Source organism: Pararge aegeria, chromosome 16 (genome assembly GCF_905163445.1).
Source record: "Pararge aegeria chromosome 16, ilParAegt1.1, whole genome shotgun sequence".
In the NCBI taxonomy this organism is placed as follows: Eukaryota; Metazoa; Arthropoda; class Insecta; order Lepidoptera; family Nymphalidae; genus Pararge; species Pararge aegeria.
In genome coordinates, this window is record NC_053195.1 from 383,551 (window position 1) to 455,639 (window position 72,089).

At 37.4% G+C, this 72,089-nt stretch overlaps 2 protein-coding genes and 4 non-coding genes across 6 annotated transcripts; 3 read left to right on the forward strand and 3 right to left on the reverse strand.

Moving 5' to 3' along the window:
- Positions 1-13,875: 13,875 nt before the first annotated feature.
- LOC120630676 lies at positions 13,876-42,110 on the reverse strand. The gene is made up of 10 exons (XM_039899945.1): positions 41,588-42,110; positions 24,315-24,471; positions 23,862-24,024; positions 20,874-21,007; positions 19,798-19,957; positions 18,873-19,002; positions 17,627-17,704; positions 16,240-16,357; positions 15,046-15,209; positions 13,876-14,325 (listed from the first exon to the last, which is right to left on the reverse strand). Exons 1-10 carry the CDS (start codon positions 41,764-41,766, stop codon positions 14,151-14,153), a joined length of 1,458 nt encoding a protein of 485 aa, XP_039755879.1. The 5' UTR covers positions 41,767-42,110; the 3' UTR covers positions 13,876-14,150.
- LOC120630677 (probable small nuclear ribonucleoprotein E) lies at positions 22,719-23,221 on the reverse strand. The gene has a single exon (XM_039899946.1). The coding sequence runs from the start codon at positions 23,122-23,124 to the stop codon at positions 22,834-22,836; it is 291 nt and encodes a 96-aa protein (XP_039755880.1). The 5' UTR covers positions 23,125-23,221; the 3' UTR covers positions 22,719-22,833.
- Trnag-ucc lies at positions 23,736-23,807 on the reverse strand. The gene has a single exon. It is a non-coding gene; the product is annotated as a tRNA-Gly (tRNA).
- Positions 41,439-41,510, forward strand: Trnae-uuc. Its single transcript has one exon. It is a non-coding gene; the product is annotated as a tRNA-Glu (tRNA).
- Positions 42,111-42,369: 259 nt separating the features above from the next.
- On the forward strand, positions 42,370-42,443 carry Trnan-guu. The gene has a single exon. It is a non-coding gene; the product is annotated as a tRNA-Asn (tRNA).
- Positions 42,444-52,014: 9,571 nt separating this feature from the next.
- Trnag-ucc lies at positions 52,015-52,086 on the forward strand. Its single transcript has one exon. It is a non-coding gene; the product is annotated as a tRNA-Gly (tRNA).
- The last annotated feature ends 20,003 nt before the right edge of the window (positions 52,087-72,089 follow it).

Below are 72,089 nucleotides of genomic sequence, written 5' to 3' on the forward strand. Positions count from 1 at the left end.
TCAACCACAGGGTTGTCGCCCGACAGAATGCGCAATGAGGTCGCGGACCATGACTCCATCTGCGCACTGCGATCGTGCCGGAATCATGCTAAATATTCCATTGATGCATCACTTGCTCTAATATGTACTCCACGCGTGTGAGCACATTTTACAACTTATCGCTAAAATGATTGGCCACTAATGCCCGTTCTTGAAGGAGTGACCCTCTGTGGCTTGGACTTCAACTTCGCTCTCGGGGGGCCGAGTTCGAATCCCAGTACGCACCGCTAACTTTGCTAAGTTACGTGCGTTATAAGCAATTGAAATATAACTTGCTTCAACGGTGAAGGAAAACATCGTAAGGAAACCTGCATACCTTAGAGTTCTCCACAAAGTTCTCAAAGGAGTCCACCAATCCACACTGGGCTAGCGTGGTGAACTAAAATTTTAGCCACATCCCATTCTGGGAGGAGACCCGTGCCCTGTAGTGGGTCGATATGATGATGATGATGATGATGATGATGAATATTCGTTTTCATTAAACCGATTAGATTTAGGGGATCTCTATAGACAGAAACGTCGCACCATCTCTTAGGTGATAACTACTGTTGAAGGGCGTTACTAATTCAGGCACTGCCTTGCTCCTCGTTAGCGAAAACAGGCACACCTGTATCCATCAGTTTAACATGCTTCAATTTAGTTTTCTAGCGTAGTTAGTTTAAGAACCGCTTTCGTTTAGACGTAAACTTGCCACTCGACCCCTTGGATGCCTGTGGCTAAAGGCACTGATATCGATACTAGGGTTAGGTCTGACGTCACATATAAGCATCGGGTGAAGTGTTACGAGTTTAATCGCAAGGAATCAGTATCCGACTTCTGTACCAGTTAATTCTGCAATGTGCAATGAGATTTTGTTTTGTTGGACTGCCTGGCAAGTCAGACTTACGATAGTACTGCTACTGACCTGGATCTATGATAACTAAACCCCGTTAGATGGCTTAGTTATTTTTTTGTTGTCACCTAAGCTATTTATAAATCATAGCACTTATTCATGTTAGGCTAAGATGCGATAGTCAACCCATCATTGTGTTTTCGTACACATAGGTTATTGTTTGCCTTTAATCCTTGTGTTTGTATTATTTGTGTAATTGCTTGGACGTCATCATCAGTTTGACGTGACTAAATGGTAGGAACTTTTCGAAAGAAAATGCTCAAAATACATTTAAAAATACTCAAATCGCTTTGCACACTATTAATTTAGTTGAATGTCGCTGGCCGTGTATGAAAAATGTCAATAGGTATCCCTTCTGGCAAATAAATAGTTATTTATTTATACGCTTTTGCGTGCGGACAGATCCTACCCCGCATGACAATTCAATCATAAAAATGCATTAAAACACATCAACACTACCTCGAAGGATTCTAGAGCACCTTTTCACAATCCATTCAAGTAGATATTATCTACACTTAATCGATGCAAAGCAAAGTGGTGTTAATTTTTCAAATGAAACTAATTGCTCTTCTTTTTGCATCTTGTCATATAGAGCCCCGTCCTTCACAAAACGGATTTCAGCAACGCATGGCTATATTATCACTAGCGGTCCGTCCGAGACCTGGTCCGGGTATGAGTCAACATTCAAAGATATATGTGCTGTTCCAGACTTTTTTTGGAAATTTTAAAGAATAACAATTCCGTCATGCATTATTTCGGCGTAATTTAAACCATTTACAACGTGTAAATTATCACTAGCAGTCACCCCGCAACTTTTAATGTTTACTTCGGGTATAAGTAAACATTAAAGGCTATACACATACTGTTCCAAACTTCTTTTAGAAATTTTAAAACAGGAAAACTCCGTCATAATTTAGGGAAATTAAATATCAAGCTTGAATTGACGTAATATTTATTTACCCTTTTCACATGTGTTTTTGTCACAGACAGGTTTTTGTTTTCATTCTTATTACACAAAATTGCTCGATGGCTCGGGCACGAATTGTAGACGTTGGGGTCTCGAGAGGCCGGAATGTCTTGCAACGGAAATCCGTTGCGAGCCAGTCTAGTTCCATTACAGTTTGGCATTGCCATTTTGTGTTTCACAAAACGGCAATCCAACATCAAGCGAGTCGCAGAGGCGTTGACACACACGGCACAAGTTGTTGTTAAGATAAAAACATTGTTTTACTGAATGAAATCAGATACAGACCTAACATCATATTTCAAATTAAAATCATGTGACTTCTGTGACTTTATTAGGTACTCGGTACTATAGTGGTCTTTTATCTTCAATAGGGTTGTCATAAGTAAACAGTAAGATTGTTTTTAATCCGTTTGTTTGGAAAAATATATATGCTATATAGGTGCCGTGTATAAGTTATTTAGGTGCCGTGTGGTGACGGCAGATCTGAACACAGTTGTTACCACCCCTCCACTTCCCGCGGGTGTCGTACGAGGTGACTAAGGGAATATAACGGAGAGCGGGCAGCAGCGTCCTCTGTGCTACTACTAGCATCTACTGCGATCAACAACCCAACATTTGTTGTTATCTTAACAAGAGAACTATGTTCTAGCATATTCGAGAAATATATATATAGAGTTCATACACAGATTTTAAAAGTATATGTATGTTTTTCACTGCCGTCATCATCATCCTCGTCCTATTAGAATGAGAAGGGTTTGGACCGTAGACCATCACGCTGACCAAGTGCGGTTTTGTAGACTGCACACACCTTTTTAGAACATTATGGAGAATTTTTAGGCATGCAGGATTCATCATGATGCAAGTGATATACGAGTATATACCGATAGAGCAAGTGATATAGATTTAAAAAACACACATAACTCTGAAATGTTAGAGGTGCTTGCCGGGGATCGAACTCGGTACCCCCAAAAGCAAGGCTGAAGCTCTAACAACTAGGCTATCAGCGTCTACCGGCTATATAGGTATACCGGCGATTTTGAAGACATGTTTGTATCAGTTTCTGGTCACGTATAATATTACAATGCGATGCAATGTGATCGAATTCACGTCGCGCGGTGTGTCATCAAGTGGCGTGTAGTAAGTGTGCCGAAGTCTTTACAGTTTTTATGGCCAAGAGTAATTAATGAGGGCTGACATATAGCGGTGACACTGCAATTAACACAGCAGACGCACTTATTAAACCTCAGCGCCAGAGCGTCGCCTGTCGCGAGCGGTCGACAGTCGCCCGATCTGGTTGTTCCGGGATTTCGCATGAGTCAGGGGGAGGCTTTTTACTCCCGCCTCCCGGCTCCAGCTTCGCTATAAATGATTCATACCCTAATGGGCCTCGTCTACGGCGGGCTAGATGTGCGCAGTGTCGTTAAGTCGGCCACCCACCATTTCTGTGCGTCGATGCGTTGCTCTGGATGTGTGTGAAACCAACCAATGCTATAAATGCATGACTGAGAATTAGTTACTTCTTTTACGAGGTTAAACATTGTTTACAGTTGAGCTAAGGTTTCGAATCGACATTTCGTCGTTAGATTCATCTTTAGAAGCTAGATCTCGTGACATGGGGTAGAAGAATGATATAAAGTAGAGGGAAGTAGTAAATACATTTACACATTTTTGTTTTTTTTATTTATGGGTTCTAAGGTGACTGATGAATATTTTTATGAATAACATACATAAATACTTATAATATACATGTAAAACACCCAGACGATGTTCATCACGCAAACATTTGCAATTGTGGGAATCGAACCCACGGCCTTTGACTCAGAAAGCAGGGTCGCTGCCCACTGCGCCAATCGGCCGTCAAAATTAGATACCAATAACGAAGTGCTATGTGATTTAAGAACATTAAGAATTAAAGTTTATTGATCAAATTTTTCTCCATCACACCTTTTTTCTTAATTTTGGGTGCGTTCCCAACTAGTGAAGTTTGGTCGCCAGCATTTGATTTTTCTTAAAAGCTGGGTGGCACTTGCGATCTCAGTCCACAGGTGATGCGGAACCAAGACTTTTTGTTGCGACCGATGCGCCTCTTTCCAGCAGCTCTGTCATTATTATAATATATTAAGGGAGCCCAAAGCAAACGCCCATACATGCGCCAGATAAGCATTTCAATTATTTTTGACGGTTTTGAAAAATTCTGAAAATCAATTAAGTACTCGCGGAAATACCTTGGTTTTGGAATCATCAAACGTCATCATCATCACCATCACCATGCTACTATTGCAAAGCTATGAATGGCACCGTTTAGTTTTGGTTTAAAGCTTAGCTCGTCATCTTCGCAAAGGTGCAGTGGACTGGCGACCTTTTTTGTGAGCTAGATAACGCCGTGTTTTGCACCTTTACCTACAGTACTTGCATTTATGAGTTGCTATGATAGCAGTATCCCTGAAGTATAGAAAAAGAAGCGAAGAAATCCGCAGGAAAACCAAAATCAAAAAAAATAAATTCAAAAATGTTTTATTCATGTAGACCTTATTACAGGCACTTATGAAGAGTTCATTCATTTAACATGTTACACTAATGTTAGTGATGGTGATACCTAACTGCATTCGTTAACTTAAAGCTAAGCTAGGAGGGTTCCAAACGCGCCCTGGCCTAAGAAGAACCCACAACAAACTGAGTCAGGTTTTTTTTTTGTTATCACCATCTCACAGTTTAGTTAATGTTGAGCTATGAAGTAAGTGCAATTCATACCCAAGCTTTTTTTATCATACATGTAATCCTTAATATTATAATAGGACTTTTCTATAAGCTTACGTTTTATATAAACTTTGAACTTATTAAGAGAATAAGTAATTTTATGCAGCCTAGTACACTGCACTACAAGTTTATTTTTACTTCTAATAGCATGTGACATAAAGAAAGTAACGGGGAGTGGGTGGACGAGGAAGCCTGAGGTTTGGATGTGGTGACGCTTTTAAGAAAGGCCTATGTTCAGCAGGGGACCTCAGCAGGCTGAAATGATGTTTACGACGATGACTATATTTACCTATTCCATTACCCATTGCTCCGTCCACACACTCGGGTTTCCTTGAGTTAGCCAAACTTCGAACATGTGCACACGTTGATTCCTGGCGTCAGTCTTAAAAAGCCTTACACCACACAATATAATTTTTTATTAGCAAGTATGCTCGGCTCATCCCGGATTAGTTTTTAATCAGTAGTGAAAAAATTGGATTTTTACGTAGATTAGTGTAATATGACAATGGCAAGTATTTCTATTGTGCACAATACCCGACTGAGTTTGTCGTACGCTTAGTCTTAAGTAGTTTTAAGTTCTTGAATGTCATGTCGCCATTGCACACAGCTGTTCTTAATTATGTTATGGTCGTTTTACAAAAATTGAGGATAATTATTTGCATATACATAGTTTATAATGTGACTTTTAAAAAACCAGGACTGACGGCTTTATACTCCACGCCTGGGCACATGTCTCCTCTTTTACAGGAAAGAAAGTTTTAGAGCATAGACCCACCACGTTGCTACAATCCGGGTTGGAGAGCTTTAACGATTATTATCTCATGTTAGTTATGATGTATGCTCCCATGCCAATGTTGCTGGCACTTGAACCCTGAGAACTATTGCATATATATACAGTTTATTAGGTTATTATTTTAACTTTCTATCAGCTGGTGAGCCATGCTTTGTCCGTCAATTCTTACTAAGGTACTTACGGCAAACAAGGGCCACCTCAATTTAAAGCTTATAAAATGGTATAAATTAAAAAATAAAACTAAATTTGAAATCACGAGACAAATATTCAAAGAAATATTCATCTAAAACCGAACTAACCGAAAATATTAGTGTTTTTATCACATTTTCGATGAAAAATTACGTTATTTTAAAACCTTAGATTTGGTCCTTATTGAACTTAGGTAGTATAATAAAGACCATTAATTATTACAGTATTTAAAATACTAAGGTTAATTCTCATTGAGCCTTCTAGCTTATTATATCTTACATTATTATTTTGGCATTGAATAACAATATAGCTACAAAAAATAATGGGAAAAAAACCATCGTGGATCTTAATAAACTTAAGTAACAAACTTATAACAATATAAAAGTTTTTCAAAGAAGTATCCAGAAAAATAGTATACTTTAGAATAAATAATTCTTTACTCTTTCACAACTAGGGTCAGGAAATACGAATCGAATATAATTAAATTACAAAAAAAGTGGCCCTTATTCGACACATGAAGACGTTTTATATATAATAATAACGATATAAAACTTTTATTAAGTGTTTGACTTTGGTAGCATATGATATATTTACTTAAATCTTAGTCACTGATCATCACACCATTTTCGGCAGAGTGGGCATTGACGTATATCTTTACAACGTCCTGTATCACATGCTTGGCAGTATCTTATGTAATAATAATCTATTTATTTTGGTTTCTCGCCTGAAGTTTTCTTTCTAGAGTCTGTCTTTTTAGTTCTTTTTCAGTTTCTTGAGATTTGTTTTATGTTATTTTCATTTTGATTTGGATTTCTTTATTCTTTCCTTCTGTTTAAGTAAATCCTTTGAAAACATAACAAAGAAATAATCCAATTATATGCACTAAGTATGTAAAAATATTTACGTAGGCCAGCGGCCTGGAATGTGGCTGAGTTAGACTCCTTAGGCTTGTTTTATAAAATTTATTAAAAAATTTACATAAAAAGTGAATAAATGGTGAACTTAACTTGATTTGTCTGTAATAATGATTTTCTTGAAGTCCTTAATTAGAGATTACGTGAAATTTGTATATTTTAAGCTTTAAAGTTCTTCACTTCTAATCTAAATAAATGTGTTACAAATGTGTTTTTGTGGCAATGGACCTTGATAGACATCGGCTCTTTCTACCCGCAGGTACCTTATAAAAGATAAGGAGGTCTTACTATCTCGTTCCTGCTAGGCACAGAAGGTACAGTAGTATAAGGAATGATGTCAGCGTGAACCTAACTGGCATTAACCAATATGTGGAGATGCCGTTCACGTGTAAAGCGTGACATCGGCGTGTCCAAGAGGCCGTGTCTCGGGCCGCATTCGATACGCCTCGCTACGTGCGTCGACGCGCGTGGGCCCTTCTACGTGACGGGGCACAGGTAGCCCTCTCCCAACCTGTTCCCTACTCCTACACATGGGCATTTGCTCTGGGAGGGATGGCAACTTGTAAAGTAACTGCATACCGAGTTGGCGACTTGTTTGGCGCAACAGGTTCGTTAAAAATACAGAAATAACAACACTGCGCCACGAGTGTGGCACATTGAATTTTAGAGTCGAGGCGGTATAAGGAAGCTGAGGAAGGCGGTATACGAACATTTTCATCATATTTACGGAGAAAAGCAGGCTAATTTTAAAATTAAACTAACTCTTTTTGTTGTTTTTCTTCTGTATGAAAGTTTCGTAGACCGCTCTCTATATTCAGAAGCGTTTCGTCCTTAATTATATTATTCTCGGCGGAGTGAAATCTACTACTGCTCTGCATCCCAAGTGCAACTAGACATTTTAAATTAATAATAATAATCAACTACAAATACGCGCAACTCGGTTTTTTTTTTGTTCACCAACAGCCAGCATCATTTGCTGTATATTCGTAATTAAAACATAACTCAACTATTAAAAAATAATCTCTATTACACGGATAAATAAAAAAAGGTCCATCTTCATGTATCGCGTACAATGAGCTGTAGACGGTGGGGTACAAACTTTACTTAATCGGGACATCATAATTAAAACTCAAGTGCGGTAGTGTTATAAGCCTTAAGAGGCTTAACATTCGCATCGAGCGTGTACGCATCGAGCATGTTACGCTGTGTTTTAAAATCGGCGAAACATGCTCGTCAAAACTCTGTGCTCCGCTTTCGCCGTCAGTTCACTCAAGATGACGCGTTGGTATCTTTGATTCTACTTAATTATTGTTTCATCCAAATTAAGAAGAATGGTAGCAATTTTAAAAAACCAAATGATTACTGGACAGTATAAAAACTTTGTACGCATGTCTCCGATGATGCCAGTAAATTTTTCATTTTCTTTTTACATGTTTGCCTCTCGCTGTCGAATAACGAAGCCAATCTATTCCAAGCGTCTTCTTTCTTGAGTTTGTTATAATGCTCTAGTTGACCTGGGTTCCACAACACTTCCTCTTCTCTGTATTTTTCTATGAAATACAGATTTTTTTCTTTTGCCACTCCATGTTTTAAGAAATAAATACGAGAGGAACGACGTGTGATTACTCGCGACGCGCGTGCGCTCGGGACGACTTGTACTGTAACGATCGACTCGTTGCTCGCTGGTTTCCCCGTGACACGACGTACTGACTGCACGAATGCTCGCGATGTAACACGTTACATTACGCCCCGTAACGCCGGTCAGTACCCACCTTTATATGAGTGTGCAAGTGTGATGAAAAGATCTTAGAGTCCTGTTTGTGGAAAAGGAGTTCATTTGTCAATTTATTTCCACATCTTTATCTTTTTATTAAGATCAAAATCTGGTGTAAATTTTGATATTGGAGTCGCCTTTTTAATCTTAATTTTAGGAGACCTCAGAAATTCTACGCAAAATTGCTGGCACGGCTCAGAAGTAAAATGAAGCAGAAGCCGACTATTTAGACGGCTAGGTTATGCGAAAAGACAAACGGACTCACAAACACTGTCATACATGTCTTCGTTTTGTTTTAGCTAAAAGGGATATACGTGTTATAATCTTAATTTTTATGTGATTATGTGATATTCTGCTATGGCTGGAAATGCGAGCATGCGCGATTTCTATTAAATAAACCATGGATAGGTAGTTTTCCTTTTATCTGCGATATATATTTCGTGTATCAAAATATGTCTAAACTTGACCTTAAAATTTCCCGCAAATTCAAATTTAAAAATTCTTTATATAGGTAGGCTTTATATGTGTAGGCCTATCACAGGCAGGATGTTAATTCATATGTACTAATATGAATTTACATTATTGTGAGGTGATAACTACATACGTAAACTTATTACTAAAGCTAGGAGAGTGCCAAACGCGGCTGGTCTAAGAGGCCACAACAAACTAAGCCTGAGCTAACTCATAATTTTGAAATGTTTACAAACATCTAACGGGGTGAAGGAACCCGGTGTCATCACCACCGAGTGTCATACGGCATGCGAAAGCTAAGATCATGCGCACATCGGTCTGTGTTGTTTTATTGGTGTTTGAAGGCGGCGCGGACGGGCCGGCATGCGGCATGCGACCGCCTTCCGGTGCGTCACGTGCACTCCCACGGTGCCAGGGCAACCTTCGATTGCAGCCACGGTGGCCAGGCATCCGAGCAGGGTGGGATTTTACCGGTACAATTCGCAGTAACACATTCAGACATTTCCACCACGGCAGAAGACAAAAATTATATCCTCCAACTATATTCGGAACAAGGGCCAAAAGGGTAAAAAGAATAAAATAAGTTATTATTTCCATAAAATTTTATTAATTCCCCAGGGAGAAAAATGTCCCCTATCTATGTCAACGTCATTGTTATCGGAAAATAAGTCGGTACCACATATAAATCGTATCGAAAGTACTATAGTTACGAAGTCTTTAGGAAAAAACCTTAACGGAGCAGCCTTACGCCGTGATCTGCCTATAAGTAAAGATGTCGATGTAGTAGAGTTAACGGATAAATACTATCATATTATGCGAGAATAAGACGCAAGATGCGTAAGATTACTCGAGAGACCTCGGAAATTGTCAGACAATTCGATTTTACTGTAGACGATTTGACGTCGCTGGCTTTAAAAAGGCGACCTCGGGCGACATCAACAATCGTCAGTTTAGTTTGGAAGCAAATACAGTGGAGATCAAAAAGAACTACCTAAAAGTGGAAGAGAAGAAGCTCGTTGAAAGTATTTAAACTGAATCGTTTAGAGACAGTATGAGACGCGGAATTTCTGTACTATAATAAAATACCCTATGCACTCGTATGGTTATTCCAACACCCTAGCTCGCAACAGTATATTAGTTGTTAAATTATAAAGTGTTGGATAAAGACCAATTGTTAAAATATTTACCAACATTCTCGGTAGAATCTGCCTGCTGAACCGGCGCGCGGCGCCTAACAATATGAAGTATAATATATACTAGAAATAGTTTGTATTGACCTTAAAGTATTTAATAGGCAATAGTCCTAACAATCTGAATTAGGCTGTTGCCTTAAAAAGCTTGCAGAAGCGTCCTGGGAAAGAATTATAATGGTGGCTCTACTTACGAACTGTCGACAACCATACATTACCGTTTTGAACCCAACGAACGTATCCTTCCACGAATAAAAAAGGTAATGTATTGTAAGGGCCGATCCAGTTCATCTATGTATGGAATGTCCGGAGAGGCATTTTGGAACCTTTTACGAAATGTCTCGTATGAAATATAATTTTGAGAATTGCATTGTCCGTTAAACACGTTCCGTTGTAAAGCTAAGTGTGTAAAGCAGGCAATGTATATTACAGGAGATCGATTTACGCCGCTACGCTGTGTCTAGGCGTAGAATGGTTATAGTAGAAATGAACGATTGCATCTCGACCCCGATTCACAACTCCATGTGTAGTGGCTAACCGCAGGGCGCAGCGATTCTTGATAAATGCTTAACCTTAGGTAGCTACAGTTGGGTTTGTTAATCAGATTTTCTCGGAAATAATGAAAAATTTAAGAGCAGATAATAAATGTTGCAAAAGTTTAAGTGTTTGATAAGATTTTTATTTGATTTAACAACTATTATTTGACTTGATTTGTAGGTGTCAAAATAAAAATTTATTTATTTTAAGTAGGCCTAGTTTATAAGCACTTTTGAATCGTGAAATCAGTCTGTTTGTTTGACCCTACCACCGGTTCGGAAGGCAGATTCCACTGAGAAGAGCCGGCAAGAAACATAATTTTAAAGTTTAACAATCTTTAGAATTTTTCTGTTTTGTGAGATATGAGAGTGGAGTGGCCTGCTTCCAAGTAGCCTTGTCGTTAAGGAATTCATCAATCGTGTAGTGATTTGTTTAATGTGTTTTAATATAATGTTTAAACTTAGGTAAAGGTAGATCTAATAATACCTTCGGTATCATGTTAAAAAAGCATATAGCCATCCCCACAAAGGATTTCTGTACTTCAGGTTTCAGACTTGCATTGATAAGACTAATCTAACAAAAATAACGCACTTGCTGACGCGAGGATTGGAATACTACAAAGGCTACGTAATGCTACAATCATTTAGATACTTATTATACTCCTTGATAATTGACTAACCAAGCCCGCTTCTTATGACAAGTGGACTTCGACTACAAACAGAGCGTCACTTCACAGGGCATACACAGTGGCGTTCCTAGGGTCTTGACTTGAGAAAGCCCAGTTACCTAAGGGTCTAATTTAATTCGTCATGACCTCTAAAAGTCACCGTGCTAAATGACAAACAACATCAACTTATCTTTGTAAAACACTACGATTAAGGCCAACACGCGAATTATGATAGGTTATAAAAAGATATTTAAAAATATCATTAGTGTTAAAAATAGGGTTTTTTCTCAACATTTGTCTATTTATATTCACTTATAAAAGCAACAAAAAAAAAAAATGACATTTTAAGTTTGAGAATCACTCGGTGTGCGTAAACTGACAGTAATACCCACCTCAACGCTTCGCTTATGAGGCATGCAATATGCCATGGGAGCATCAAACAGAGGTTTAAAGATCTGATAACCATTGGCCTAAATAATATAAAGCTGAGTTTAAAGAAACAGAAATTTCATGAATGGAGTTTGAACTAGAATATATGGCAGCATATAATAATATCATCAACATACTGTAAAATGTTACAGAATCTGTTGACAGACAATTCGAGGCCAAATGTGTAAATGTTATAGGGGGTTTAAGGGGGCTAAGGACAGAGCCCTGAGGAAGGCCTTTCCAGATAATTCTTGGGGGAAGGCTGGTTGGACGTAGGTACTTAGTTTTTATAGCCACCATACCGGTAAACGCAGCGTAAGCCTGACAGACGACATCGGGCGAGTCGCTAGGAGTTGCTGAAGGCTACCAGCCAAGGACTGTGGATTGTGTAACTCCGTATAAAATACCTATGTCCAGCAGTGGACGTCAATTAGTTGAATAGATGATGAACATGATGAGACCATACCTATTCCTCATAGGGCGACAAAAAGTACCTTCAGGAAAGACTTTATGGGCCTGTCCAATATTACAAAGTAATTAGACAATATTATGAAAGACAAATTACTATTATGAATTGTTATCTACCAATTATGTACCGGCTAAGTATGCTACCGGCATGCGGGCTCGACGCGCGGTTTATACCTTCGGAAACCATGCATATTGTAGGTCACAGATTACTGCGATTGTTATCTAGCCGCGATGGAAATGCCCAGAAAGTCCGGGGATTCCGTCGCTCCGCTTTCCATGGGAAAGCCGGCAGTTAGACTGGGTGGCATGACAAGTATTAGTATCCACTCGTTGCGGTTTTACGACCTAGACGCGATAAACCGAACCACACCATTACATCCTGTCAACATACGTATAAATAAGTGTGTAAGTGAGGTCCCGAGGCCCGAGGTTCAGTCGAACTTGTTTATTTTTCTAATATAATTACCTACCCTCTGGTTTTACCAAAATATTTGCCTAAGGTCGGCGGCTTTTATTATTAATAATTGTGCTGAAGAGGGTGTTTTAAGCTATTGCATAGCTTTTATCGCGGCGACCGAATCAAGAAATTCCGTAACGAAAATAAAACGGAAAACCTCATACTCCGCCTACCATGTAGCTCAGCCGTGCGTTCGCTAATAATATTTTCTTGACTAAATCTATTCGCGCCATTTTGCGCGATGCCCGTTAGCGAGCCAATGGCCGCTTGCGTCGTAAGACGTATCACTGACCCGCGCAATATCAAAATATTATGACGTGTTAGGACAAAAAAATGATTGATGTATTTATTTAGAAAAAAGTCGGTGCTGTTTTGTTATATTCAATTAAATAATATCTCCTGATTTAGTATTGTAAATTTTAATAAATAAATTCAATTATAAACTGATTCACGATCGATTACATATTGATGAACATGAACATGCCAAGAATAATGATGAACTTCGTACCACCTAGGTATAAAACTAATTGTATCTTCAATTAGTAAGAGCTAGAAATTCCCAAGCAGAATAGTTTTTTTCGATTGTTTGGTTGTTGCTATGGGTTTCTCAAATTTGGTAAAATTCTTTTCTTAATTGTAGTACAACCCTGCAATGCAATCTATGATTTTAGGACGATGCCGTTTAATTAAATCACATTATCACAAACTGGAATTAATATCATAGAAAAAAAATAATGATTTTAAATTTAAAAAAAAAATGTATTTTATTACTTATACGGGATAAACAGTATCCTATGTCCGTCTCCTGGCTCTAAGCTACCCACCCACAAATTTTCAGCCATATGGGTACAGCCGTTCTCGAGTTATAAATGGTGTAACTAACACAACTTTCTTTTATATATATAGATTTCAAAACGGGTAACGACTAGTGAATTACATGCCGCGACATCTAGTGTGTTGCGTGGTAACAACTAAGGAGCTATAGGTGCGATGTTCTTACACTAATACTCTTTTCGTACAGCGCCATCTTGTATCAGGGGTGAAAATCACTGCACGGTTTTTTACAGCAAGAACACATGGGGCTCGCTTATCTAGTGAAACATGCTTATTCACTATTATTCTAACGAAAATTGGTCTTACTGACTAAGGATTACCTTATCTTATTACAGTACACACTTTGCATCGACCACCGATATGTGGTCGCTGCGAACTTGCGACGACGAACGATGCCTATATGGTAGGTGTAAGAAAGACACATTTCTGGAATTTTATATTCATTTGTATCTTTTGTATGCATGATGGAGATGAAATCGCAAATGATACAGCCGACATATTTTTTTTAAATCATTTTATTATTTAAAATAATACTATTGATACATAGATGTTACATTGTTAAAGCGATGGTTTCCCACTTACAATAAGGTAGGTCATCTGCTTCTATTTTTTTTTTTAAATTGGATGACTTTAATCCACTATATAATTAGTTCCAGAGACACTCGTTTGTCACATGTGGCGCTTCCAATGGGGACTAAAAAGATGTAATTTGTATAGGGACAGGCAGTCAGCCGCTCCAGTGTGAATAAGGGGACGGGTCCACCGGCGCGCGCTAGTGGTCGAGGGTGAACAGCTCGTAGTCGCGCACGGTGAAGTTGTAGTCGTGCGCCAGCGAGGCGGGCGCGGCCGCGTCGCCGTACGAGTGCAGGTTGCTGTAGCTGTCGCAGTTGGCGTGGCAGTGGTGCGCCAGCAGCAGGTCTGCGCCGGCGCCGAACACCGGCCCGCAGCTGCAAGCAACGGCTCCTCGTTATATTCCTATTTGCTTGTTATAGTGCAGTTTACTAGGCTACATTAAATTGCTAATTCATTCAAGGGCAATTGTATATTATTTTATAACAATGCACCGAATGTAATCTATGAGATGTGTCTCAATGAGTTCAAAGTTTATATAAAACGTTAGCTTACAGAAAAATATAAAATAATAATTTTTTAATAATCAGGCACATAGATGGCACTTTTGATGCGTTGATTACATACAAAATGTGTACGTATCAGTGAGTAGTGATGCCGATAACTACATTCGTAAACTTCAAACTAAAACTACGTAAGTTCCAAACGCGGCCTGGTCTAAGAAGAAGCCCACAACAAACTTAGCCGTTTGTTAGCCGGCTTAAGTAACCCCAACGTCCATCGGTTCTTCGAGTCATGTGCCCGCCCGGACTCAGCAGCGCGAGAGGGTGTAGGTTGTTAAGCTAGTAGGAGTTAGCCTCCCAAATTGCCAACCTCACCTCCCCGTCGCGGCTCTGGCGATCGACAGGAGGCGGAATGAATTTCAGACTGGAGTCGGTCTGTGAAATTGGTTCTTGTTTCTTATGTGTTCTGGTCTAAGGAGTTTGATTGCCAATGAGGCATAATATCTACACCTTGATAAGAAATTAATCGGTGAGTGGCCGATGGCTTTCTCTAAGCATCGGCCGGCCGCAAGCCCGGTCGGCTAGCACACTCACTCGGGGTGGTAGCACAGCGCGAAGGCCTTCTTGACGAGCGGGTGCCGCTGCGGCGACTCGCCCAGCGAGAACAGGAAGCCGCGCTCCGCCGGCACGTAGCCGCCCGCGCCGCCGGCCGCCCACGCCGCCGAGCAAAAGCCGCCGATCACGGCGCCGCGCGACAGCTGCCGATAGGCGAGAGGTCAAATATAAATATACTACGGCATACGACTTACACATCGCCATCTAGCCCCAAAATAAACGTAGCTTGCGTAATGGGTACTAAGATGACTGATGAGAGTAAGATGACTGATGAAAATTTTTAGGAATAATATACATTATACACAAGTACTTATAATATACAGATAAACACCCAGACACTGAAAAGCACACAGGTTCATCAAACAAACATTTTCCAGGTGTGGGAAAACAGAAGATGGAGACTGCATTAATCTTGCGTTGAATACTTTATTTTGCACACCTCGCGACCAATAAAATAAAAGTCTAAATAAGACCAAAAATCATTTGAGTCTTTTTAAATAATTTCTAGAGTAAACTTACTGCTAAATAAGTACTGACTTCCTACACGATATTTCATATTTTAACTTTAAATTAAATAAACTATTAATTTCAATACACATCACTACTCTATGGTTCGCGCTACACGGGCTGTGACGAGTGAGAAATTGACGCCATTTTGCGAAAAACAATATTGGAATGATTCTTTGAACCTTGTTATGTTTTGGATTCTGGATATATCTCAATAAAGACAAAAGAACACAACAACAAGATAAAAGAATTGAATGACGAACTTTACCTTAACATTGGTAATGTAAACTTAAACTTTACATTTATAATGTAAACTTCAGCTTTAATGAAGAAATTCATCTTTACTTACTTATAATTGTAAAGGTTAATTTCTTCATTAAATTCAAGGCCAAACAGTTAAAGTAGCTCACTCTTTCACTCACTAGAACTATTTTTTCGGTCGTGTCTCATGGGACTGTAGCGGAATAGAAAATTCACCTGGCGGAGGAGAAAATCCCTGAAGATTGACCACCGTGGCCGAAATCGGTTAGGGGTACTACTGTTTTGTTTAGTTTTATTTTCTCTAGAATTGGGACCATATAGTTGAAAAAGTTATCTAGAAGCTTGGGACCGTGCAGTGCAGTAGTGTAGTAGTACTGTAGTAGTGCGGTGAGCCCTCGGTCGCACCTGCACGAGTAGCAGCACGGGCGCGACGCCGTCGCAGTGCGAGTGGAAGGCCGGCGCCGCGAAGCCGTGCGCCGACGCGCGGAACACCAGGCGCCAGCTCTGCTTGGGCGTGCCGCACCTGCAACACGGCAGGGCACACGTCACTATCACCATCAGAATTCATAATTTGAGAAATGTATTCTTATCTGCCGTTACCACATAGCAAATTGTATTGACATCCACTGCTGGTCTTTTGTTCCAAAGTCCACAGCCTTGTGCCGCCCGCTTCCAGCTCCAGTTCATATCTCCCCGCGACTCTTTCGATGTCGTCAATTCATGCTCACCAAGTTGGGGGCCGACCAACGCTGCGCTCACCGATAGCTTTAGTTTTAAGTCAACGAATGTAGTTATCACCATCACTAACATCAGTGTTTATGGATGTCAAATGTATGAACGCTTCATAAGTGCTTGTGATAAGGTCCATCATTGAAATTGTGCGTTCTAAAGTAATTAATCTTGTAAGGATGCTTTTATGTGTAGAAAGCGTATTACGAAATATATTTATGAAAATGAGGATGCGATAGGTATGATACATTTGGATTATGTAATTGTATGTTATCAGTATTGGCCTCCTCTCAGAATTAAAATGATTTAGGCTTGATATTGGTAGACGGGTGGCCAAGCCGTAGATTATTAGACTATTTTGAGTTTTGTACGTGAATGTGTTTTGTTTGCATTGAAAAGGATCTCTGGGATTTACTGTGTATGATTACTTTTTTATCTCATTACTATAAATGTATAACTGTGACCGACTCTTGCACGCCTCATAAGCGAAGCGTTAAGGTGATGCTCTAACACCGATATGTCAAGGACTTTTCGAAACTAAAAATGACTGTATTTTTCTCATTGCACTTATATGATAATAGTATCATATATATATATATCATGAAAAAACATTCGTTTAAACAGCTTTTACAGCTTTTTACAGCTTGTTACAGCTTCATAATTGCAGCGCGCTGTTTTCTATTGAATATCTGGGTAATTCGTTGTCGTTTAATTACTATTAATAAAAAAGAAAAATGATTAGTCTTCTTATGAAATTTGGGTTCGTTCACAATGCTTGTGTTGCTTTTCATCGAGAATGGTGCGAAATGTTGAAAGTATTTATTTTTATTCCATTTACGTCATTGACTAATGACGAAAATGATAAATGATAATAATATTAAAAATAAAATAAAAAAGAACAGATGACTTGGAGCGCCCACATGCGGTGAAAAGTTTGAGGCATTTTTTTTTGTGAAAAACGAGGCGTGCACTTTTGGATTTTCCAAACTTTTTTATTGTTTTTACTTGGGAATACCTTTACTTTTTACAAAGAGTTCCGGTGACATTGTTAATAACTACTTACCAGCTATTGATGAGTGCCTGGAATGCACTCTTGTCTTGCTGCAGGATTGTGGAGCCCGAAAACATATTCACGGCTAACCTGAAAAAATGTTTTGAGTTTTAAAGTAAAGCAGAGAAATATTCGTATCGCGAGTTTAAACTAGCTATGGCCTATGGATTACGTAGTTAATATAAAAGTCACTAAACGAAGCTCTTTGCTTCTTCCATTCTATTGCGCTCCGTAATAATCCAAAACGCCCTGCCGACTTCTGTATTGCTCAACAATAAGAGTATCTTCAATAGCGTTATCTACAGTTTACGTTGTATCATCACCTACCATAAGGTTTTATGGAAGCAAAGCATGCGTTTATAATAATATAATATATAAACCGCAATACATATATGAAATGGGCAAAGAGATTAAATTTAATCTTAAATTAAAGGATAAATTTAAATTAAAGTAGTTAAAATAATGACGGTGCATAGTCGGTAGATATTTGAAAATTTAATTTATGCCCATAAAATAGGACAAAATTTATAAAGAAAATGGACTGTAACAATTTTAATATTCCAATCAAAAATTAACTCGTTGTGCAGTTTGCTAGGCTACATAAAAATTGCTAATTCATTTATTCAAGGGAAATTGATTATTATTTAATTATTGAACCGAATTTTTCAGATGTCACTCAATAAGTTTAAAATTTAATCAGAATTTGAATTTGAATAGAGAAAAATCCTATTATTATATTAATGATTACTTAAACGATAAAAAAGCTTGAGTATAAATGGCGAATTTCATAGCTGAATATTAATAGACTGTGAGATGGTGATAACAAAAAAAATACCCCGCTAAGTTTTTTGTGGGCGCTTCTTAGACCGGTGCGCGTTTGGAACCCTCGTAGCTTTAGGTTTAAGTTGGGGAACGTAGTTATCAACATCACCTTACAATTATTTAATATATATGTATGAACGCTTCATAAGTGCCTGTGAGAGGCCTACATGAATAAAGAAATAATGGATTAGAAAATTTTAAATACATATAGTTTCGTCAACAGAACTACTGGGACTTTTTTCTACTTAAATAAAACAGGAGAACTTTGCAAGGAACCAATGGGAATTGTTACTTCACTATTTCTGTTATATTTTTTCATGAGTTCGATGAAAAAATATGAGAACTGAGAATAATTTTTTGAATAGTTTTGCAACACAACAAGCATAATTTAAATACCTAAAAACTATAAGCTGTAGTTAAACAGTTTGGTAGGTACCGAGGTTGGGTCCGCTTGTCGGGGTCGGGTCGCGGCGCGGCGTGCAGGGCGGCTCTTCGATAGCGTTCCAGCGACAGTTCCATGGGCACCGCTCCCGTCGGCTCCACCTCCTCAGCGAACACTGAGCTATCTGCGAAGCGGTCAGTTTTGTGCTTAGGTTGCTGGCCCCAGAATCTAGTGCTCATGGCTCAGACTAGAATAGGTAATATCCAGTTGATTCTGACGGCTGCCTGCGAATGAGAGCGACGTTGGAATCGAGAGTGTAAGTGAACGCCTCGATTACTAACGGTTACGAATTATGGCCTTCCTTAGTCTCTCTTGTCGTTTGCTGAGTATTCAAATAGAATGTTCAAAAAACAAATTTTATCTATCAAATGAAGTCCTGGAAGGCAAGAAAAAAATGATTTTCTTGAGAATATTACACCTGTCTAATTGTTAATGCATGAGTATCAAAGTTTTAACAAAAGTCAAAGTCAAATATTCCTTTATTCAAATAGGCACATAGATGGCACTTTTGATGCGTTGCGTTATAACTACAATCGTAAACTTAAAACTAAAGCTACGAAAAAAGGTTTCTTAGTTATTTATTAATGGGATAAAATAAGTAATGGGATAGAATAACTGTATGAATGAGTGAATGAATGAATACACTTTTATTGTACACCAAAGAAAAAAAAGTAGTTACAGAGATATAAATACATATCAAGTGAGTACAATTTGGTGATAGATATGTAGGGGTCTGTATATGTAGGGATTAATGAATATTTTGTTTGTATTTATTTAGGCAACTATTGAACATAGGTACATCATGAAATCGACTCCCGTCATACACGCACCGCGCGTTGGTCCTGCGGATGTTACGGGCTTCTGAGGATGAGCACTACAGTTGGCAGCTCGGTCCCGCCGGCGAGCCGAGCCCACTCACCGATGAGCAGCAGGCGGACGTGCTGCATGAGCGGCGCCAGGTGGTGGCACACGCGCGCCCGCTCCTCCTCCGTCCAGTGCGCGGTGGGCTGCGTCACCCCCGCGCGCTGCTTGGCCCACGCCAGCGCGCAGCGCCACACCTCCTCCTCCTCCAGGCTCAGCTGGAACCCGCAGTACACCGCCTCATATTATACACGCGATATGTTCGTTGCTCCTTCCTTCACGCCCTGACTGAGCGACCAATTTGATTCTTGGCATAGAGTTAGTTGAAAGGTTTGGAAGGTATAACATAGGCTACTTTTTATCCAAGTATGAAATGCGTAATAAACGCCGACGAAGAACGAAAGCTACAGCGAGCAAAACATACAAATACTAGATCAACTACGTCTAAGTAGCACCCACTGATGTCTATTATTAAATTAATAATAAGAGCTTAGGGAACTAAAATTTTAAAATATTAGTTCCACACTACGAATGTGTCATATTTGGCGCTTCAAATCGAGGCTTTGAGCTGTCATTTTTGGATAGCCAGTCCAGTGTTATTAGAGATCTGCGGTAGGCTAAATTATAAGTATCGTACGCCATCTAGTGAAAATAATCTGAAATGGAGTTAATACAAATCAATTACATACTTCATATTCGAAATTCGCACAATATTACAATCTTAAACTTTGCCCAGCAGATTTTCAATAGGTAGTTCGTAAAATATTAAACATATATCTATACATTTCTCTAAATTAAAAATGTACCTATTGGAATCTGTTTGTATGCTTGTCAGTTATACAAGTATAAAAACTGTCCGAGTGCCTAATGCCACATTTTATACCTACACCTACTTATTCGGCGCTACGATTTATATGATATCAATGGAGTGCCATCTAGTTAAAATACTGGAAAACTGCCCGCAAAAAATACCAAACAATTTTTGCCCAAATCTGGGAATCAAACCCAGAAACTTGTGACACACTACCCACTTGACATACAATGACAAATGTATTTTTTTTTAAGTAGTTAACTCCTCCACATTTCTTGCTGGTTTCACTGTAGGTTTGTACATATGTAAAAGATAATACTAACAAAATCTGATGATATCAGCTTGATGAGAGCTTCCTTGGGCAGGTTGAGGAAGGCGTTGGTCTTAATGCAGTCCGCTGCATTGTCTCCAACAAAGGCTATGCAGCGCTCCATGAAAGATGAGGCACTCTTACCACCTGCAACATTTGTGAAATAATCAACACTTATTGAGTGTCAGCTTGGCAGGAGCAGTTCTGGAATTTATAATTTCTGAATTTTGTCTAGTCTGCCATGGTGAGACGATTCGGTCGTGGCTAGTTACCACCCTATCGACAAAGATGTGCCGCTGATCGATTTAGCGGTCCTGTACGATGTCGCGTAGAAGGCGAGTAGGGATATGGTTTAAAATAACTGCCATGCCTGTTATCCCGCTACCATCTTAAGACTGCATCAGCACTTACCACCAGGTAAGATTGCAGTCAAGGGCTTACTTGTTTTTTTTACTTTTAGTTTGGTAACTACACGACCAAAGGCTCTCACCAGAACAGGCCAGAGAAAATACAGAAATTATATTTTCTAAATCGCCCCAACACCACAAACCACAGAGCTCAACAATGCGCCAGGGAGGTCTTCATATTAGATTATGTTAACAAGAATAAAACCCTGGCTAAGTTGCTTGTCCATGATGAGAAAAACTGTCTGAAAAGGGCAATCTAAATCCTAGTAAGTTGTTATAACTGTCACCAGCCTATTAAAATCCCATTGCTGAGTAAAGCCAAACTCTCTTATAGCAGGCAGATTTCTAACATAGGCCCAGAACACAGCCCCAATATGTGCTGGTAGTTTCCAAACTCCAGGTTAACAGACAAATCAACCCGAGGATCTTATGTTCCATAATATAACATACCCTGAGGACACTAAACAACTCCCAGCTAAGAAATAGCTGCTGTTGTTTCTGGTGGCAACTGTTATTGGTAGGATACCGTTAATAGTAGTAAGATCACAGTAGATCAGAAATGGTTCAGGTGTATTGCAACTTCAAACCCAGCATTGCCACTGACCCAAGAATACTTAAATTTTTGTTACTGGACCGAAATTAGTATCCTAATAACATCCCACTTTAGGGCACAGGACTGCTTTTCCATAGGATGCTGCTTTAGATCTGTTACAATTACTTATGCATGTTACCAATAATAATCTAAAATTAGTAGTTCTCACAAAATAAGTGGTTCAATCTTTAATTGCACATGGCTGTTACAGCTTACAACACCCATAGCCCAGTTTTATTTATTTAATCAAAGAGTACAAAAAGTTTAAAAGTTCAATTTAAAGAGTTTTATTGTTACACCCTGTGCTAGTTGAGATAATTGATTGCACACTGCAGTATTACGCCTCATTTTTGGATAAGATTGCATTAATTGTACAATTAACAACTTAGCTGTTGAAAATACTACTGCCCTTTAGCTAAATGTTATCCAAGATGAATATGATTTTGACTAGTGATCTATATTTTATTATTTCATACATTCATACGCTGACCCACATTAATAATTTATTTCTTGCTGTTTTCACACAATTCATATTTGGTGGATAGCAGCATTATAGCATAACTGCAGCAGTATATTTCATTAGAAACTGGTTGCATGTTAAGCTTAAATAACTTACCATTCTCTGCAAATATAAGTTAGAAGTGTGAAAAATTGTCCAAATGTTTACTTAAGATAATTCTTAGTAAAAATGAATACATAAACAAACTGAAATGTAATAGTTTTAGTAATTTTGTGTAACTTCTCATCATACAGGGCATTAATTACTGTATATTTTACAATGACTTGAGTATTTTCTCATTGTTTGGGCAAGCAATTTGATATGAAACCTAATTTGGAGGTTATAAATAAAAGCCAATTATTTAATCTTAAGTTTTAATGAAAAAATGTAGTAGATCGCTGATGCACACTTTCACAAGTCACAAACGATGACCACACACTTATCAGCTAGGAATGTTCAGCTTTTTAACCTAATTTCACACAGTCGTCGCGTTAGGGTTGACATTTTGGATGAGCGTTATATTGTCCCCTTTCATCATAATACGTCCGATTTGCTTGCGGTTTTTCGTTTTCATATGCACTTCTTCTGCCTCATCCAACACAATGTTCATGTATTCGTCAAATCCTACGATGTGACCCTCAATCCTCAAATTCACGTTCTCGTACAGCCAAATTTGCACACGACTCCTGTTCTGCAGATATCTGAAGATAAGGTTGATGGGTTGTACCATCACCTTTTGTACTTTCGGTGGGCCTTTGTACGCCATTTTTGAGTTTTATTCTTGTACGCAAAAACGAATAATTCACTAAAACAAAAGACCGCCAAGCCGGCGTCGTTTTACCCGTCAAAAGAAATGAGTCATAGACAAACCAAAACCAACAATTTGTAGAACAACATGGCGGACATGGACATTATAGATTAAAAGACTAAGAAAGTTATTTGGATCCATAGACAAAAGGACTATTGAGTTTGGACCTTTGTTTCGCCTTGTTTTATTTATTTAAAAAAATTAAGAACATAAAATATTCCGTATTAAAATTAATAAACAAAACTGAGTACTAAAGTAAAGCTTTAATTTTTTATTTTTATTATTATATAACTAACGAAAAATTTATTTTTGTAGGGAAATAAATTATTATCATTATTATTTTGTTTCCAAATAAAGTTTTACAGAATTATTTAAGTTTTTTAAACGATTATTTCAAACTCTCCAGTTTATTAAAGCACAAGCAATTTATTAAACTCCGTATGTTATTAATCTCATGTAAGTTTAATTTCGTATGTTTAATTTTATTACTGTATTCTAATTAACCTGTTCAAAAAAAGCTGCCAGAAGATAATAGAGAAAATAAAATTATTTCAAAATTACAAAAAGTGTGCGATGGCCGGGAATCGAACCCGGATCAACTGCTTGGAAGGCAACTATGCTGACCATTACACCACCATCGCAGATGTAAGTTTTTGTGAAATTATCCATATGGTTAGTTTACAATAAATACATACCTGGTCTATCTTGAATTTCCATAGCGGCAGCAAGCAATGTGCAGGCACTTTCAACGCTCAACGTAGACGTAACATGGTCTTCGCAAGCGGCACGTAGATCTTCTACTCCTAAATCTGCTGCTAGTGTCATCATTTCGAATACTCCCGAATCATGGAGTAAAAGCTGTAAAATATGAATTGTTACATTTGTACATCTTTCTTTCTTTTGTAAAATTAATGAATTTATCAAAAGGAAGAAAGAACATTCTCCATGAAGAACTAACTAGATGTATCGTAACTATTTAACAATAGATGGCGCTCGTAGTTCAACTATTATAAAATTTGCCTATTTGACACTAGATGGCGTAACTGGTATCATAATTGTGAATCTTTAAAAATTTGTGAAATTACAATAAATTGTATTATTTGTATAAAATAATATTAGTTTTTTGAATAAATATTAATTATATTTACCTTTCCCGTGTATACGTATTGTATAAAAAGTCGGAAGGTTTCGGGCTGAACATGAGGCATTCTTATTGGTGTGGGCTGGGTGCCCACAGATGGCGTTATTGTGCATCCTGGGATTCGGCACACTTCACCGCGTTTCGTATTTTGAAAACTTTTGCACCTATGGAATAAAAAATATAGTATATTTTAACTGTCTTCAAGTGTCGTATTAGTAATACACATTCCACCATCATCATCAAAAACCGGACCCAACTGCTTGGCCATATGCCAACTGTTAATTCAGTAGTTTATTAAAGTTCAATTCATCAAATTATTATTATTAATAATGACGAACGGTAAAGCAACGGCTCAGCTATGTTGTCTGTGGCACGGAAGAAAGGAAAAGGTCTCAACCAAACCTCAAATCTTGTACAACCATGCAGTTTACAACTTGAGTATCCGTTGCTTAACCTACACATTCGTTTGTTTACGCTGTAGTATGGAGACCAAACCACCTTCAGTCCCGTCCTCTATATCCTCTATCTTCGTGAGATCCTCATAAAATTAAAATTCGACCAGTAGGTACTCATATTTCACTGGGTAAAAATTATGGGACTTAATAAAGTGTATTTAGGTAAATAAACTATGTTGGTAGTTAACTAAGATTTCGTCATCATCATCATATCAACCCATTACCGACCCAATACAGGGCACGGGTCACCTCCCACAATGGGAAGGGGTTAAGGCCGTAGTCCACCACGCTAGCCCAGTGCGGATTAGTGGACTCCTCACACCTTTGAGAACATTATGTTGAACTCTCAGGCATGCAGGTTTCTTCACGATGTTTTCCTTCACCTTAAAAAACGCATATTTGAAAAGTTCGAGGTGCGTGCTGGGATTTGAACCCTTCCCCCCGAGAGTGTAGTCGAAGTCCTACCCACTGAGCACACACCCACTAAGTAAGATATAAAATATTGTAGTTTATTTTATTTTGTTTAAATACGGGCGATTTCCTAATCGAAAAAATTTCACAAGATTCGCAACTTGGTCACTCTTGGTTGTATCAGAAAATATCTTGACATTATTAATTACTTTGCGGGATAGACGCTGTCCATGATTAATGACGCTGTGGCGGAGTGTTGGTCGGGAGGTTAATTGATTGCCCAAACCTATGCCTCGGTCCATTAGTCATGTCTTTCCTGGCCGGTACCTCCCCCCCTCACTCGATAACAGCCTATTCCGGGATTACAAAGTTCAACAAGCTATTACTACAATTCGCTAGTTAATCTTTACAAACTAATTTTCCTTCCTTTTTAAATAGTCTTTACGCTGTTTTCTACAAAGCGACGAAACGCCGCTTAGTAGTTTTTCCCCAGCCGCTGTTAGTCGCCTTCAGTAAAGGGGAGTCTTACCATATCGCACTTACTACCTACCGTCTCTGTCCCATATAGTACATAGCTATGTTATATTGAGTACCAACTTATTGAGCCAGCTAATACTTGTGAGGCCACCCGCCACAATAATCACTCGGCTGGGCGCCCTCGTCGTCAAAATCTGGTCTTTAAAATCAAATAAAGCGTGATCTCGCTGGAAAGCTCTGGGATAAGAAAATTGGTTGATGGTGCCGGAGTTATAAAACGCGACGGAATCAAGCCGGCGCGGCACGGCGTAAACTTTTCTCCTTGTCGTCACTTTAGACAACTTCAAGTTACAAAGACTTCCCTTCTGTGCTGAAAGGTCAACGGTTTTTAATTACCGATTGAAAATCTTAAGAGTCTGGATTACTTCAGTTGCATAAAATGTTGTTCTTTCTCGACTAAATACACCGTACAGTACCTTTGAAGTAATTAATTCAATATTACTAAGAGAAGATAGTCGTATTCACTTTTGTGTATCATAAAAGAGATGTAAAGAATGCAAGGCCTGTGTGGGAAACACGTAGGTAAAACAATTAAACCTTTTTGAGAGATTTTAGTATTCTTGATTTATATGAAATAGGCAATATTCTGAAAAACTAGCGGCAGATAGTGTATATTGAAGCTAATTGAAAAAACCAATCATGTTTTTATACATCTCCTTTACCAGGGCTAGAACTCAGTGGTGCCAAAAATGCAGAATTACAATGTTGGTATTATTATGAATAAAAATAAGTTCCTCTTTTCGTCACTTCACTTTGCAGATTATTAGCTGACACTGTAGGTAGGTACTGAGGCACTGTTGGCAACAGTTTTTAAGTGGCAGCCGTAGTATAAAACACCTAGTTTGCATTCGCGCGGATAAAGTTTACAGATACCTGCATCGTTAGCGAGTGGCGCCGAGCGTTGCTTGGATGAAGTTAGCAGACTTTTATCAGCTACAAACAAGTAGTGAGACTCGCTTTACTTATTTGCGTCTTTGTACGTGCTTTGGACTGCACAATTCGCAACGCAAGATCTTGAGAAATATAAATATTACAGTTAGGTATAACTATTAACTACTAAAACTATTATAACTACTAAAAATTATATCCCCCGATTACATCCCCTGCCAGGGGATTTAATTAACGTGTTAACCTGCTATAGCACGGGAGCACGGAATAGGAGAAGTTTACCCCCGTTTATTACACGTATATAACACTTATACTTGTGCTGGAATGGCAGCCCCGTACTGGTAAGCGCAGCGTTGGTCGACCCCCAACGAGGTGGACAGACGACATTAAGCGCGTCGCAGGTAGCCGCTGGTTCCAAGCGGCTCAGAATCGTGGAACTTGGAACTCCCTACAAAAGACCTATGTCCAGCAGTGGACGTCTATCGGTTGATGTGATGATGATGATGATGAACACTTATATTATTTGGATATTATTTCCACTTGTGCGCCAGTGCTCTGAGAGTTTGTAAAGCTGTGGGAGAAGATAAATTTTTATTCTTTCTCCGGTGAGAAAATGCCTAGCCTTGCTGAAGCAACTTGGGAATGTATAACTTTATTTGGTGGAAGGCTCTTAGGCCGCTAAGCAGATGAGCGTTCCGGTACGATTAGGGCAATGGCTTATAACTGCTATATCCCTAAGAGTGTAAACCGCTGTTAAGACATTTTATATCGGTAAAGCGGAAATCGATTTTTTTTAAAGCGCGGTTTCTTAATGTTCCTAGTTCTATGGTGGACCATAGAATTAAGAATATACAGAAACCGCATACACGACTAATATTGAGCCATCAAAAACCACTCCACTTACAATTTCTAAAACAATCGGTCTGTCACTTTATACTTATTTATTTAGTAGTTGATAGTAATTATTTTACCTATAATGTTTTAAACGTTTACCATAAAATGGTATAATGAGAAAAAGTTTTTGAGCTAGCAACATTCCGCGGGTGTAAAGTGAGTTTTCACTGTTGTAGAAAGATAATTGTTAGGGCGCCATGAGAGTAAAAATTAAAGTAGTCGATTCGCGTGTTCCACGTAAAATACGAAGTACATTAACGTACTTTAAACAATAAGTGCTTCAGGTAGCTAACACTCATTACTCCGGAAACCGCAACTCGCCTCATGAGTTATGACGTAAACAGCACTCCTCTCACTCCGCCTCAAGATGATTAATTTCAAAACTTTTCACTCCGACATAATTCTGTTTCAGCTAAATATACCAGCGCAATATGCAATTTCACAACAAGGCTGTTTTAAATTGATGTGTTCTAATAGAACAATGAGAAAATATTTGTTGGCTTGTATGCTATGGATAAAATCTAAAAATATGTCACCGATTATTTTTGTATATTCTTTTAAATTTTTTTAGCTGTTTACAGCAGCCTTATGTACCCAGCGGATTTGTATGCTATGTTCGCATCGAGAAGGCACAATTGTATACACATGCCGAATAGTGCTATAGTTTATATTAGAGTAAGCAGTTGATTGTCAGTTTTGCGAAATATAAAAAAAAATCTTTCTTCTATAGAAAGCTAAATCCTCAGCCAGTAACAAAGGCTGTTTATTTAATTTATAATAAGATTTCAGCCTGTAATAATATGATAGTTGTTAAGTAAAAAATGTATCACCAAAATACTTTATGTGCGCCTACTAAATGATGAGGTAGGTACGTAAATACTATGCTGTGCAAAAATATTGGTATTTAGGAAAAATAAAGATGATCGGTTTAATCATCAAGAAACTTTGTACGCATATTCCTAAAGGTATTAGAAGTAATATAGGATTATTTTTATCCTGAAATTAAGCTCAGTTCTCTTGGGAGAGGGGACGAAAAAGTTTGACGATTTTACAGCAGGCTTTGCTATCCTAAATACATACAGTGCTGCCACATTTATGAGGCACTTGTCTTTCCAAAATAAAAACAAAAGCGGATGAAGTCGCGGGCAATAGCTAGTTAAACAAAATATAATTCCTTACAAAAAAAAACATTTGATTATGAAGAGAATGCCTTTCGTAGACAAACCTTGTCCGTTACAGCATGTCATATAGAACTTCGATGCATCTTTAGGAGTTAACAAAAAAATTAAGTATCTGTCGCGCTCGCGTAATTTGCACTAGAAATCGCTGGAGGACGAGTGGTTAGATAACCTATGTGTAGTTTTGGGTAATAGCCGCTCAATCAAAACATAGAGATTGCGTTTTGGTTTTCCTACGAGTACTTCAATCCCAACCAGATAGTCACTTATACATTCCATATCTAACGAAAACATGTCGGTCGACCTAATTCGAAACTTTCGAAAATCGAACACCTATGTGATCTCTTTCCAGTCTTGCCCTACATGTCCGACCTCTTTCGTTCTTTACAAGTGTACTGATATATAAAGTTATAATAAATGTTCTACAATATTGCTAATTTAGTAATTTATAAATAATTACCCATTAGTATTGAGTAGATACACGGTTCTTAAACTATAAGTCCAAAGCACACTAGGTCTCGGCAGAACATCTCTGCCTGCCGTTCCAACAATTTAAGAGCACACCAAAGAATCGAAGTCTGGACCTCTTAAGCATGCTAACCACCAGACGAGACTGGAAGTTGCGCAGCTTACTAACGTTTAAAACTAAAACTGACTAACTTATTTGCATACCCATTTCGAGCGAATCAACTGTTTTCGGAAATTGAATTAAAGTTTGTATTGCGTGTTGTAATAGTGAACGTGGTTTTGTTTCCTCTATTAATATTTTTGAAGCTTTTTGTGCCATTTTCCTTAAAGAAGTTTTAAAGTACCTAGTATTATAAAGTACCAGGTAAGAATTACTTATTGAGGATTATAGAGCGCGCGGAGATAATATTAAAACGTGTGAAACTTTTTACCTGTTTGTTGTTTGTTTTTTTATGATGTCCTTCATAGGTAATTAAGTTTTATGTTAATTCCTACATATTAAGATATTTATTTTTTAACATTCTCTGTCCCCTTTTTTATTGTTTAGTTGCGAGAACTAAGCGATGATGAAGATAAGGAGGCTGGCTGAAAACCAGGTCTGCACCTCTTTAATGTGCTGCTATACTGTGACAGATATGATTGCAAACCTACCCAGTAAAAAGGATAAAAAAGAAAGTTTTTTGGGAAAACAGAACCGACCTTGTTGTACAACTAAAAAGCAAGAAATAAATAATTTCAACAATTTTAAGTCGGTGCCAAGTAAAATGTAGAAAATTACAGGCACTTTCCGTTCTTCGATATAAAAAGGAATGCGAAGTATATGATTTGTACATAGTAACTTTCTAAATGAAGCACTTCAATACACATTTTTATCCCGTATTTCACCTGTTTAGTTGTATTTTCAAACCCACTAAAACATTTTTTTATAGCTAAAAGCGAATGAATGTGAAGATAATAGTTTGTACACATATGTACAGTCCGCTCACTGCAATAAAGATGTAGGGTATGAGGTGGTTTCATCTCCGGGGCGCAAACTGCAAATAAAGAAATCCAGACGGACCGCAATATCGCCTCCGTGTCAACTTGCACGTATTCCGGCTCCGACGACGTCGTTCACACATTTGATAGAATTGTCTCCCAAAATACGTTTATTTTTACGAAAATTTCGGGCTAGTCATCTAAGAAGCAGTTGTTAAAATGTATGACTAACCATTTAGTCAGCGCACTCTTGTTAGCATTGTTGTGGTTTGCTTTACACATAACATTATTTCAGGCGGTTTTCTTGTTATTATGCAATAAACGAATATAAGTCAGTCAGTCAAAACTTTTAATAGACGATTAACAAAGGCAGAAGGTTTGCTTTTGTAAATGTTACAGTATCTGGCCGACAATGTCTCCAGCACCAGAAGTTTATTTCCAAAAAGTTTTGAGTATAAATGAAATAAAAAAAAATTAACCATAAATTGATACCTTTAAATCACCAACCATTTGCTCCGCCAAATTTAAGCCAAGTTGGCTATGGAAATTAGTAACCATTAAAGTCGAAGATTCATTACCTACATAAAACTTTACGAGTACACAAGAAATGAAATATTTTCTGTCTTAAATAATATGTTTGAATAGAGACTAACCACATTATTTAAACTCTTAATCATTTTAAATCTAGTCTATTTTAAGTTTAGTCCAGCTAGCAAAGTATTACGTTTAATTGTTAAATCCCACAACATTTCCGCTTTACAGGCGCAATGGCCGGAAAAGCATCTAAGGTATACAACGTGTATTGTCGGCAACCGCAAAATGTATTTCGCGTGCTCGTGACGTCTCATTAGCTAACTGAGCGTCGGGCGTCGCGTCGCTCTATTATATTTATAAGACTTTTAAAATACATAAAAGGTTGAGTTTAATATCAAAGTTTAGCTCGTTAGGTGAGGTTTAAGACCTTAACGTTAGTTACGAAGAAATTCGCCAGGTTGGTAACTGGATGGGCGGCCGAATTCTTATTTTACTTCTGTGCCTTGGAGTGCATCATCATGTTACAGTAATTTTAAAAAGTGGGTAAATAATTAAACATTGGATAACTATAAATTCATGTTTTCCAGATATTTCCATAAATTGATTGGGATTTTTACAAATACGCAAATAATTATTTATTAGTTCATAGTTAGTTTTGCAAGAAACAATTAAAATTATATTTGATTAATAACCAATGTACATGACATGGAATTGGTGGGTATTTTGATATAAATAGGACTGCATTATCGATAGACCTCAGTCCTACATGGACTCGAACGATGCAAAGATACCTCCCGGTGTGTTAGTCGTTTATCAATCATCAACAAATAGCATATATAACAATCCACTGCTGCACTAAAGGCGAGAGGCCAACAGAAGTTTGCTCATTAATGTAATCTTTGCTCATTGATGTATTATTTGCTCGGCAGACGGGTTGGTAATGGCAGTAGATGGTAGTAGTAGTACAGACACGCTGTTTCATGTTCTCCGTTATATTCCCTTAGTAGCCTCTATGACACCCGCGGGAAGAGGGTGGTGATAGTTGATACCTAACTATAATCTAATCTGACGTTACCACACGGTACAACTTCGACGTCAGCAGTGGGCAGCGACCCTGCTTTCTGAGTCCAAGGCCGTGGGTCCGATTCCCACAACTGGACAATGTTTGTGTGATGAACATGAATGTTTTCCAGTGTCTGAGTGTTTAACAATATATTATAAGTATTTGTGTATATTATTCATAAAATTATTGCAGTTATCTTATTACCCATAACACAAGCTACGCTTACTTTAGAGCTAGATGGCGATGTGTGTATTGTCGTAGTATATTTATTTATTTATTAAACTCGCAAACCTTGGTACACACAACACTGCTGTATTGAAGCTCAGGCTCAGGCTGTAAAGTCTAGCCAAGCTCTACGATAAGTAGGTTTGTACCCAGCACTTCAGCTGACGAAAGATGATGATGCCGGTACATAGGTACCATTCCCAAATGAAACTGTAATTTCCATTACATAAAGGCCTTCAATTGAAAGACGCTGAATATAGAGCGTTGATTAGACAACAGGCAGTAATTTGAAGCGCCAGCATAGCTGAATGGACCAAATTAGAATGCTGCCAGTCTCACCGAGATACCCCCCTTTATACCACACTGAACTTACTTTGAGGAAATGATTTAACGAGATAAAATTACAAGCAATCGACAGACAATTTTCAGTACGGTATATCGTAACTAATATTTTAAATGGGAAAGTGTGTATGTTTGTTTGTCCTTCCTTCGCGCTCTAATAAGCAACCAATCAACTTGATTTTTAGCATTAGTAGAGTTAGTTGGACGGACGGAGAGTAAGGCTAAGGGTAAATGCTACTACTACTATTTTATCCCAAACAAACGACTCTAACCGGTTTTTTAAAACCAATAATAAACGCGGGCGAAGAAAGCGGGCAACAGCAGTGGCGTGCACTGGGTTTCTTACCAGGGTATGCATACAGTAGGAAAACTGCACAAAATGGAAAAAAATCTTACTCCTATACGAGCTATATTTCAATTTTAGGGTATGCAATCCTTTTGTGCATATTTGAAGTGCACGCCACTGGGCAACAACTAATAATCTTTAATAAAGATATGCATTTGTAAAGTATGCAGCACTACGTATTTTTACCTAGATACATGAAGCTGAACATTTTGGAATTTATCTTAGACTAAGATTCATTCTGGTTTTTATAAATGTAGCGTTCCATAGTGTTCAATAAAGGTAAATTAATTTAAATAAATTGAGCCTGAAATTATTTAGGGTTGCACCAACAAATACCTACCTACCTAGGTAGCTTTTCAAATGTGTGTTTTTGTTTTTTTTCACAGTTAAACTGCCAAAACGATCTGAACCAATCAGGGATAGGTACTAGGTAGGTACTTCTTACGTTACATCACTGAGATGATCAACGGCTTCTTTTTACTACGTAAAACTATCATGTTGTGTCGCAAGCAAGCAAAAAGATTGAAATAAAATCTAGGTAAATACTTCTTTTTTAAGATACAATAACTCCCTCAAATCCATTAAACGAGAAAACAATTTCCAAACGCAAACATGGCTTAAATATCGGCAATTCCGAGTCTGAGGACAATTAATTAACGTCGCGCCGTCAAGCGACACCACAGACGCGCGACGTGGCGCGATTAATCGCGATAATGCAGATTGCGTCGCGACACCCCCGCCCGGTGTCGCGTCCGCCATCAATCATGGCCGCCACTCGCCTGCCGATACAAATTATGTTTAGCATCCTCGAGTGATCAATGATTCTCTGTTAGTTGATCTAATCCATAAATGCGGTTCATTCGATACATACCTACACAGAAAATTGGCTTTCCTAACTATAATTTTTTGATTTGCTTTGATTTTGAATGATTGACTACTGCCTACCCGGGTCCAAATCGGTTAAATAACTATTAAATTCTCTGAAAAACTCGTTGAAATCCTGTGGTCAATAATATGTACATGTAATGTAACAATCATCATCATCATATCAACCCATTACATGGTCTCCTCTGACATTGAGAGGGGGTGAAGGCTGTAGTCCACCACGCTAGCCCAGTTCAGATTGGTGGACTCCACACACGTTTGAGAACATTATGGAGAACTCTTAGACATCTAGGTTTCCGCACGGTGTTTCACCGTTGAAGCAATTGATATTTTAATTGCTTAAAACGTACATAACTTAGACAAGTTAGAGGTCCGTACTGGGATTTGAGCTCGGCCTCCCGAAAGTGAAGTCGAAGTCCTATCCACTAGGCTATCTTCTTCGTGGCTTAGATATCACGTCCAATTCAAGGATGTGATTAATGTTGCACCGTCAGATTCCACTGCAGACGCACGACGCGACGCGGCGCGATTAATCGGCCTCTGCATGTTGTAACGCCCGTTCATAACTATGTTTACCATCCTTGAGTGATCAAAGAACTGTCTTACTACATTGTAACCAGTGGCGTCTACTCCACAGTTGCAAAATGCAACACAGTGTCACCATAATAGCGTAAAGACAAAAAATAACTAACGTCTTCGAAAAGTACGGAAAACTTTTGTGGCGTGTAGGATTAGCCTCGCCTGGTCTTTATATTGTGAAAGCCACTGCGTTCCTTCAGCTGAACCAAAGTAATTGCGGCCATATTGGAAATATTTAAAATGTTGCGGACATTCAGCGTGTATGAATTTCTTAAGTGCTGACGGAGTGTCACATACATAAGGATACCACTGTACATGGCGTCTTCTTATCTGTATTGCAATGGTGTCGGAGGAATAAGATTATAAAGTTCCTGAGCACACTCTCCAAAGGATGTCCTATAAAAACCGTAATAATATCTTAGATATTATAATAAGTTATAATATAATAGTTTTTTGCGACCGAGCTCGTTACGGTACGTACCACGGTTATTTTTACTGCTAAACGGCATTGTTACAATGCTGTGTTCAGTTCTCTGGTCTGAAGGGCGGGGTTGTCGTTATAATTACAGGCATATGAGGCTTAAAACTTACGCCTCGGGCTTCCTTGCACTTGTTTTTTGATCCGTCAATTATTACTATAAAAATTATATGTACAGGGTCATCTTTCTTTTAGTAAAATAGACGCTTATGCCCCCAAGAAGCGGGTTCCGTGCGGGTGTCGTTTGCACCATCAATCATAACGCCTCCCGACGCTGTCTCGCTGATACAAATTACCCGCGTTTACCATCCTGGATATTACCGGTTGACTAAGTTACATCATTTTGTAATATTACTAAGTTGCTAATAACTTGTTGGTTCTTCTCGGAACGAGCAATAGGCACATCGAAGTAATAGCAGGCACTCCTTAATTATTCAGAGTTTGTATCTCAATATTATCAAGGTTTACTTATACTCAGATTAGACTTCTAATGAAAGTGAATCGCTCTCAACTAACTTTACGTTGTAATGTTTTTTTTTTTTTAAATCAGCAAAGGAAATAATATTATTATTGACTAGATACCCGGTATCTTGTATAAGTATTCTTTATTTTCTTATATCTTATTCTAATATATATAGCTGAAGAGTTTGTTTGAGTATTTGTAAACTTGAACGCGATGATTTCTAGAAGCCCATTTATCGCGGAAGTCCTGGTAAGTAGATAACATGTCCTATGTCCAGTATAGTAAGCTCTCTGACGACCGACCAGCGCAGTAAATCAGTCTTTAAAATTGTCTGCCATTGCAGAAATTAATTTAAATTTATAAAGCTTATTTTAAAATAACATAGCAAATTAATTTTATTTATAAAAAACAAAACATACATTTCAATTTCGAATTTCGAATCGAATCGAATATTTTTGCTCCTTTAAAAAAATTGAGGAACTAATTATCAAAATTGTGTCTTCATTTTGAAAATAAGTACCTAATCAAATCAAAAGTTCTCTTATTTACTATGATAAACAAATCATTTTGGTTTACCCAGGTGTCATTGGGCACTGATATATTAATATTGTTTTTATGTATTGTTCACGTAATCAAATATAATAGCTATCGTACACTTTAAAAAAAATTAAGACATATTTTTACTGACTTCGATACCTTGCTACCGGACCGTTCATTGATCATTGGCGTACTGAACCAATCGCCATTATTGTTTAACTTCGGTCAAATACAGTACAGTCAAGTAAGTACAGTTTGCCTAAGTGTTACATCTTTGGCGCTAAAATGGGTATGTGCTTTTAGTAAATTAGTAGGTATTACATATAAGTTATTTTGTGCTTTATAATGCCATGTGCTTACCTTGGGTCCAAGGTCTATGCACGCTACTGACTCAGTAGCTAATATTTATCCGCAAAGATTTATATATTCCGAGATTTAAAAACGTGTTTTACAAGAGGTATCATTAAAAGAACAATAATTACAAATTAAATAATCAAGCTTCTTACTTACTATTTCTTCAGAGAATTTTGTGATCATTTCAACACCAGCAACTAGCCTCTGTCAATCATTTTTCAAGTAAAGCTGCACTAGAGATTATTATGAGGTATTTGTTTAGTTAAGTATTTATTATAGTCGCGGTGGTAAACTGGCAACAGCATTAAAGCTCACCGCAGCACGTCAGTTGCAGTGGCGGGAAGCCACGTCGCTTTAATATTTGCGTTTCAAAGTTTCAACTAATACAACTTTGTGGCTTGATGTCATTTCAAGTTTCACATACAAACTTTAATTATCTACTCGAATATTACACGTGTCATTACTTGAGATAATAGGTAGACTGTATAAGCGTACGATAAACTTCCTAAGTATTAAGTTTATAATATTAGTTAGTAATACATTTTAATAGAAACCAATGTTTTAATCTAATTCAGATTGCTTTCAGTTATGAATTGTGGGCGACCTCCATGGCGCAGAGGTGAGCGCTGTGAATTTAAGTAGGAGGTCCCGGGTAGATTCCCGGCAGGAGTTTATAATTTCTGAATTTTCTCTGGTCTGGTCTGGTGGGAGGCTTTGGCCGTGGCTAGTTGACAAAGACATGCCGCTAAGCGATTTCGTGTTCCGGTGTGATGTCGCGTGGAAACTTATTAGGGGTACGACTACCATACTCCCTAACAGGTTAGCCCGCTACCATCTTACTGCAGCATCACTTATCACCAGGTGAAATTGCAGTCAAGGGCTAACTTGTAGTCAAATAAAAAAAAGATAAACTTAAATTTTTAAGATAAACTTGGTTTAGTTTCTGGCTTGGGCTTGAAGTTATAAGTTATTTTTCTGTCAATAAATTATCAGTTCTAGTCCAGAGTTAGAAATAAATTGACGTATTTGCCTTACCTCTGAAAATACTACTCAAATGCGATTATAGCAGTATTAGGCTAATAATGTTGATTGCGATTATTTTATCGTAACTGCGAATAAAATTACCTACAATAAGAATGGTAGTCCACCAATCCGCAATATGCTAGCGAGGTGGTCTACGGCCTTAACCCCTTCTCACAGTGGGAGCGGACCCGTGCCTTGTAGAGGGCCGGTAATAAGTTGATAATGATGACGAAGAATGGTACAGTCTGATGGACATTTCCTAGGATAAGAATAGTCTAGTTTACCGAACCAAATTCTAATATTATTTCTACAAGCTTGCATTTGACAACTCTCATGCCTGATGAAGAGCGATGATCAGGTTAAGATTGGGGAACGATTGCTTCGATAACGGCTTATCACACTTGCCTTGATCATGTTGTAGGTGGAAGGAAGCACAGATGCCGGAAGAGCGTACCACACCATGTCAGAACAAGGGTAAATTTTATACCTACGTTTATGAAAAGAAAGAGCGCCATCTAGTTTCAAGCCTGTTTCCTAGTATTGTAATTAGATACCATACATATCGTGATTCACTTTCACGCCATCGAATAAGTAGAAAAATTTACTGACATATACATAATTACTTATAAACTCGTATAAACACAAAGACACAGATTCAAATTCATGTTCATCACATCAACATTTTCCAGTTGTTGGAAACGAACCCACGGACTTGGACTTAGGAAGCAGAGTCGCTGCCCAATGCTCCAATCGGCCGTCGAAATTACTTCAATGCGCTTACCGTTGCGCCAGGGGAGGTCGAAGGCTCAAACACAATAGTAATGAGTTATGATATCAAACCTAATAAAAGGAAATTTAGTATAAGTAATAAGATAGTACTTACTAGTATAGATAACAGGTTTATTTTGAACGACAGTTTCAAAGCTCAACAACTTTTTGCACTGTGAAAGTTTCGTACAGTTAATTAAAGGAAACGTTAAATCGGATTCAGTTTTGAGCATGCAACGGTTTTAAGGGGTTTTAAGGCGCCTTTCCACGGTTGTTCCGCGTTGATGTGGAAACTGTCCAAATCTCTTCATTTTGTTAACTTTTAGCTTCAATGTTTTTTATTAAATTATTAAAATTCTGGGCTAACTTCTATGTCCGCCTACCAGATGAAATTCCCTTAAGATTGGTGTCATAGAGCATAAATATACACATACAAACAGACATACTTTCGAATTTACAATGTTAGATTACCTACTTATTTTATTGACTCGACACAGATCGTCCAAACTACGTACTCTTCTCACGTTTCGCCCCGTTATTGGGCTATCCTCAGGAAACGCAATTGTAAAACAATAGGCAGATTTGTTTGGTTGGGTGGTAGCTTACAGGCTGGCTAAGGGAAGTTTCGCCAGTCGCGTCGCGCGTTTTAACCGGCGACGCGACTAATGTCGTAATGAGTGATACCAATGTATGGAAACGTTTCAAGCATACCACGCGGCGAGGCGCGCTACGCGTCTGCCCTGGATTCATTTATTCAAACCGTGCGACGCAATTTTTTTTCGTGGCCGTTTCGAAATTTCGAAAAAAACGTTTCGAATCTTCACAACGCACATATCCCGCACCGTTTTAGTGGTAAGAGGGCTTTAAGGTAGCTTTAAATACATTTCTGGAGCAGCTGGTGCAAGTCGCGGGCTCGGCATGCAAATGTTTCGTTTTCTTTGCTCATCAAAAATTATCTATTTATGGAAACCGTTAAGTTTATTTTGTAATTTTTTACTATTTGTGATTTCTGACTTGAATAATTAGGCTAGCTACTACAAGGGATTAACGAAACGACGCAATTTAGTAAGATACAATAGGTAACTAATCTGGTGGGGCATTACAGTTTTCAGTAGTAGTAGAACTTTTTGTGACAGAACTCGTCAGAGGATTTACTACCGTCATATCGCTAAGCAGCATTACTGTGTTCAGTCTGAGCGGCGTGGTTGTGGGTGTATTTAAAGGCACATGAATGAGTCTTACACCTACGCCTGCTTTAAATTTAATAAAGGTAACTCGGCTAAGCTGCAAACATAGTTAAGTTCAGAAACCGACGGGTTTGGGGACGTTTTCCTTTTTTATTTAGGTTCGTCAGAGTAGGTACCTATCTGCTGTACAAAATACTTATACTTAGGTATGTTTCGGAGCTAAGATAAGCTCACAGCCTGTGCGATTCCCAGCCGATTCAAAGAGATGCGACGATGATTATCCTGATTATCGAGTAATTAGCAACTTCATAATGTAGCCTGTAATCCGTCAGCTGTACGGATCGCTCCAGACTTAATTACGGGGGGCGGGCGCGCGGGAGGGGCTGATTGATGGCGCCGCGATGTGTACACGTCGCTTGACAAATTTGTAACTTCGTTTTCAAGTTTGGAAACGAAATTACGTACCTAAGTATGTAATCTCAGATTCATAGGGATTTAAACGCACCCAAATAAGATTTTCATAATAAAACATATGTACATATGTTATATAGAAGAAGCCTACTTCATGTGTTTTAATTATGAAAATCTAATATAATATTACTTTTCCTTGTTCTAAATGATCAGTAGGTATATATGAAGAAAAAACTTTGTACCCCGTTTTACGCCTTTTTAACCCTTTTTACTAAAACTTCCGCATATAAGTATCAAATTTCCCAGTCTTATAGTTACAAGAAGGAGTGCAGAATGCTATTTTTATTAAAAAAAACATGAAACACATTACCATGTACCTATTTGACATACACACGCATAAATACTCGTTTGTAATAATTATTTGTTTTGTTATTGGTTTGAAGAAAAAAACAGGTAAATTAACAGTGTAGTCTTGGCAAATGATTATGCCGATTGAAACCAGTAGTTCCAAAGATAAGCGCGTTTAACCAAACAAACTCTTCAGGTGTGTAATATTATTTGAGAAGTAGTTATATTAATATATGTTTTTACTATTTAGGTAGGTATGTAGCCTTTGTTATTCATTAAGAATGTAAGTAGGACTGAGAAGCTATGTAATATAAATGAATACAACTGCTATAAATCGCAGAGGAAAAAAATACTTTAACAAAAGCTACCAACATATTCCAAACTCTTATCGTATATCAATCGGCACACAAAAGTGTGGTAAAACTTGGGTAACGGTAGAAGCTGGTTATTTTTCCGATATTCTCATAATTCTTAAATAGATAACTATACCTACTAGTTAGGAAGCTGGTGGAAATTCCGGAAAAGGTTGAGAGCAACGCCAAATTTTCAGGTCGTGTCTGTATACTCATTGTCATTCACTATCATCACACGCTGCTCCAATGAATGTTGGCAGATTTTCGACATCAGGAAAAGAAGAACGTGCGATAAAGTTGTCTAACACGTTAATAATATAGAAATTAAAACAAGGTCTAATTTTTAGTGGCATAAAATGTTTAAATCATCAATAGCCTATAATCTACGTGGTTGACATACCGCGGACGCGTACGAAACGCTTTGCATCTTCGTTTCTGATTCGCACCGCAAGTATCTGGAAAGCCCTTCCAGCTTCCATTTCCCCAGTTTCTACAATATGAGTACCCTCACATCAATAGTGAATAGACATCTTCTAGGCAAGCGCGCTCCACCTTAGGCTGCATCATCACTTACTATCAGGTGTGATTGCAGTCAAGCGCTCGTCTTAAAACATTAAAAAAAAAGATTCACTATTTTCACCGACTGCTAAGTTTCTACCACTAGCTCTACAACTATCATATTATGTATAAGTTCGGGATAACTTTAGTTAGTAGGCAGTTGTGTTATAAGCAGATATAAGTAGTCGAAAGTCGATTTTCCGCCCTTCATTGGAATGAACACAATATGTTTTTGGCGAAGCGAAGCGGCAACATTTATGTAAATATTGGATCAAACTTTCGGTGGTTTCTTAAGTGCTTATCTGAGTATTTTTTGTTGCTGACAGTTAATTTATGGCTTTTTGTTATTACCATTCTTAACGGACAGCTAGGTATATATATAAATACCATGTGTTATGTATACATAGGAAATTAAAAGCTTTTCGGCAAATGAAATCGACGATTGGCATAATAACTATCAATAATTCATAATATACCTAATACAAGTACAAATTATGCCTTACACGTATTATGCCTTGGATTTGTAAATATATATTTTATGTACCTTTTTACCTTCCCTTTGATATGTTATATATGTAAGTACATGAGTTTTTTTAGGTAAGAGTTTAAAGTTTGTCGTAAGCGCCATCTAGTGGTGGTATGCCAATGACTATACGGTTTCTTATCGGCATAAGAGATGGCGCTACTAGGCAAGTTTGACGCAAAGCGTTCTGTATTTACTTATTGTGGTAATTTTATTTGCGAGGTCAATTATGTTATTACAATATAATATGCATTATCCAATTACTGTGTATATTGACTTACGTAATGTTTTAAGTAAGAATAGAACATTTTAAACAAATACGATATTTTCACAATCAAACGTATCTCCCGTATGGTCTAGTGGCTAGGATACCTGGCTTTCACCCAGGAGGCTCGGGTTCGATTCCCGGTACGGGAATACTGTTTTTATACCTTGCATGCATGGAAATATTCTTTTTTTTGTCTTGTATGCACGGGAATTATTTTATTTTTTACCTTGCAAATAATATTATTTTGTGGGCGTAGACTTTTTCCTCCGCCGTGCCAAGAATGAACACTATATCAGCGGAATCCTGGTCCTCAGAAAGTCTTTGCAGATCACGTAATAGTCCGGGCAAACCCGCGCGTTCAGCGGACCCAGCACTACAACAGTTGTTACTCACGCGATTAGCCATAGTGATATCAAAATATCATAAAAAAGTTCACTAAAATTTGTGCTTTTAATATTAATGCCTTTAGGAAGTAAAAGTTTCTCAATATTTCATTCCGAGAGTTAATTGATACCTAATCCACACACACACACTTCACTACTATTTATATATAAGCAAAGGAAAACATCTCTTTGATCAAGATAAACACAAAATCCACACAATTTTTTCCAAATTCAGTACATTAGTTATTTCCTTTACGTTCATTTAACTATATGTCAGTGTCCCAGCAACATTTAGCCAGGGTTTTATTCATAATTCACTCAAAACTAATAAAGAAGCAAACAAAGTTAAAGTTATCAACATAACCTCAAATAAACTTAGCCTGAGCTTCGTACGAGACTTCAATTTATCCCACGTTTTCCAAGTACAAACTGTGTCTTAGATATTCTATGCGGTTTACTGTCACTGTGTCTACCTTTTTGGGCCGTGCTTCGAGTTCGAGAACGGTCACAAAGGTTTAAAACTGGTTTATGTTTTGCTCAGGTAAAATGCTTCTATGAATATAGCTGTCTTTGTCTTTTATACGGCTGTAAGTAGTATCCGTTATTTTTGACCGATTTCACAAGTGCCTCCGTGGCGCAATTGGCTAGCGCGTTCGGCTGTTAACCGAAAGGTTGGTGGTTCGAGCCCACCCGGGGGCGTAGTTTTTTTATTTTTACAGCTTTGTTTATTGTTTGCCAAATCCGAAGACCGGCCGGTATTGTCAATTAGTGTGATATTCGAAACGATGTTTTTTCTCTTCATTACTCGTTGCTTGGCGCTTGGAAATCTTAGGTGATCTTGATAGAATCTTAGGTGGCCAAGATAGGAGGAGATGTACACTCTTGTATCCATAAAAGTACTTTTGCTATCAGATTTGTAAGCTCGCAAGTGTGGAGTCGTTCTGGATTATGGAAACACTGTAACGTCAAACAAAATGGACCAAATGTAGTTCATTTTAAGTCTCAAATTCAAAATCCTATTTGGAACGTATAGGTTGTACCTACCTGGTGTGTACCTATTGGGAAGTATTCTGCATTATGAAATACAGATATGGAAAGTGCGTTCCAAACCAATTGCCATGAAATTTATGCGTGTTTTTGAGATATTATTAAAAACTAGTGCTGGAAACTCACCCTGAGCCTTGCGGTGCGATGGTAATTGCTGAAGGGGGGACAGGATCGAATGCCTCAAACATCATGCTAATAACTAAATTTCTTACAATTTATAAAGTATATTTAAATTGTCAGAAATTGAGACAATTTAAAATTGTCGATGTATGTAGCGTGGTTGACCCTGTAGTTGACCAGTCACCGATTGTTGACCACTAGCAGTATTAAGTGGAAATTTTAAGATAACTGCAATAATCTGTGTTAGACAATAGAAAAAAAATAGCCTACGAATGGCTTTTACTAAGGCTTGTCGTTGTCACTAGGCCGTTATTGTAATAAGCAATGGCGTTTCGACGTGTAAGACAATTGATAAACGACTAAGACACCGGGAGGTATCTTTGCATCGTTCGAGTCCATGTAGGACTGCGGTGCATCGATAATGCAGTCGTATTTAAATCAAAATACCCACCAACTCAATGTCATGAACATAAATATCTGGCAAATATAAATTTATAGTTATCAAAAGTTTAATTATTTACCCACTTTATAAATTGACTATTACACAATGTTATTTTCAATTTGAAATTGGGACAGAGTTGACTCCTACGGTCACCATTGACTCTCCTGTTCAAGATAGCGTCTCGTCATCCAACGACCTCTTGCTAACGCTCGCGTGCCAGCTGTATTAGAAACCCATTGGTTTGGCACGGAGCGATGGCAAGATACCTGATTGTATTACGCTCGTTGCGTGGAAGCTTGGAAGGCCACTTGTGTCGGGTGCCACGTGTGTCGATACCCAAGCTGCATGACATAAATGGTGGGTGCGGCTGTTAGCAGTGCCAAGCAGGGCAATAGGCCCAAATATTTGGCCTAAACCTTGATAGCAGTTTAATTTTTGGGCCTTTTGGAGTAGATAAATTTGGTCCATTGGTGTTTGAGGCTCCTTTGGCCATTCAAAATTGTATTTAGTATTATTTTGGTACATAGGTTATTTTAGGTTATCTTTTGTTTTTAAATATATATAAAATATGGAAGTGGGGCTCGAACTCGAGTTTGAGCCCCAGCACGCACCACTGGTTTTTCGGAGTTAGGTTGGCGTTTTAACGTAAGTAATTTAAATATCACTGGCTTTAAACGGTGAAGAAAATCATCGTGAGGGCACCTGCATGCCGGAGAGTTCTCCATAATGCTCTCAACGGTGTGTGAAATCTAATAATCCGCGCTTGGCCAGCGTGATAGACTACGGCCTAAAACCTTCTCATTCTGACAGGAGACTCGTGCCCTGTACTGGGCCGGTATGGGTTGATGATGATGATAAAAAAAAAACATTTATTTGAAATTTTATGAATAAACTTAATTATAATGAACAGGTACTTTTTGAAGTGATTTTATATTTATTTGTGTGATTGTTTAAAATAATTTGAAGCTTTACATAATTACATTTCACGTTTTTTTTACTGGGCAGCAAAAGGACCTAAGTTATCTATGTGTTCTTATGATCAACATAAGAAATATTCTGTAATTTATATATAACAAAATTCTTTCAGCAAAAAACACATGAACCAGAATTATTTAAAGTACTAAATGATCAACAAAGAACACCTAGTAAATCTGCAGATCATAAAAAACCTTAAAAAAAATTGTACCTAATACCAATAAGCCCTCGTCTTTGCGCCTTATTTTAAATCAGAATCTCAGAATCATCATGAAAAAATTGGTCAACCTCTGGTACTAATACGGCCCAGAACTGAAGCCTAGTGGTCAACAAAGCCTACATTCTAATTATTGGAATTCTATGCGAAATAACAAATAAACCAATAAAGAATAATCGATTTTTCTATTTGCAAGTATATAACTATAAATTAGATAACGAATATTTAAAAAAACATTAGTAAACATCGAAACTATTTAGAATAATGAAATTGGTTTAAGACTGGCACTACCACCTCATTATATGCTTCTAATTGTAGCCGTAGTTTAGTCTTTTTTTAATTTTAAATATATGGACGACGGGGACGGTGACGACATAACTCATTATATTATTTAGACCTGTATCTGTACCATTTTTTTGGTGTAGGGGATTGAGTAGTCAGAATGACATGCCATTGAGTCTTCTTTCTAGAGTCAATTTTTTTTCAACTTTTTAGTGTAAAGTATGATTTAAATGAATAAAAAAACCAAGTGTTTTGTAAAGTGAATAAAAACAAACAAAATTAAAAGAGATTTCCGTTATTAAAGTGTGTTATTTTTGAACACTTTCAAATGAACTTTTCATTTTTTTAGCCGACTGGCGCAGTGGGCAGCGACCCTGCTTTCTGAGTCCTAGGCCGTGGGTTCGATTCCCACTAATGGAAAATGTTTGTGTGATGAACATGATTGTTTTTCAGTGTCTGGGTATTTATCTGTATATTATAAGTATTTATATGTATTATATTCATAAAAATATTCAACAGCTATCTTAGTACCCATAACACAAGCTACGCTTACTTTGGGGCTAGATGGTGATGTGTGTATTGTCGTAGTTTATTTATTATTATTATTATTTATTTAAAAGTAATGAAAGGGTATAAGATTCGTAAGGAAAAATAGATTTTAAATTAATACATTTAGTAACATAAATAGTTTTAGGGAGTTATTTTACGTGAGTTATTAGTTATCAACCAACTATATATGTAAGTTTGTATAATTTGTTGAATGGCATATCGTATGCGTGTTGATGGCTTGCGAACATTGCCAACGAGAAACCCTTAGGTGAAACCCCCTCACTGACAGCTCGCAATTTCCGAAATGTCAGTCTCGGCCCTTCCTATACCAATGTATGTAAACCTAGCAATATGAGTTTCCTACGCCGACTTTCTACCTATATGAAATTACATCAATGCCCATTTAGGTGATTCCTAGAGAAAACAACGTTTCACGAACTCTTCTATGATAACTAACGAAACAAGGCGCCGTGAAAGTTACGATACCGATTCGGCAGATCTTAAAGTCTAGGGGACTTGTAAACTGACGTGAAAAAAATATAACTTCCGTTTTTTTATAACCATCCATTCAAAAAATGAAAAATATCATAATATAAACAAAAAATACCACACCTTGTGTTTAGAGCCATAAGTACACAAGTTATGTATTATGAGTTATCTAGTAAAAAAACGATTGGTGAAAGGTAAATGTATGCCTAGGAATCTTCCTTGGTTGGGCGCGTTACTTACTTATGCATAGCCTTGTCCGTCGTTAGTGAAAACGGGCATTACAAGCTTCAAACGCACATAGCTCCCGCTCACCCCAGAAGGGTAATTCGAGGCCTGAGCTGAGGTAGTCTATTACCGTTTCTAGTATTATTAGGCATTCTAACATTATTATATTATGTTGTTTTGTTTTTAACTAAAATTAAAAAAAAAAAAAACCCACAGGCACATTCTGAAACGAGATTTCGATTCCCTGCCATTTTTTGTGGTAATTTTACCAAATTTCAGTTTTGAATACACATATTTTACACTCAGTAATGTTTCAAGCAAATTACCCGAAATTATGTATTAGAGATCAAAATTATTACCACGAGATAAAATTTACGCTTTTATCCTAAATACTTTAAAGAAATTAGAACGAAAGCTTACAGCCGATGTAAAATAGGGATATTGCATCTTAAAAATAGGGACGTAGAGTATATTATCGAGTTTTATGTATAGTATTTTGTTGTGCAATAATATTTGAATGTGTTTATTTGTGCATATGTGCGTATTGCTCCCTAACGGCCTGGCTGACAGCTATACAGTCGCTCATCTGGTTTTCTGTAAAGTCACAATACGTTATTGGCTTTCACAGGTTCCACTAAATAACGGGATACGGTTTGGACAATAATTCCTTCGGTTTGTTTGGTGGCCGATGACGCGCTAACGGCTTGGAGTTACCCTATTTGTTTCTTTTCGTATATTTATCGACAGAGGCTAATGTCTATCGTTATGTTTCGATTGTAATGCTTATGTTGTATCGATTTATGCGATGATTGTATTATGTTCTAATGAATTTGAGGGAAAGTAGAGCAGCCTGGCCTAATTGCCACAGAGTATGCTGTTTGGTATAACTTCGACTGCGTTGGATAAAGGCAGACACATAAGTGGACCTAGAGTACGACTGTGTTGGATTAAAGTAAACACTAAAGTGGCCCTAAAGAACGACTGCGTTAGACACAAAAGTGGCAATAGAGTACGATTGCAAATTATTAAGGTAGAGACAGGAGTACCTCTAGACTAAGATTGCGTTGCATAAATGCAGACACAGATATGGCGTTAGATTAGGACTTCGTTGGATAAAGGTAAAATGTAAAATAATGTAGTCGGTGGTGGTAGATATTTATACAGAGCCCCACCCCATCTATCTAAATATAAAGCGCTCATCCAGATTATCCATGATTGACCTGTAGGGACCAATTTTTTCATAGGTTCAAGTGCCCACATACTTTATAATTTTAATCATAGTACACGTATTTATCAGCATGCCCTCCATTTTAAGTACACGAAACCTCACCCACTCTGTAACAGACAGAAAGGTATTATTTTTATTTTAACATAAGTAGGTGCCCAAGTAAATATGTGGCCAGCATCAATCACTGTCATATGATAAACCTCGTATTTACATTTGATAATCCGGACGTTTAATAGAGGGATTATTTCCTTTCTCGCCCGGTAGGTATCTTGTTTGCTAACACGTGTTATGATAAGCAACGTTCAATAATCAACGGATTGTAATTTTTATAGCCAATGTGGTTTCTTTTCTGGGGCTCCCGATTATATTATTACTATTTAACTATTCAATAAGTTATCTAGTCTAACTCAAAATCAAAACAAAATTTTAAGCAACATATCTAGTACATCTTTTTAGTCTGCGAGTTGCTGTTGCGTGGATCATTAGATAATACCGCTGTCAAAACATATCGGTATTGTGCGTTCGATTCGAAACTTTTGGAAAACTTAGACAGTAACAGAATATTATAGACATCGGTATCTCTTGCAAATTTTCCAAAGGTGGCAGCACTGACACGTTGATGATAATTGTAGTGTGTAGGTGAAGTTAAGTTGGTAGATCTGATTTGTAAATGGTGCAATGGGACCTGAGGTTACATTCGTGCGTTAAATTTTAACCATCATTCGAAAGAGGCCTGTCGAATGGTGTTTAAAATTGGCATGTGTCACAAGCAGCTGTGCAGTGTTCATGCATATTTGTTTCCATTATTGGGAGGTGATGATATACTATCATTCGTTATTTTACTACAAATAAGTCATTATTGTTAGAATTCTTATAAGTATCATCACGCTTGGTTATACTTTAGAAATTACAAAAGTACGCTGACGTTAACGTCACGTTTTTTACATAAAATTTCCAACTGAGCTCTCCGATCGCATGCAACTAATCAGGTAGTTATTTTCCCATCACTCGACGTAACGAGCAACTTAGCGCGCATCTGAGCCACTCGGCTCAAAGGCGCGCTTACCTGCAACCACGAGCGATGGTAAAAGCCTCCAAACCTGACAGAGCTAATTAAAGTTGCGTCGGCACGAGAGCGCATCTTAACCCTCGCGGCAGCAGACAATGCGCGCGACGCCGTGTTCGGGGTGAGAGCGGCCCTCGACTGCGCCGCTGTAATCAGGGCTAATAGAAGCTCGTACGCTTTGATCTGCGGCTCAAAGCGAGCCGCACGGCCCACGAACGGGCTAGAATTGGCAGGTAATAACGATTTTTAGCTGTTTTTAAATTATTATGAGCCTCGTTACAGTTCAATTAAGAAATTTAACTAAAACCTATTCATCAAAACATCCTGTTTCTGGGCTCTCTCTGGGAATGTCTCCCCTATTCTCTTCCAACTTTGGAGATCTTGAGAAATCCTGTGCCTCAAAATACATACTTCACTGCATTCTCTACAGTATGGTATCTCAAACTACAGATTGATTTTCTCTTTCTTGAATTATTCTTTATTGTTATAAAAAATAAAAAAACAGTGGTGACAATGTCATTTTATAGTTCATATTAAATTGAAAATTCTAAAAAGTCCTTTTCAGCAGAGAAAATTATGACACGAACGACACTACTCTTAGCCCTGCCCATTTAGTTTAGTTTAGAGATTTTGTTCAACAGACCATTTACATTTTTTTTTAGTAATAACTGACGACTATGTTAAGTGGATAACCATCGCATATAAATAGAGCAAAACTTTTTTTTTTATAAAGTACCGTCCTGTGACAATCTGTGCCTAGTGTTCGCCTCGTGTGCCTGAAATTACTCCAGCTACCACGTCCTTTAGACTAGAACACAGCAATGTTTGGATAGAAGCAGGCGTTACTTTGCGGAAATCCATGATTAATTATGAAAATTAGGCTTAATTTACCGCGAAAAGCAGGAGAATCTGTATGTAACGCCAGGCAAGATTGCTGTGTTATGAAAATTAATCTTAATTTGCTATAGTCCGCGAAAAGCAGGAGAATCTGTTTGGTGTAATTTCTTCAATCCTTATACTCCACACAAAATAGATCGTCAGCAATGTACACTCTACGCACGTTTCGCTCCAAAACCGGAGCATCCTCAGGAGATGTTGACTTTACAACAAATAATTGTTAAGTCTTGTTTGTCTTGTCTTGTAAAACATCGTTGTTAAGGATTGAAGAAATTATAAATTACACCATACACTTTTCGCGGACTATAGCAAATTAAGATTAATTTTCATAACACAGCAATGTTGCCTGGCGGTAAAAATAAGCATGGGGATGGTGTAGTAATTCCCTGGACAAGCTCTGTTTCAAAATCTTCAACTGCTACTAAAATGAACACGGTTTTTTATAGACGTGATGGAAATATAATAGGGAACTTGGTTCGTTAATTATTACTAAGAAAAATAGTAATAATCCATTATTTATAATAGGTATCTAATAAGACACTATTGACGTGCTATCAATAATAAATCGGTGGCTCAAGATTGTTTAAATGATTTTGAATAGCTAGCAATGTCTGACAAAATGTAAGCCTACGTCCCAAGGTGCACACAGAATCCGTGAAGAGCTTTACAGAGAGCGCAATATTGTTTTCTTTCTGCTTTGCGCCGTCCGCGTAGCGCGGGCGCTACTCTCACTACGGTTCACACTGAGCGCGAAAACGCTATCACTTTAGTGCGGTTCAGTACGCTTAGCACACTGGTCACTGGCTTAGTATTAGATTCGCTAGCTTGCAATCGCCGATCTCGGTAGAGGGGACCGAGTTGTATCGAAGTTATGTGCGTTTCTAATTAAAGCAATTACAATATTACTGCTTTAATCCGCATGCCTGAGACTTTTAATTATTTTCAATGGCGTGTGAAGTATAACCAATCTGAACTTGGTGCGTGGTGGACTACAGCTTAAACCCTTACCTTTCTGGGGGGAGATCCATGCATGTAGATGAGAAGTCTCCTGGATTCATTTTCAAATATGGAAACACTGTTTCAAATTCGCTAATTCTGTTTTTATTTTGCCAAGCCCTTTCTGGAGAAGTGCAGAGGAATTTTAGTTTTTAAAATAACGTTTTAAAGTTATGATAGTAGAAACCAACGTTCCAACTTCCATTGGTACCGTACACATCATTAACTAAGGCTACTGTTTAAAGAGTCGCGATTTCGAGTTTTGCTTTCGCGTTTCGATAGCTGAACTTCTGTACAAAAAAAAATAGTTTTTATAAAAGGCAGAGATCCTTTATTTATCGAAATAGTACAATTAAAGCGTATACCATCGATTACATTTTAATTTGATTAGCATCTGATAATACAATTATCTAAGAGTGAAGTTTGTAAAAGTAAATGAAAAGTATTCGTTTTGACCATACCCATTTAATCCAATAAAAATCCAATTAATAATCACAGTATTTAAATTTTCTTTTAAAAGGAACGCCACTGTGCGCTATGTGTACATTAGCCCTTAATTGATTCCTTTGTAGCGGGCAAATCGCAACGGTGTCCTCCCGGCCCACATTGCTACTTGACGGGTTAAGCGACTTTGTGTACGAGAGGTCGCTACTCACAAGACTTAGAGAGTTTCATAATTTGCGATTATTAATTCATAATTAGAAATTTTATATTTACTTTTCCGGCTAAGCTTGGCGTGGCCTTCTTCTGTCCAAACGAGCCTCGGTATACCGAGCTTTAGTTTTAAGTGTAGGCATAGTGTTATCGCCATCATCTCACTGTAATATACACATTTTTTATTTAATGCATGATTCAAAAGTGCCGCCTATTCGAATAAATAAAAATTTTACTTCACTTAAATCTGAAATACTAAATACTTTTTTCCCTGGAAAACAATCGATTTTAAAAAGCCGTATAAACGCGTTTGTAGTAGTTTGTTTGTAGTCTTTTTTTACACCACAAATTAGCTACAATCTCACCTGCTTATTGATCATTCAGTCAGTCAGATCAAACCAGAGACAAATCCGAAATTATAATTCCAAATTGCCAGAGATGGAACTTGGGATCTCCCACAGCGTACGTATGTTTGCTAATCCTTGACGCAACTTTTGAACCAACTCATATTTGATTTGGAATTGAGATTGTTTGTACCCTGGAAAAAAACCGACTTTGTTATGCATTTAAAAAGCAAAAATATTTCCTACAGCATTTTTAAGTCGTTGCCAAGTAAATTGTAGAAAATTACTAAGCATAGATCATAGACTTCGTATAATCTTTTATATTTTAGCAAGGAAAGTACCAGTCCTACTCTACACAACATACTTGTACCTAAAGCTAATAAATGTGGCGAACTTTATGCTAGCTATTCCTCGCGCACGTAATTACATTATAAAAATACGTATGACATACTTATTTACGCGGGCAACACCGCGAGTGCAGTCCTTAATAAAAAATAAAAAAAACCACCAGCGATTAACGTTATTATTTTCAGAGCTATAAACTAAACAAAATGTTAAGCTTTATTTATTCATACTCAATAAAAATAGTGATTTTTAATAACTAAGTAATTTTCAAGATAAATTATTTTTATACGTATCGACACGTGTATTAAGCAAAACTTAGTTTTAGAAAAAAAAAAGATTAGTTGTTAGATGTGGCATAAACTTTTGTTCCGTAAATTCGAAAGTTATTCAAGCGGCGTTGGTGGTGTAATGGTCAGCATAGTTGCCTTCCAAGCAGTTGATCCGGGTTCGATTCCCGGCCAACGCACACTTTTGGTTTTTCTTTTTTTTTTTAGTACAATATTTTTTACTTTCGAATTATTCAGTCGAGTTATTTAGTCACCAATTATAACACACGCCTCCGCCGACATTTTTATTTAAAATAAGTTGTCCTATCTTTTTGCTGATTATAGGCTAATTTTATTTCATACAGCGTATTTTGTATGAATAATTTTTATCGGTTCAGTTGCTGTAGAGGTTATCTAACTGTACACATAAGCACATAATTATTGTAAAAAAAACGACATCTAAGTCCTATAGTATATATTATACGCAAAGATATATCTTTGCATATTATGTTATTAAATCAACGAACCCAATGAGTTTGCTAGTGACCATTTCTCTTAAGTTTCCCTAATACACTAATAGATGGCGCTAGAGGTATATTCACAGTAAAGTACGCCATTAGTTTCCATTCCATAAATTTTCCCTAAACCAATGTAATTCCTTCTAAATTAAACACTTCAAAATCAATTTCGGTCGACTGTTTGTGTTTACAGTCATCTTCGGAGGAAATGTTTCACGGAATTACACGTTTCCTCCTTCGCAGACTCCTCAATTTAATAATGTAAGCCCATTCATGTGTGTGAATAGGTAGGTATTGGGATTGCAAATTTATTGTGGATCTCTTAATAAATAGGCAAAGACAAAATACTTAATAACGTATACCTACCATTTTTGCTTGTGTTCATGAATAGACTTTTTTTTGTTATGTTTACTGTTTGTTAGCAGTGTATATTATTTTTAATATTGGGCCACTTGATAGGGGCTTTGTGTGAAAAAACTGACGGGTGTTACAGCTTACCCTGTGATTGGTGCTAATTGTAACACGCCTGGGGCAAATTAAAACTAGCCCCCCGCTCCCCTATCATACCTTTTTTCGACTACGAGGAGAAACCTCCCGAAGGCAAGATAACCGAATTCTTGGGGACGAAATCAGGTTATGTGAGATTCACGCCCAATATAACACACTCTGTGTCCGTCCTCAGCAAATATTGGGAGTCTCCGGTATCACCCGGTCTTCCGTATATTCCTGTTATTCTTGAAAACTAAGGCATTGATAATTAACTGAGTGTAGTACAGTGGAGCTATGGATGGAAAAAAAATTAAGTGAAAAGAATGTCACCATGCGTCTTGTTTCATTCCTGCCTCAGATTAGCCGAAATAACTTTGTGTCACCTTTTTACTATTCTCAGTAAGTCCGTAAAACTGTTACCAAATCTTAAACATGAACTTTGTGAAAGAAAACGTTTTCCTCCGCAAAGTCGATTTGTCTTTGACTTTTGTCCTTTCAAGACGCGGAGCCATGATGTCTCGGGGATTGCGACGACAAACAGAGATAGCACAAATGAGCTGAAAGGATATGGGTCGAGCCTCTACGCGGTACCTTGCGAACGCTTACTCTGTGACTTATCACTCCTTGCTTTGAGACAAATATATTCTGTCACTTATGATACCTTGGTAACCTAGAAAAAATAGGTTGTTAAATACAGACTTCAAAACAAACCGAAGCTTGTTATTCCAATATGCATTTTTTATTTCTATTATTCATTTATGTGCACAGATTTTTGTGAGTATTTAAGACCGATTTTCTTCCATCTTTTTGCATTAAAATTATATTAACTTAGGTTGAGAAGGGTGAGTCTTCAATAACAACAATAATCGTGACTTCATTAAACATATTCCACACTTCTATAAAATACACAAAAATACAAAACACACGAAAACTTAACTTTTAGACTTTAACTTTTCGTTAAAAAATACAGATCATATTTTGAAGTAGGTAGAACAAATGCCGCATGTAATTCGTATGGTTTAAAAACTTAGTTGGAGGAATCTCAATTGGTTTTATTTTACAAAATTATTTTGATCGAATTAGAATATTAACTTATAATTAACAACACAATACTTTGCATTGAATATAACAAGAGCTTATATAGAAGTAAATATTCAGGAAAATTGAAATAATAAAAGACAGAGACTGAGCCTTATGATGAAGGATAGCATTCTGGTTTTTTATTTCTCAGATTGATATTAGGTCAGTGTTCTTAGGTTATTTTACCATCCCTCGTTCTAAGGTATAATTTTGAAACATTTTCTATTTTAGTTTTTTTAATCTATTTATTTTTTATAGATTCTTCTAAAATTTATATTCACAATAGAATCTAGTAGATTATATATAAAGCACCTGAGTTCATCGCGCTGTGATATAACAACTTCATGCGTAGGAATCATAAAATCACAGTTTCATACATTTTTGAGTAAGTACTCAATCCTGTAACATATTTCCTCACTGATATAATTATTACGTCATTAACGAACTTCATTTCCACGCTGAAGTAGGTAAATGTAGGGAAAAGTCCTTCCTTGCTCGAGCAAATTTAAAATCGAATTTTGCCTGGTGCATGATTTTTCGGCATAATAATAAATACGAAAAGCAAAAGCCATTCAATTAATGATTGGAGTCCATACCATCGGCTCTCGACGAGGAAATACTTTTAATTGGATTGTCAATAAATCCTTCATGGAGTTCGTTGAGACAGCAAAATTTATGAGCTCAAAAAGGCGGAAAGTTTTTCGGGTGGCTCGATGCTCACCTTTTGCTTGACATTAAGAGAACCGCGCGGTTACTTGCGTTTACGCGTTCGATAATTTTAAAATTCTGCTAGAACATCGAGTCGTAGGTATGAAGAAAAATTTAAATGCTATATTCAATTTTACATAACTACAACAAGTTAAAACTAAGATAGTTTTGTTAATATTTAAAAACTAAAACAATAATAAAAAATCTGATTTAGCAAGGGTAAAAATAAATGCGTTCTCTCACTTCAAAATCCGCAACATTTATGAGAAGGCGCTGAGGTCTCAAGTCTACCAAAATTACTTCATAATCCCTTCCTTCCTTGCTAAGGTAAGCAAAAGGCGTTCTGTGCAAATTGTTCTATTGTCTTGAGGGCTGTAGTGCTGCCAGTATCTAAAACAAATATTTTTAATATATTATTATTTAGTTACCTTCTTATGATATTTTCTCGAAAGTTACAGAGAACACTGCCCCTGAGTTAGTGGTTCTATAAGGCGAGGTCCAGCAATTTTGACCTTACACAGTAGGTCGTGTAAGAGGACTCATCTGGCTGCGCTGTCTCAAAGGGCAGTTATAAAAATGCAATTATCTCATCGTAGATCTTCGAAATTTAAACGGGATCGAACTGACTGGCTTTCCCGTCTCCTTTTCACGGTCTGTTGTCTTCCGCACTGAGCTTTTGTCCAGTAAACTGTCTTGACCTGACAGAAAGATGGCAGAAAACTGACGGACTGATTGAAAAAGTTTTAATTATAACACAGGCTATTTTATCCTATAAAAAGAAACGGTTCTCGCGGGATTTGTCAAAATCCATAATGAACGCAGACGATGTACGCGGGCAACAGCTAGTTGTTGATAATATTACAATAAATGGGAAAGTGTGTTTGTTTGTCCTTACTTTATTTTTTCTTTATGCCTTAACGAAGCAGACAAACAACTTGATTTTTGACATACTGAGAACATACATGAAATCGATTCAAAAGTCAAGAAGTGAGTGCTAAGCGACAGCACTAGTCGTTCCAGAGTAAGTCGCATTCGGACTCCGCGCTCTTTGAGAGTATAATTTGTTCGCGCAAACAGCTGAGACTGAGCTCGCGACAACTTTGTGCCTCCTTTGATATTTTAAACTGCCTGTCACGACGACTTTTCTTATACAACTTTTTAAGCGATAAAATCATAAAATTGAGCGCAAATCTCGGTGAAATTTCCGCTTTTGGAGCGACACTGGCGCCAGGTGTATTCAGGAAGAAAATTGTGATGCTTTAAAGCATAATTTTCGGGCTGAACCTATTTATTTATTTAGTACCAAAAATTAAAAATTAACATAAAAAGGGGCTGGATGTGCACAAGGACAACTTGTCTCAAAGAGATTTCTTCCAGGAGCCCTCGAATGTGTACCTACGACTGCTACCTATTGTCTAGCCAAAAAACCCACTTTTGATGTAATATGACGATTTTATTAGTAAATATTCAAGTGGCATTTTTTTTGATTATTTTGAAGCTTCTATGAGTCGTCGAGTTCAACTTGTGTTCAAAAGTGTTTTACTTAAATTTGGATGAAATTCTACTAATATTATACATGCCAAAGTTTGTATGGATGGATGGATTTTTGTTACTCTTTCGCGCAAAAACTAGTAAAGCAATTTAACTGAATCTTGGAATGGACATAGATTATAGCCTGGATTAACAAATAGGCTGCTCTTTATCCCGGGATTGGATTTTCTCCATTTTATTCTACTATTAAATTTCACTTAATCATATCAAGAGGACAACCAGTTAGTCAATAACAGGGCCAACATTTTTTTCGCTCAGAAAAACTTAATAGAATATTAATAGTTTAAGTTCATATTCATACAGGTTTCATAGTTCATAGTTCACATCATAATTATTCGAAACTGAAATATTCTTAGTAAAGAATATTGTATCAAGTTGATAGAGTATCAGGATTATTAGATTAGTCTACGCCCGCCTTTCGACATTATGCAGCCGCCGCTTACAAATCGGACCAACTATTCGGCTGAACGAAATTGTACTTAGGTACGTACATTTTCATTTTACCGTAGTGATTGTATCCTCTTTGACCGTCTCAAATTATAGTGTCCAGTTTCAAATATTATAGTCTGAATTATACCAGGTGGCATTAGTCTAGTACAGACTTTAAATGTATCTATTTATTTTCATTTTTGTGGCAAATATACATACATAAGTTCAATGTAAAATGCCTAAAGATGCGAAGAATCTATATAGGTACTAATAGGTATTCTATTATGAAAATTAAGCTACATTTGTTATACTCCGCTAAAAGCAGGAGAATCTGTATAGTGTATTTTATAATTTCTTCAATCTTTATCATCATCATCATATGAACCGAAAGACGTCCACTGCTGGACATAGGTCTTTTGTAGGATTTTAAAGTTCCACCGTTTTGTGCCGCTTGGATCCAGCGGCTGCCTGCGACGCGTAATGTCGTATGTACAACTCGTTGGGGGTCGACCAACGCTGCGCTTACCAGTGCGGGGCTGCCATTCCAGCATCTTGGGACCCCAACGTCCATCCTCTCTGACGGCCGATTGGCGCAGTTTGCAGCGACCTTGCATTCTGAGCCGAAGGCCGTGGGTTCGATTCCCACAACTGGAAAATGTTTGTGTGATGAGCATGAATGTTTGCCAGTGTCTGGGTTTTTATATGTATATTCTAATTATTTATGTAATATATTATTCATAAAGATATTCATCAGTCATCTTATTACCCATAACACAAGCTACGCTTACTTTGGGGCTAGGTGGCGATGTGTGTATTGTCGTAGTATATTTATATTTATTTATTTTCTACGAACTATGTGCCCCGCCCATTGCCACTTCAGGTTCGCGACTCGTTGAGCTATGTCGGTAACTTTGGTTCTTCTACGGATCTCCACATTTCTGATTTTATCACTCGTCTCCATCGCCCGCTGAGTGACTCTGAGCTTTCTTATTAGGCCCATAGTTAGCGACCACGAGATAACCAATCCTTATACTCCAAACCGAACAGATCGTTGGCAATCCAATAAATAGGTATTGTATGCATTTTATACAAATAGCGTTCTATAGTGCTCGTACTATTCAACTTCACGAGTTACATCCGCCATACATTATCGCAAAAGCTTCAAAGCTCGAAAAACAAACAAAGAATAAATTAACACAAATGATAAAACATTTATAGTATAAAGAATATTCTAAAGCGTCACTTTGACTGCGCCTCAACATACCTATATATCTCAAAGCAGTGCACTAAAAGAAAATTACTGGCGTAGGTACTGAAACTTGAAGGCACTCCTGACTCAAGTTCCGCATCAGACGTTAGATATCAAAAAGTCTCTTTTCCGTCCCATCGGCATTTCCTCCCGCACAGGCCCACAGTGAAGTGACTTTCATTAGACAACAAGCTCGAAAACAAAAACGAGTGTACGCAACAATTCGCCCTAACTACTTCAAGTTGAACCCCACCCCCCCGGGCCCCGCCCGCCCCTCTCCCCGCTTAAAAGCCATTAACCGCGCCTTTGATCTGCACCGCGCCAGCTATGATTGCTTCGACTGGCCACTTAAAACTATTGCCGTGGCGTGCCGTTCAAACTATGGTCTTTCGGTGAAGATTTTTTTTTTATTTTCCCCGGAACGGATTTCGGTATTTCTTAGTTTATTTTTGCAATCGTCGTTAATTTGATTTTGGGCGACGGCTGAATGGCAGGACCGGAAAATATTCGGGAAGTTTTTCATCGTTCTTATATTTTTTTTCGGTGATATGCTATTTACTTCTGGAGTTATGAATCAGAGAATTAAGACCGTTATAAATGTAATAAATATTGTTCATCTGACACCGTTAAGAAAAGCGTAATATTAAAGCTGTCACTATGATCCTTCAAATCTAGGTACCTTTACGTATTCGTCGACAATTTCGAGTGCGTGTTCTCTCAACGATGACAGGTTGGAGCGGAAAATGAGCATTAGACATAATTTTCGTCTTGCTCATGTTCATTCGTATTCCCAACTGTTGATAAACTCTGCAGAGGACATTGAGCATAATAAAAAGGTCGAGGTACAATCGTTGTCAATAAATCAGCTTATTTTATCTATTGTAACGGTAGTTCGAACTAAATGCAACTTGTTTCAGCAAACGACTGGTTATATTTAGAGCTCCAATCACCCACTATTTGCAATTTTCAATCACGTAAGCTTTGCCAATCACAAATGGTCGTCCCCTGGACCTACATCAGGTTTAAGACTTTTATTATCACAAATGGCTGCAAATAATCGAAAGATGTGTGGTCACACATAATAACTTGGACAGTACCAACAAATATTATAAGATAGGGTGAGCAACATGGACTGAAGGCGGAAAAGTATTCGCATTATGGACTTCGCCTTTTTCCGGACTAAAAAGTACTCAGGCTCATGACACTCTACAGCTCATAAACTATTTTTATGCCAAAAATAGTTTGAGCTGTAGAATGTCAATCCGTCAATCCGTTGCTTTGTTGCTGAGTGATTGAAGGACAAAACGTAAGCGTTAGCGTTTCTTCCTACAGGAACTGTACATTTTCCGAGATAATGCCTCTAATATAGATAAAGCCTATGTCACTCTCAGGCCCATAAACTATCTCTATGCAAAAATCCACATCAATCCATTGCTCTGGTGCTGTGTTATAGATGGACAAACAAAAAGACTTTTGCATTTATAATATTAGTATGGAAGTATGGATCATGAAATTTCGCAAAGTAACTCCTGCTTCCATAATGACTTTAATGTTGATTTGTAAGCGAACAAAAGTCTACACTCAAAAGTTTTGTTTTATATATGATATCGCTCATCAAGCCTGATTAACGAGTGTGGCCATTAAACATTTTGCATCATTACCAGAAAATACATTACCAAGATCATTAAAACTGATTTGCAAATGAAAAGCTGCCAGTCAAATGCTATACTATCGCTAAATATGAGAGCTCATTGTTTTCCTTGCATCGAGTCGTGTTCAGCGAGCGCTATAACGAAGCCGTGCTATTGACGGATCCACTTGAAGGAAGATGCATGATTATAATTAACTGCCGGCTTTGAGGAGTGCGGTGAGACGGGCGGGCGCACGGCGGGGCGACTGCAGAGTGCCCAGTGTGAGATATTCTATTTACGTTTACTTATTCGATCGCGTTAAAGTCAACTACGATTTATATAGTATCGACAGAGCGCCAAATACGGTTTCCCAATATTGTAACTAGATGGCGCTTTGATACCATATAACTTTCACGCGATAGTAGGTATAAATAAACTTGTAAAAACGAATTGTGGGTGTGGTTGTCACCACTCTGTATTGATCACGGCGTGACCGGCGTCAGCGTTAAGCTTAACTTTAATAAACATCATGGAATTCCGCAAAGTAACGTCTGCATCTATCCAATAAGTCCTCACAAGGAAAACATGTCGTGCATGTAAATCCGCACTTGGCCAGAATGGTGGGCCTAAACCCTTCTCATTCCGAGAGGAGACCCATGCCCTGAAGTTGTCCGGTGTTGGTTTGATAATGATGGTGATGATCAGGCATACGCAAGCTGATTGGTCAATCCGGTCGTGCCCCGCCGCTGCCCGCTCCGCTTGTGAAAAGTCTCGGCATAAAAGTTTCAGATTTGACTCACACGGGGTAATTAGCTAGAGACCTTTGTGATGCTCGTCTTTGATACCTCACTTTTATATCATTCATACTCTCACAGTTACTATTTTCAAAGTAACATTTTGTCATAGATGTGCCACTTGGATAATCTCGTCACAATGATTAAATAGCAGAATTTTTTTTCGTTTGAAAAATGGTGTTCAGGTTTCCGTACCCAAAGCGTCCCGACCCTATTACTAAGACTCCGCTGTCCGTCCGTCATCAAGCTGCATGTCATCAGTGCGTCCACAGTCTTTGACCAGGGAACCATAAATAAGGAAGATGGCTTAAAATTGAAAAGTACTTCGCCTTTATGAGTTATACCAAAATTTTAGGGTAGGCAGTACAAAACCTGACAGATGATGTATTTCTGTTTCCACTATAATAACAAATACTAAAAAAGAGAATAAAAATATAGCCGTTTTTTATAGATAATGGTACGGAATCCTTTGTGCGCGACTCCGACTCGCACTTTGCCGATTTTTTTAATATAGGAAGAAAAAAAAAATTTAAATAATGACTGTGTATAGTCAGTACATATTTGAAAATTTAATGTACGTTCATAAAAACATTTCTAAATTTAAGAAAAAATGTGACTGTAATAATATTTAAACATTAGAAGTAAGAATAAACTTACAGTGCAATATACTAGGTTACATAAAATTCTTAATTCGTTTAAAGGAAATTGCATACAATTCTACAATTCAAAAATTCAAAATTCAAAATTCAAAATACATTTATTTCAAGTAGGCCTAATACAAGCACTTTTGAAACGTCAAGTCTGTCCGTGTGTAGTGACTCTACCACCGGTTCGGAAGGCAGATTCTACCGAGAAGAAGCCGGCAAGAAACTCAGCAGTTGCTCTTTTCCAACATCAAAAATTTACATTTTATATTTTAACATTCATTTTTCTATCTTGTGAGAGATGAAAGCGGAGCCGGATGCTTCCAAGCAACCTTGTCATTAAGAAACTCATCAATTGTATAATAACCTCGCTGTAATAAATGTGTTTTAACACATTCTTTAAACTTATGGATTGGTAGGTCCAAAATTACCTTAGGAATCATATTATAAAAGCGTATACTCAATCCCACAAATGACTTCTGCACCTTTCGCAGACGATATGCAGATGTCACTAATTTATGACCATTTCTTGTAAGTCGACTGTTTATATCCACTTTTTGTTTATAAAGACTAATATGTTGTCTTACAAATACTATATTGTTATAAATGTATTGTGAGGCTACCGTAAGTATACCAATTTCTTTAAATTTTTCACGGAGGGATTCACGTGATTTAAGTTTATATATTGACCGTACAGCTCTTTTCTGCAATATGAATATAGTTTCAATATCAGCAGCTTTGCCCCATAATAAGATCCCGTAAGACATCACACTATGAAAGTACGCGAAGTAAACAAGTCTTGCTGTTTCTACGTCAGTAATCTGTCTAATTTTCCTGACGGCGTAGGCAGCCGAGCTTAGTTTACCTGCTAGTGTATCTATATGGGTACCCCACTGAAGCTTACAATCCAAGGTCATGCCCAGAAAAACTGTGGAATCTTCCATTTTTAGTGATTCTCCATTTATTATTATATTTTTATTAACTTTCTTTACATTTGGTAAAATAAATTCCACACACTTAGTTTTTTTTGCATTTAAAAGTAAATTATTGACAGTAAACCAGTGCGACACATGCGACATAGCACGGCTTACATCGTCAGAGTTGTCTCTACCTCTATATATATAAACTACTAATTGTGATCTTGGAGCTGTCTCTTAAAAAGTTCAAAGTTTGTATTAAACGTAAGCTTATAGAAAAGTCCTATTATAGTATAAAGGACTACGTAATCGATAAAAAAGCTCGGGTGTTAATTAATGCTCTAACCAGGTTGCTCTTCTAATAATTTTAAATGACATTGTGATGTGGTGATAACAAAAAAAAAAACACCCGGCTAAGTTTGTGTTGTGGGCTTCTTCTTAAACGAGGACGCGTTTGGAACCCTTGTAGCTTTCGTTTTAAGTTTACGAATGTGAATTATCGCCATCATACACTACCGTGTAATTCTTATGTACGCATCAAAAGTGCCACCTATGGGCCTACTTGAATAAAGATATTTTTGACTTTTAGGTACCTAGACTTTTATAATCGTAATGTCGTGGTCATCATGGAGGGACATTGTTTGTGGCAGATACTGTGGGATCATTCGCCACTTCTCGCAATTTGCAGATAGTCTGGTACACTCATGCAAGGCACCTCCCACTGCAGATTTGGTCTGATCGGTCTATCGCAAGGGTGACCTACTGCACGCTCTAGTGCCTTCTAACTAGCACTGCACGAGCTCAGTCAGTTCAGCTCTGAAGAAACAGCTCTGTAGAACTGCACTCAGTTCTACAGAGCTGTTTTCTCTCCGGGAGACGTGTCCGAAGAATTTCAATATGCGGCTTGCACTAATGTTGAAAGACGTTGCTTTATATCGCCTTCTTGAAAAATGGAAATATCGACTGGAAATACGTTCCATACGTTTCCAACAGCACATCGCTAAAGCATCAATTTTCCTCTACTCGACCTCTAGCAAAGTTCACGTCCACGTTTTATTATCTAGAAACTTTAAATACCAGTTTCAGTTTCTCATTACTCAGTAGGGGTCTGGTATTTATCAGAACTATCGCATGCCAGCAACTTCGTGAAATTCCGTGACATCCCGTGAGGTTAGGAATGTTCCTGCAATGCCTATGTTTGTCTCCCGAAAGCAATCTACCGGCAAAGCTAAAAGCAAATGAAAGTCGAAATACGAAATTAATGGATTTAAGTTGTTTAATGAATTTCTTAAATTTATTTTAACTGTAGTAGATATGAATTAAAAAATGAAGGTCTATAATAGTAAATTTCATCCCTCTTTTACCCTCCTCTTTAACCGTCTTAGGAGCAGATAAAGAATTTATTTCTTCAGCTAAAATACTGAACGAATCTCCTTTTTATTTTTGCCCTTATTTCATTTTTATTTGGCTTCGAGCCTCCTTGTACGTAAACTCCAGGCCTTTCTGTCCTGGCTTGATGCTGAATGCTTTGACGTCCCTCCCCTACTGGATAAGTTGGAATATTTAGGACTTTTTCACTCACTAGCCTTCACTTCTTCTCATTATATGGCCGTACCGTCCATGCCTTGTAAATTCATCATGGCCAGTTAATTTAGGGTTTATTGGACCCGAGGCCACTGCTGCCTTTTCTAGCCGTTGCTAAGCTGGGTGTATGGATATACCGCCATCGATCGGTCGCCAGAGACTCGCGCGGAAAGTCGTGAGATCCAATGAACCCTAACGCCATGCAATTGATCCACTCTGGTCAAGAGTGCACGACTAAGAAGAACCATCGAAGAGTCTTTTTAGTTTTTCTGGCACGCATCGCCATCTAGCCCCAAAGTAAGCGTAGTAGTTGTGTTATGGGTACTTAGATGTCTGAAGAATATATTTATGAATAATGTACATAAATACTAAATATACATAATTTCTAGGTTAGTTAGTTAGGTTCCAAGTAGGTTGCCTGTCAGTCATAAAGTTATAGGTGATCGATTATTAAAATTCTATTCATAGGCTAACACAATAATTACATGCGATTAAAGTCACGTGTGACAACTAGTTTCACAAAAAAACACCCTAATATTCGGGTAACATAATTCATTCGAAATAATGATATCGCCGTATCTACACGGCTCCCGACACACAAAAAGGGGGACGACAGCTTCTTTGAATAATACTGATCCTGCGGACCACTGACTCGGAAACGATCCGGTACAATGGCGTGAGACTTAAAAGACTTTGATGTATCGACATTTGCGTCTGTCTGCACAACCCCCACGAAATACCTATGAAAAATATTAAATAAAGAAATCCATAAGTACTAATATCATAAAGCTATCCAAAATCATATAAGTGTTTTGTATCTAAGTATGTTATAATGCGCTGAGTTATAGGTTTTTATAGTAGTGATTGACGGACCAAGCAGCTAGTCCACCTGATGGTAAGTGGAAACCATAACCTATAAACAGAGCAACACTTCACAGGGCATGCAAGGAGCACGTCCTGCGACATGCCGCCCTGTGTCCATCAATTTGAGGCGTAGGTGTTAAGCCACATGTGCCTGTAGTTAAACCAGCAACCACACCCTTTAGATCGCTACACAGCATTGCAACAATGCTTCTGGGGTACTATCCCGGGCGGGCTCTGTCACAAAAAGCTATCTGACTAACTGAAATGGTTTGATTAAAAACATTTTAACTGCCATACTGCCAAAGTCCTAACAAGTTAGCTCAATATCATTCGGCTGCATTATCATCTACCAAAGAATCATTATCATCATTATGCATTATCATCTATCTTAGTGGAAATAAAAAAAATACTTGAAAGGTGGTTAGATTTAGTCGACCCGAATTAAATCAATTTTCGTTATAGTATATTATGCAACAAGTAAGGTACATTTCACAGTCGATGCGGTATTAGGTACGCGAGCTGAAGTGAGCGCGAAAAGAAGCCGCGACTGTAATAAGCAATGTAGTATACCCGTTCGATACCACGATTTGTATCACACTTGCGAGTAAAAAAAGCAAATCTTTTGAATACGTTCTCAGATTATCACTACCAAATTGCTAAAATGGCTGTTTTTTCATTAAGAAAGTTTCGTAGTCCGCTCTATAGATGACGATGGGCTGTTCACGCAATTCTTGCTTCGATTATTATTACCGGCGGAGTGATATCTACTAATATTGCTCTGCTTTCCAAGTTAAACTGGATATTTTAAATTAATAATCAACAATAAAGCAAAAATATTAACAAAATATTAAGAACGGAAAAGAACGGAAAACGCTACCGTTGCTAGCGCTACCGTTGCGCTAGCAACGGTAGCGCTTCAAGGCAAACCGACATACAGCCAGCATCGTTCGACGGATACAGTCTATATAAAAAATATAATAAAGGCTATACTTTCGTATTTTAAACATAACTAACTATGAATTGTGAATAATTTGATCAAATTAAACGTTCATTATTTATAATAAGAAAATATATTTTCATTTAAGAACCTTGTATTATTAGCTTAATCGGGACATAATAAAAAATCACAAGTGCAATAATGTTAAATAAAACACATCGGTCTTATATCATGGATTATGAGCTTTATTACGTTGTGATAAGGGTCCACGTTACGAGCAATTGTGATGAAAGAAAATTATCATATTCTGAGAAGTTTCACTTCAAAAGCAAAATTGTAAATAAGCAAGAAACACTGTCAAACAACCCATCATCCCCGAAAGGATACAAGCGCATACGTTTGTCATCACTTGTTCATAAGTAGTCATCTTCAGCAGAACCCAATGGCAAAGGGAATACGCGATGAGGTGGCGCTCGTATCTCTGATCTTAAACATTGCTGAAATACAAGATTTTTAGCTTCGGGACAACTTTTTTTCTCTGTGCCTCGTCCTTTCTGAGTCCTAGCTGTTCCAAATACTAAACGTGCAAGTAATAAGTCTGCTTATGATATCCTAGTATATATGATATGAAGATGGGTATAGCGTATTTGAGAAGCGGGTATAGCGAATGTTCATTGGCTAGGCAAAGCCGAGGCACACATACTTAATATCTAACATCAACAACATTTCTCTTGACTTGAACTCATTTTGAAATCAATGGGTTGAACAACAATCAACATAATATGTTTTTCCGCGTTACAAATGTTCATTTTTTTTTTCAATGAGCAGTTTCCTATCGTTCGTTTAATAAGTTATCTCCTTGGAACCACCAAAAATTATCCTGCGCCTGAAAAGCTGTTAAAAAGCACGGAAGCTTGCAAGATTATATAGGTACCTATGAATATATTACATCAACAATTGCAAACAATTGAATTACCCGAATAAGGAAAAATTACTCTTCTTGAAATATTTTACTTTTATTCATACTGAAGACATGGATGGCCTTACAATCAAAAAATATATGAATATTAAACAATGAAGACATGGCTGTACAGTAATATACCTTTGCCTTTTCCCTATCGAAAAGAAAATTAAAAAAAAGGTTGCCATGCTCCTTGGTTGCCATGTTTTAGAGTAAACGATCGTTCCATTTTTAAATTTCACGACAGATATGAGTTTACTGTGTTTTTTTATTGGGCCGCTAAATAACGTCAGATGTAAATTTTCACAACACTTTTGCAGGAAGCTGCTCTAATCTATTTGGCCAGTACAGCAATTAGATGCCCACATTATAGTGAGATAGTGAGATCATGACGAAGCGACGTCGATCCATGTTAGAAGCTGTGGCGTCTAGTCTATTTTTTCTTTTTTCTAGTCTCTGCTATTGTAAACAATGTAAACTTTTTCTTCAAATTGTTCAGAAAATAAAAAAACACACTTAGATAAAGAAATTATAAATAAAAAAAATATATATGTACCTAAGTATTCCATCGCACTTGTTTTTAATATTTTTGAAACAAACTGAACAATAATAAGTAATGAATGAATGAAAGATTGTTTATATTATAGGCCAAGTTAGGAAATTTGGGAGGTTGTGGAAAATTGGGATTACCCCCTCTCGAAAATACTTGCAATTTCAGCGAAGCGTCTTTAAGATCGATTCTTTATAGTCTTGACGTTTCGTTTTAGACGCGAAAATGCACCCCTAGTGTTACCTTTATACCTTCCCTAGGGATCTTCCCTCCCTTTCACATCCCTCGGAAAATGTATATTTATTTCGTACAGTGGAAACGTCATTGCGTGGCGCATTGTCTGAGCTCTCCACGAAATATAATTTAAAATCTAAATATATGCTCTTAAAGTTGAATTTTATTTGATCAGTCAGTGTAGAAGGGAAATTGGCATTTACAACGGGAGTAGAAAAGCCAGTTTTCCGCGGCAGAATTTGAAAATGGAATTTGACGTTATACAAAAACAAAGTTATGATTTACTGCTTGGTGCTTTTTAATTATATCTTAGTCTTGTTGTAATAAGGGTTATTTTTCATTGGCTTTTGAATGTGAAAACCTATTTCGGAAGTGTTGCTTTGCACGCTTGGAACACAGACCGCCGGCCGCATTCGTTGATATGTACCGGCACGCGAATGTTTTTGTTTCATTCTTTTTTTGGAATATTAGTTTTCTTTTTAATGTGACGTTGGATTGTTAAAACACCGATAGGAATGGAGTGGCCAGTGTTTTAGTGTGACAATTGTGAAAAGAGGTTTTGTTGTGCCGAAGTTTTTACCGTGTGGCCTGTTTTGTATACGAATACTAAAGTTTTAAAGTTTTATCAAAGATAAATAAAGTATACAGCTTAGTTAACCAAAGTAAATTAAATAGCTACGTAGTTTCAGACTGTTTACTTCCGAAAACGAAAATAAGGCGAAAACAAGGTAAATACCTAAGCAAGTTATTATTTTTAAACTTTTATCAGCGACTTACACTCAGTGCTTTCGTTGCTGCGTGAAAGAAAGTTAAACATACGCAATATAATAATAAGTATTAGTGTTTGATAAACGTGACAATACGTTTTCTATTGGCTGTAACACTTGCAACTTCAAATATTTAAAGAACTTTTATAAGATATACCTAAGCGTTTTGATTTTTATCTGATGAAGGTAGATGTGATAAAGTGTAGGTTTCAGAAGTGATGAGTTAGTATTTGTGGGTGCAGGTGGTGTGCGTGGGTCATTGACCCCGTTGCCATGGTGACGGCGACCAGCGTGTACGTAGCATTGGTTGCTGGAGCGGCGTACATTCTTGCGATTACTTTGGGGTGCCATTGTTTTAATTATGTTACTACCCTATAATATTTTCTGTATCGTACTTTATTTTTGTCTTCTTTTAAGATATCTTTTTAGAGATCATCTTATCTAGTTTAGATATTAAGGATAAGATGGCCCAATGGCTCAGGAAGTCATTGGGACTTTAATAAGCCTGAAATGACATGTGCTTGGAGTATTTAGTTCCAGGATTCAATTCACGGATCCGGCACATAATTGTTGGTTGTTGAGTTTCTCTGTAAAGAATCCGGAATACCCTGAGTTAGGAAGTTGAACTTTTTGAACCCCGTTCCTCGTAGTGCACGTTAAGCCGTCGGTTCTTAGTTTTTATCAACAAACCCTGACTCACTACCGACAAAGACGTGTCAGCCAAGCAATTTAGAGTTCAGATACGGTGTTGCGTCAGAGCGTGGCATCAAAGCATTGGACCGCACGATTGCCAGCGGGGTAGAAACTAGGCTTAGTCGAAGCCTTCAACAGATTGTATTGGATAGAAGCAGGCGTTGCTTTGCGGAATTCCATGATATAATATTATGGAAATTAGGCTTAATTTGCTATAATCCGCGGAAAGCAGGAGAATCTGTATGGTTTAATTTATAATTTCTTCAATCCTTATACTCTACACCAAACAGATCTTCGGCACCAAGGAGACGTTGACTTTACAAAGAATAATTGTTGTCACAATTATTCATTATGAAGTCAATATCTTCTGAGGATGCTCCTTTTTCGGAGTAAAACGTGTTCAAAGAATGAAGAAATTATAAATTACAACATACAGATTCTCCTGCTTTTCGCGAGAGCAAATTAAGCTTATTTTTCATAATATCCAGATTTGTCTTTCTTTACCGGAACCAAACCCAATACCTTCCACATTAGGGCAGTAGTAGTAGCGTCACACATATCGTTTAAATAGGCTTAAGAGGTTTTTACTTTATTTTACACTTGTGTCCCAAAGGTATAACTTGCACTAATAACCCCTTAATTTATAACTTTCAATCAAGATAAGGGTTGTAGAGGGGTAAAAATAGCCCCTTGTCACTTATCAGCCTGTAGTTCCAATTACAGTTAGTAAATGGCGTAAATAAAACCTTTATAGGGTAGTTACTTAAATCATCGTTATCTTTTATCATGTGCTTGCTTCGGCCCGCGACTTCGTCTGCTGTTATTCCTATTGTGTATAGTTATTAAGATATTTATTCCTCAAAAAATTTTCACTTTATAGAGAAAATATTAATTTTAAAACTTACTTACCGGGAGCGTACAATATACGAAGTATACCCATGTATAATTTTTTTTTTATTCCACTGCAATATCACCTGGTGATAAGTGGTGATGCAGTTTAACGGACTAACCTCAAATTGTAACAGTAAATTGTACAGGAACGCTAAATGGCTTATTGCCACGTTTTTCAGTCGGGTGGTAACTAGCCACGGCCGTAGCGTCCCCCCAGACCAGACTTAAGAAAATTCAGCAAATTATAAATTCCCAAAAGCCCATGCCGGGAATCGAACCCGTGACCTCCAACTTAAAACCATGGTGCTCACTGCTGCGCCAGGGAGGTCGTCAAACTATAAGATATAATCATCTATTATGTTATATTGCACGTGAAGTGAGTAGTTAGCAGATTAAACCGAGCAGAAAACAAGAACAAAAATTGGGAAATTAAAGTGATACATTTTTTATTGAGTATTTTTTGGTGAAAGAAACGTAGATTTGGCTTATTTTAGTAGTTTGCTGTAAATATGCGCCGATATTCCAAATGAAATATTTATGTAGCATCATTCCAATCTAGGTTTATGATGTCAAAGGAGGGTTTTCGGGTAAGGTTAGTGTATCCCAGCGAAGCTATTGAAATTTCCGAGATAAGATAGCATATTTTTTTTTTCGTAGGTACCTACTTTCTGTGTTGTGTAATAAAAGTATATTATTCATTCATTCGTTCATATTATGATATTTCATATTTTTTAATTTTTATATGAAGTTATGAGGTTAAAAAACTAGAATTTTTTGTAACATAATGTTGCGTTATATTAAGATTATTTCATAAACACTTTTGAAATGACAAATCTGTCTGTTTGTTTAGTCACAACAAATAATGTGTTCCACCGTATCGAAATACGGAAGGCCAACTCTGCGGATAAGAAGTCGGTAAGGTACCTCTTAGAACAACCATATCGCTAATAAATAAAATCATCATTAATCATAAAGGTTTAGTAGTGGAATAAAAAAATTGTCTTCATTCAACCACAATAAAACGGTTGACCACGGGTCTTGTTATGAAATTTAGTTCAACTGCAATGATAAATAAATAAATACTATACAATACACCCAATATATACACACAATATACTACGACAATACACACATCGCAATCTAGCCCCAAAGTAACCGTTGCTTGTGGTATGAGTACAGAGATGACTGATGAATATATTTATGAATGATATACATCAATACTTATAATATACAAATAAACACCCAGACACTGACAAACATTGATGTTCATCACACAAGTATTTTCCAGTTGTGGGGAACGAACCCACAGCCTTGACTCGGAAAGCAGGGTCTGCCCACTGCACCAATTGACCGTGTAGAAGTGAAGTCCTCACGATCCCTGAATACTATTCTCCAGTTTTTTATGTCTTACGATGAAAGAGATTTTTCTACACTTAGGTAAAAGATGTAGTATGTAGAATTTTGTTACTATTTAGATATATTAAATATACTTAGTAGTTATGTAATATGTTGTACCTTTATTTGACCTATACCACAATTAAATCTTCTTACTCACATCCTGGGGTAGCTGGAAGAGATCTCTTATAGAGATAAGCTTTCCTTTGTACACTTCATGTATCTTATGTTCACAATCACAATTTATGGTACATAAATAATAAATAAATAAATAAATAAATAAAAACCCGCTGTCCTTTCGAACCCCGAATACTGTTCTCTACCTTATCAAGTCTTAAGAAAAAGCAGTTGCTCTTTTTTATAGTATTAATTGACGGCTCGAGCAGATGGTCAGTTGAAAACCATCGCTAACATACGAGTATAGAGCAACAGTTCGCAGGGCATGCAAGGGAGTTCTACAAATCCTGTGTCTATCACCCTTAGGCGTAGGCGTTAAGCCTCATGTGCCTTTAATTAAACCAGCTAACATACCCGTCAGACCGGAGTATAAACGTGATGCTTAGCGGTGGGAACAGCATGGCGGTATTATTCACCGAAAACTCTACTACTACTATCTTTTCCGAATGAATTTTCTCCGAAATTCATGATTCATATCTTGCGAGAAATTAAATAAGCACGGCCTACTTCAAAGCAAACTTGTCATTAAGACACTCATTAAATGTATTAGTAACTATGTGATAAATGAGTTATAAACATTTGTCATTAATAGATATCCATTAATTTTATAACGAACACCGTTTTAAAATGGCGGTGTTTTTGTCAAAAAGTTCTTTGAAACAGCATAGATACAGCATAGAAACAGCATTTATAACAATATAGTATTTGTAAGACAACATATTAGTCTTTATAAACAAAAAGTGGATATAAACAGTCGACTTACAAGAAATGGTCATAAATTAGTGACATCTGCATATCGTCTGCGAAAGGTGCAGAAGTCATTTGTGGGATTGAGTATACGCTTTTATAATATGATTCCTAAGGTAATTTTGGACCTACCAATCCATAAGTTTAAAGAATGTGTTAAAACACATTTATTACAGCGAGGTTATTATACAATTGATGAGTTTCTTAATGACAAGGTTGCTTGGAAGCATCCGGCTCCGCTTTCATCTCTCACAAGATAGAAAAATGAATGTTAAAATATAAAATGTAAATTTTTGATGTTGGAAAAGAGCAACTGCTGAGTTTCTTGCCGGCTTCTTCTCGGTAGAATCTGCCTTCCGAACCGGTGGTAGAGTCACTACACACGGACAGACT

What these genes read in the sequence shown, in the direction of transcription:
- LOC120630677 (XM_039899946.1), bottom strand. Translation starts at nt 23,124, where the DNA reads ATGGCGTACAAAGGCCCACCGAAAGTACAAAAGGTGATGGTACAACCC.
- LOC120630676 (XM_039899945.1), bottom strand. Translation starts at nt 41,766, where the DNA reads ATGGCTAATCGCGTGAGTAACAACTGTTGTAGTGCTGGGTCCGCTGAA. An exon ending in GGAAATTCAAGATAGACCAG is followed by an intron (nt 21,008 to 23,861) that starts GTATGTATTTAT and finishes CAAATGTTGCAG; the next exon opens with GTGGTAAGAGTGCCTCATCT. An exon ending in CGTCCGCCTGCTGCTCATCG is followed by an intron (nt 19,003 to 19,797) that starts GTGAGTGGGCTC and finishes ACCGCTTCGCAG; the next exon opens with ATAGCTCAGTGTTCGCTGAG.